Genomic DNA, 52,568 nt, shown 5'->3' on the forward strand with positions numbered 1-52,568 from the left:
TATTTAAGTTATGTTTTATAACTGTTGTTCTTACATTAATACAGTTTTTAAGTATTGATCTTATATTCAGGTATCTTTCTTTCTTTCTTTCTTTCTTTCTTTTTTCTTTTTTGAGACAGAGTCTCGCATTGTTGCCTGGGCTGGAGTGCAGTGGTGTGATCTCGGCTCACTGCAACCTCTGCTTCCCAGGTTCAAGTATTCTCTTTGCCTCAGCCTCCCAAGTAGCTGGGATTATGGGCACCTGCCACCAGGCCTGGCTAATTTTCTTGTATTTTTAGTAGAGACGGAGTTTCACTATGTTGCCCGGGCTGGTCTCGAACTCCTGACCTCATGATCTGCCTGCCTCAGCCTCCCAAAGTGTTGGGATTACAGGCATGAGCCACCTCGCCCGGCCTATTGGGGTATCTTTCTAAACTAATTCTAGTGGTTAGTGGTAGATTATTTTGGGTTTTCTATCTGGACACATAGTATGTGCTGATAACAGTTTAGTTTCTAATATTAGCCTTCTAATAGTTACTTTTTTTCTTGTCCTGTTGTGTTGGCTAGGATTGTCAGTACAACGTTATTTCATTTTTACACATTCTATGAATATGGCCTCCTCTTCAATCAAACATCTGCACTGCCTTGCTACTCATTCTTAGATGATAAACTTGCTCATTTCACTGAGAAAACAAGTGTAGAGAGAACTTCCTTAGTCTAATCACCACACAATCTACAAACAAATCTTCCTTTAAACTTCTGTGTTTCCCTCCCAACATAATGAATGAATTGCGTTTGCTCTCGCCACGATCAATCTTTCTTCTTGGGCACCTTCTTAAGGAGTTGGCTCTGCAATCACCCTGCCTCTCCTTCTTGAATCAGCATTTTTTTTTCTATTTTAAAATGAATCAATGTTCTCAGGTTAAAAACATGCTGTAATAGCTTAATTCTTAAGTACACAAAAATGCATCCCTTGATCTCACATCCTCTTTCAGCTATTCCAATTCTCTGCTCCCCTTTATAGCAGAACACCTCAACAGAATCATCCATACCCGCTAGTTTTCACTCTCACCTACAAATTACTCTGTTGGACTACTGTAATGAAGTACTGTTGTTCCCAGAATTCCACTGAAATAGCCCTTGTCAAGGACAATAACCTCCACAATGTCAAAGGCAATGGTTGATTCTTACTCCTTATCTTAATCTCTCCGAGGTGTTTGACAGTGTGTGTAGTATAAATACATGGAGTGAGCTTACTCATTAATTTTTTTGAAGAGGTAAAGCATTTGGCTGTGATAAAAGAAAAACTTCAGCCGAATTAAATTTAAAGGAGTTTAAGGAGCAATGAACGATTTGCGAATCAGACAGCCCCAGAATCACAGCAGATTCGCGGAGACTCGAGCGCAGCCACGTGGTGGAAGAAGATTTATAGACAAAAACGGGAAGTGAGGTACAGAAAAGCTGGTTTGGTTGCAGTTTGGCATTTGCCTTATCTGAACACAGTTTGAACACACAGCAGTATGTGAGTGGTTGAAGTATGGCCACTGGGATTGGTCAAGACTCAGTGATTGTTACAAGTGCATACTCCTAAGTTAGCTTTCTGACCTTGTCTGCCTATTAAGCTAGGTTATGGTTCGTCCACAAGGACTCAAATATAGGAGTCTTCTCAGGCCATATTTAGTTCACTAAAACAGTTGTATGATACAGATAAACCTCTGTTAAACCACATTTTTCTGTTATTTGCAACCAAATGCATTCCTCATTGATTTATAAGTTTATAGAATCTTTTGAAAAAATCCCAACCAAATCCCTGTACTTTGGGAGGCTGAGGTGGGCGGATCATGAGCTCAGGAGATCAAGACCATCCTTGCTAACACGGTGAAACCCCGTCTCTACTAAAAATACAACAAATTAGCAGGGCATGATGACATGCGCGTGTGGTCCCAGCTACTCAGGAGGCTGAGGCAGAAGAATGGCCTGAACCCGGGAGGCGGAAGTTGACTGAGCCGAGATCGCGCCATTGCACTCAAGCTTGGGCAACAAAAGTGAGACTGTCTCAAAAAAAACAACCAAAAAACCCCTATTATAAGAAGCTACATGGTACAGTGAGGGGGGAAACTGAATTTAGAGTCCAGATGTACTTCTCCTTTGGGACTAGCGTGGATTTTACTCCCACTCTCAAACTTACTACACCTCAGATCCTACAGCCACTACACTTCAGATCCATTGTGCTAAGAAGGAAGAAAACAATGGCTGAGATTGAGGTAACAGTGCATTTTCTCTACTAAGTCTTCCCTCCGCCTGGCTGACTACAAATGTAGTTTGGCAATTGAAAAAATAAAAGGGAGCTTCAACTTCAGCTTCCCAAAGGTTGGATTACATGCACTTTCCTTATTTTTCCTATTAAGTGCAACTAAAAACTTAATAGAAAACAAACCTAAGATGTCTCTGAAAGGTGGAGATGAAGGGAGACTGGCTAGGGACCTTGGAACCCAAGAAACAACATGGTGGTAAGTTGTCTGGATTTTCCTTTTGCCTTATAAATCCCATACTTGGAGCTGAAGAAACTGGCAACATGTGAACAGCAATAATGCAGACCGGAAAAAAAAAAAAAGTCCCAACAAAAGTTGGCAATCCCTAGCTAAAGGACAAGGAAAAGGGCAACCTAGTAGGACAGAAAACTTTTAGGCAATAACTACTTTACCCTAGCCCAGCAGCACAGGAAGAAACTGTGGTTCCACCCACACCCACACCAGCAAAGGCCAAATGAACACCTCCACTCAAGCAGGCTCTAATGAGGTGGTACTCCCTCTTCTCTCTGCTGGAGTGGTGTCAGAAAAAGCCTGCAAAACAGAAGGCATAAGAAAGACCCAGAGTCTCAAAACATAGTACCCAAAATGCTCAGGTTCCTATCGAAATCACTCTTCATACCAAGAACCAGTTAGATCTCCAACAAAGGAAAAAACAGTGGATAACAACACTGAGATGACAGAGATGTTAGAATCACCTGATAAAGCCTCTGAAGCAGTCATATAAAAATGTTCCAACAATGGTCTCACGCCTATAATCCCAGCACTTTGGGAGGCCAGGGTGGGTGGATCATAAGGTCAAGAGGTCGACACCATCCTGGCCAACATGGTGAAACCCCATCTCTACTAAAAATACAAAAATTAGCCGGGCATGGTGGTGGGCGCCTGTAGTCCCAGCTACTTGGGAGGCTGAGGCAGGAGAATTGCTTGAACCTGAGAGGCAGAGGTTGCAGTGACCCGAGATCGTGCCACTGCATTCCAACCTGGAGACAGAGTGAGACTCCATCTCAAAACAAAACAAAAATGCTCCAACAAGCAATTATAAACAGGCTTGAAGCAAATGGAAAAAATAGTCTCAGAGAATAAAAAGTCTCAGTAAATAAAAGGAGAACCAAATTTTAGAAATGAAAAATACAAAAACCCAAAATTCAAAGGATAGTCTCAACAGCAGAACAGAAGACACAGACAACAGCTCAGTAAATTGGAAGAGAGAGAAGAAAAATTACCCAATTTTGGCCAGGCATGCTGGCTCACACCTGTAATCCCAACACTTTGGGAGGCCAAGATGGGCAGATCACTTGAGGGCAGGAGTTTGAAACCAGCCTGGCCAGCCCGACAGAACCCCATCTCTACTAAAAATACAAAAATTAGCTGGGCGTGGTGGTGCATCCCTGTAGTCCCTAGAGTTACTTGGGAGGCTGAGACATAAGAACTGTTTGAACCTGGGAGGTGGAGGTTGCAGTGAGCCAAGATTGCACCACTGCACTGCAGCACTCCAGTCTGGGCAACAGAGTGAGGCTCTGTTTCAAAAAAAAGAAAAAAGAAAAAAAAATTTTTTCTTAGCTTTGACCTGAGGGGGAAAAAAATAAATTACCCAATTTCTAGAGATAAAATGGACTGTTAAACCTGTATTACTATAACAAAAAAAAAAAAAAAAAAAAAAAAAAAATCTTTCACGTCATTTGAGTCTTATAGAGAGGAGAAATACGGTAGGGTGGGGCCAAAAAAGTACTGGAAGACATAATGGCTGAAAACTCCTTAAATTTGGCAAAGACATAAACCTACAGATTTAAGAACTGAGCAAATCCCAAACAGGTAAACCTGTTTTGCTTAATGTATCTTTTTTCTTTTCATTTTCAATATATTGTTTCCTTATTTTACATGTGCTTTGATTAACATAAATTTAAAGGATAGAATAAGCTGATATACAAGGCAAACATAGTACATCACACTTAACAGATACATGTTTTTAAACACATGAAAAAGTTAAAACTTTTGACCATCAACTAGGCCAGAAGGCAAGTCTCAGCACATTTCAAGGGCCTGATTATTGCAGAAACCACAATGTGATTACCTCAGTAGTCAATTAAAAAAAAGAAAATTCCGTATGTTTGGAAACATATTACTAAATAATTAGTACATCAAAGAAGAATTACGGGAAATTTGAATGTATTTAGAAATATGATCAAAATACTGCATATCAAAAACTTGTGGGATAAAGCTAAATTATAGTTCGTAGAAAATTTAAAACCTCAAATGTGTGTATTAGAGGAAAAGAGGCTTGAAGCAAATGAAAAAAGTAATGAGCTAAGTACCATCTTGAGTTACAAAAAAAAGCAGCAAAACAGATCCAAAGAAAGTAGAAGAAAAGAGCTAATGATGACAAGAGTAGAAATTAAGAGAAATAAAACAAACATACAAGAGCAAGGATCAATAAAGTCAGACTTGATCATTTGAAAAGAGATCAAACTGACAAACCTCTGACAATATGGATGGAAAAAAGGAAAGCAAATAATAGGAATAAAAGAAGGAACATAAACGCAGATGGTGTAGACATTAGAAATATAATCAACAGGCTATGATCAACTTCATATTAATTTGGAAATTCAGATGAAATGGAAAAATTCCTGGTAAAATATAACTGAATGAAGGAGAATAAAAAACTCGAATAGCTAGTTCTATAATCAAAGGCAAGACCAAGACTGAATCAGTAATTTTTTTTTTTTTTTTTTTAAGACAGTGCCTCACTTTGTCACCCAGGCTGGAGTGCAGTGCCGTGATCACAGCTCACTGCAGTTTTGACCTTTTGTGCTCAACTGATCCTCCCACCTCAGTCTCCTGAGTAGCTAGGACTAGAGTTGTGTGCCACCATGCCTGGCTAATTTTTTTAATTTTTTTTTGTAGAGACAGAGTCTTGCTTTGTTACCCAGACTGGTCTTGAATCCCTAACCTCAAATGATCCTCTTGCCTCAACATCCCAAAATGCTGGGATTAGAGGTATGAGTCATGGTACTTGACTGAATCAGTAATTTAAAAATAATCATCCCACAAAGAGAATTCTAGGCCCCAATAGTATTACTGGTGAGTTCTATGAAATATTCAAGGAATGAAAAATTCCAATTATTTCAGAGTATCAAATAAGGGAAAACACCACTCCAACTTATTATATGGGCTTGGGAGAAGAATATATGTTACTTTGTATAAGAGCAGCAAAAGCTACAAGACAGATGTGAATCTTAAATCTTTATGCTGAAAATTATAAAACTTTACTGAAGGGCATAAAAGATATAAATGGAGAGATAGATATACCATGTTCATAATACAAAGCCTTGGTATAAATATGACCATTCTCCTCAAATTGATCTTATAAATTCAATGCAGTTCTTTTCAAATGAAATCCTATGAAGGTTTTTAGGAACTTCACAAGCTGATCCAAAAATTCATAGGGGAGTATAGGGCTTCGAGATAGCCAAGACAATTGTGAATAACCTGAATAATGATGGTGCTCTGGTGCTCATCCTATCAGAGAGGAATTCTTACTGTAAAGCTTTATTTAATCAAGGGTGATGGGGCTAGATATGGTAGGGGTGAAGAGCATACAGAAAGAACTACAAATAATATGGAAATCTGATATGACAGAGGTGAATAAACTTTTTTTTTTGAGCTCTGTCACCCAAGTTGGAGTGCAGTGGTGCGATCTCAGCTCACTGCAACCTCCACCTCCCAGGTTCAAGCGATTCTTCTGCCTTAGCCTTCTGAGTAGCCAGGATTACAGGTGCCTACCACCACACCTGGCTAATTTTTTGTATTTTTAGTACAGACAGGCTTTCCCATGTTGGTTAGGCTGGTATCAAACCCCTCACCTCAAGTGATCCACCTGTAATCCCAGCCTCCCAAAGTGCTGGGATTACAGATGAGAGCCACTGTGCATGGCAAGATAAACTTTTAAATAAAGGTGGTACTATGAAAATTGGGTAGGAATATCGAAAATTATAAACATTGAGGCAGACACCATGAACGTACAAAAAATATATTCCCAAACTGCTTAACGACTAAAAAGTGAAAAACCATATTCAGAAGAAAAAAGGTTAATATCCTTATGACATTGAGGATTTCTTAACACATAAACATGTACCAACAGTGAAGAAGATAGTTACATTAATATTAAAGTTTTGTTTTGTTTTGTTTTGTTGAGACAGAGTCTCGCTCTGTCGCCAGGCTGAAGTGCAGTGGCACGATCTAGGCTCACCGCAAACTCCGCCTCCTGGGTTCAAGCGATTCTCCTGCCTCAGCCTCCTGAGTAGCTGGGACTACAGGCATGCACCACCATGCTCAGCTAATTTTTGTATTTTTAGTAGAGATGGGGTTTCGCCATGTTGGCCAGGATGGTCTCAATCTGTTGACCTCATGGTCCGCCTGCCTTGGCCTCCCAAAGTGCTGGGATTACAGGTGTGAGCCACCGCCCCCGGCCATAAAGAACTTTTATATGACAAAAATCACAAAGTGAAAATCCAAGCCGGGAACAGACAGAAGACATTTGCAACCTCTATAAATGTCAAGAGGTTAATATCAATAATACATAAAGAGCACGTCAATTCAACAGGAAAAAGCACCACAACAGAAAAATTTGCAAAGGATATGAATAGGCAGTACAGGGTAGTGGAAACCAAATGGTCAATAAATACAGGAAAGGACCACCAACCTAAATAGCAATCAGAGTAACATAAATTTGAAAGCATCAAAGACACAATTTCAAACTTATCAGATTGGCAATAGTCCAAAAACATCAGGTTATTGGCAATATGGAGCAAGAGGAAATCTTATTGCTGGTGGGAGACTTTTTATAAGCATTTTGCTGAACAATTTTGAAATACCTAGGTTACAATGGAAAACATGAACATCTCACATTCCAGTAGTTCCCACGTATAGTGATAGGTCTTAGAGAACCCCTCACACACTGCAGAAGAGTATTTGTGTGCTATTTTTAATAGTGAAAGGTAGGAAAAATGTAACTGTACCTCAGTAAGGAAAAGGATTTATCTGTACTATTTTCTTTCCTTTAAAAAAAATCTGATGCAAAGCCAGGTGTGATGGCTTATGCCTGTAATCCCAGCACTTTGGGAGGTCGAGGTGGGTGGATTGTCTGAGGTCAGGAGTTTGAGACCAGCCTGGTCAACATGATGAAACCCCATCTCTACTAAAAATACAAAAATTAGCTGGGCAAGGTGGCGAGCACCTGTAATCCCAGCTACTCGGGAGGTTGAGGCAGGAGAATCACTTGAACCCGGGAGGCGGGAGTTGCAGTGAGCTGAGATCGCACAATTGCACTCCAGCCAGGGCAACAAGAGTGAAACTCCATCTCAAAAAAAAAAAAAAAAAAAAAAAAAAAAAAAAAAAAAATCGGATGCAAGGCTGGGTATGGTGGCTCACACCTGTAATCCCAGCACTATGGGAGGCCAAGGCAGGAGGATTGCTTGTGCCCATGAGTTTGAGACCAGCCTGGGTAATAGTGAGAACTTGTCTTTACAAAAATGTTTTCAATTACCAAGCATGGTGACACGTGCCTGTAGTCTCAGATACTGAGGCCAAGGTGGGAGGATCACTGAAGCTTGGCAGGTGGAGGTTAACAGGGAGCTGAGATGGCACCGCTGCATTCTAGCTTGGGTGACAGAGTAAGACCCTGTCTCAACAAACAAACATCTGATGCAAATAAAGCATTTGTTAAATATTATTTTGTATGCTTACCCATTAATCTCAACTACTATATGAAAAAATTTTAAATGTGAAACATAAGCAATATTGCCTTTAACATTTACAGTAGGTTAAACATCTATTGAAGTGACCTCTGTTCACAAAACATTAGGAATGCTCATCTTTTATAAATAATTCTCTACAACCTAACACCTAGTAAGTAAAGCTTTTATTGCTTCTCTCCTGGAAATTATCCTATAAATGGGTTAACCTTGTAATGTTGATTCAAAAGCAGAAGTGAAAAGGCAATAGAACTCCTTTAAAATCTACTCTAATCTCAATACTTTTAAGTTTTAAATTTTGATCTCATTAACCTTATGAATGTCAACCAACAGAAAAATAAAACACACTAAAAGATTCAGAACTCTTTAAGGACTGTAAAGGGAGAAGCTTGAAAGCCTGAGGTCAATCCTCCCTTTGTCCAAAACCACCACCTTAATGACGGCTCCAACCCCATGAATTCCTAGTTTAAGAATCTCTATATTAGAAGCAATCAAAAGTTAATAATTGTAGGTAACTTTTATAGAGTGCCTACTAAATGCAGAACACTGTTCTAAGGGCTTTACATTTATTAAGTCACTTTTAAATCATAAACACAATGAGATCAGGAAACTGGTTTAACTATTCTTAGTTTCAGTTCCCCGTAGAACACTACAATAAGATATTTTGAAAAAGACCATATTCATGTAACTTTTACTACAGTATGGTTTTAATTCTGCCACTTTTAGTCCTTGTTAATCTCTTACTGTGCCTAACTTTATTATAGGTGTATGTATGGATAGGAAAAAAAACAGTTCGTATAGGGCTTGGTACTATACTTGGTTTCAGGCATCCCAGGGGGTCTTGAAACATATTCCTAGTAAACAGGAGGGAACTACTTATTTTATTTCCAATGTCCACATAAGCAAACTGAGGCACACAGAGGACAATTTGCCTATGGTTAAATAGCTAGTAAGTGGTGTAGACAAGATTCAAATCCAGGCAGTTTGGTTGCAGAGCATACACTCTTAACCAGGAATCTTTGCTAGTTAATTAGACAATTAATGAGAAAAGGTATATCAGGAAAACTTAATCTGAGAGTTACAAATAAGTATTTTCTAAATGAGGTCGGAAGAAAAAAGGGTAAAACCTCCAAAGCACTTCTGTCTGTTTTATTCCTTGCCAAACAATAAAACTGTGATTCTGTTTCCTGCTTTGAAAATCAGTTCTGTTTTGTACTGCTCAGTGCCTTTAAGATGAAGGTTTCTTCGTAATATTAACAATCAGTGCACTCTTTCTTTCAACTCCTTTATTAAATTGGTTGCAAAAAAGATATACATTCTTATATTGACAATTCTTATCATGAATAAAAGCATCAAAAATAAGGCAATAGCAAGATGTGCTTCACATATAAACAATCATGTTGTAAGAATAAGAAACCTGAATCCTTGTACAACAAAAAGATTAGGAAGCAAAATGTGAATAAGCTTGTATTCAGAATATACCTATATGTGTGTGTGCAAAGACAATACACTCATCATATACCTCACTAAGTTCCTTTATGATGCATAATTCCTTAATCATTCATTTGTGAAACAAGAGTGAATATTAAGAAACATGAAATCCAAATTGCATTTATTTTCACAATATCAATGCTAAACTCAAAATAGCAACTTCATTGACTCTCAATGGTAAATTTCAAACATGGAAAGCAATCTTAATTTTTTTAACCCTGTGAATAGGGTCTGCAAAAAACGGTGGATTATTTTAATTACAAAGAGGCTGGGTCTCAGCCTGCACTTAAATAGCATTAGCAATAAAGGACAGGAAACAAATATCACTAAGAGTAATGCCCATACATATAAAGATACCTAGTTGAGCCATGTTCTTTCTACTTATATAGCAAGCCTATTAAACCACTAGCATAATAGATTATATCTCATGAAACAGAATTACTATATTAACTACACATCTATCAGAAATTTCCAAATCCCTGCTCCCAACACAATTTTAGTACACCTATTAAGTACCACGGGTCATTTAGAAAAACAGAAAAAAATATACACCTAGTCTTTGCAATTAAAATCATCATAACATAAACAATGTTAGATATAAATTTTGAACTCAATGTTTTCCTACATATTTATGTAATCAAGGCTTTTAAGCAAAGACGGGTCTTAGGTATATGATCTGTACAAACTTACAGTAGTGTATATTCCAAATAAAGATTTTTCTTCCTAGTATGGTATGACAATGTAACTGCTTTCTGAATGAAGATACATGTTAAGGCTTAAGGTGCAAACACTTTGGAAGGCAAATAGCTTAGTGAAAAAAATTATGGTTCATTTCAAAATGTGTATCATTTCATAATAGGCCCCTGAAGTTTCAAATTTACATGTGAGAACACATTTACATCTTAACTTTCTAGGAAAGGCACAGGCTTTATGTAAAAAAGCAGCAAAATTTTAAACCCACCAATATACTGACAAAGCCATTACTTTTATTAGAAACAAATAATGCTTCTCAAGATGTTGGCAACATGTCATAGTATCAACATATACTTCATACAGTGCATTTTCCCTTTAATTATATTCCGGTAGGAGGTGGAATACCTCCTTGGCTATGAGGGGCAGACGTATTTGATGGACTGTGTAGGCTGGTCTCCTTGTACACAAACCAAGCATTTCCTCCCCAAAGTATCATATTCAGAAAGCCAAAGATCTACAAAAGAGAAAATAAATATGAAAATCAAATACCTACTTATAAAATTCATGCCCTACTTAAAAAAAATCTCACTTTNCAGGCTTTATGTAAAAAAGCAGCAAAATTTTAAACCCACCAATATACTGACAAAGCCATTACTTTTATTAGAAACAAATAATGCTTCTCAAGATGTTGGCAACATGTCATAGTATCAACATATACTTCATACAGTGCATTTTTCCCTTTAATTATATTCCGGTAGGAGGTGGAATACCTCCTTGGCTATGAGGGGCAGACGTATTTGATGGACTGTGTAGGCTGGTCTCCTTGTACACAAACCAAGCATTTCCTCCCCAAAGTATCATATTCAGAAAGCCAAAGATCTACAAAAGAGAAAAATAAATATGAAAATCAAATACCTACTTATAAAAATTCATGCCCTACTTAAAAAAAATCTCACTTTTTCTTTAAATATTTTTAGGCAGTACGCCATTATTTCACTTAAAGTTTAATACTAAACACAATGTGAAATAAAGAAGGAAGACTATATTTCAATGTACAAAATGTGGTTATATAAATGACTTATTCCCAATGAAATAAGGCTAAATCTCTAAATCTGTAACATATAAAATCATGGCTAAGAGATTTAGCTATTCTTCCGAATGCTTTCACTTTCCTCCTATTTAGAATGATTATCAACTGCTCGTGTACCTTTTCCCATTTACCTCTTATCACCCCCTCCTACCATCTCTTCTACTCCAATCCAACAGTTGTAGCTACAAAAAAAGAGGAGTCACAAAACTTTACTTCCCATCCCAATTAGTCAACCTCAAAGAAATTAATCTTCCTGGCTGGGTGTGGTGGCTCACGCCAGAAACCCCAGCACTTTGAGAGGCTGAAGCAGGCAGATCACTTGAGGTCAGGAGTTTAAGACCAGCCTGACCAACATGGTGAAACCCTGTCTCTACTGAAGATACAAAAGAATTAGCTGGGAGTGGTGGCACATGCCTGTAATCCCAGCTACTTGGGAGGCTGAGGCAGGAGAATCACTTGAACCCAGGAGGTGGAGGTTGCAGTGTGCCGAGATCATGCCACTGCATTCCAGCCTGAGCGACACAGCGAAACTCCATCTCAAAAAAAAAAAAAGAAATTCATCTTCCCAATATAAATCTGACTAGATGAAAGAAAGTCTCAGAGATGAATAAAATCATGATCTTGGTTACAGGCAATACTTTTTTTTAAACAAACTTTTCTTCACTAACCACTATATTGTCATTAGAATTCAGATAGCTGAGTAAAAATAAAAACCATCCAGAGATTTACTGAAAGCTATTGCTTTCTTGAATTACTAGTACTTTAAACAAGTATATGAAATAAATTATAAATAATGCATACATACCACAGATACATTTAGGGATCCCATACTGGTCACAGAGCCAAAGTAACACAGTATTTCTTTCTTCTTACAAGGCGAAAGTTCCTGAACAATATTGTGACCGGTAGCTATTTTAATATCTGTCAGAGCTTTAGCCCAGGCAGAAGTGCTCACCAACCACAAAAAAGTGGCAACAAGTGTAACAACAAAGTCCTAAAGCAAAAATCAGTAAGAGTTAATAATGAACAATTAATTTTAATACTAAATTTCAAATCCATGATGAAGAAACTGAGATTACATTCAACCTTATGGTACTGAGAAATGGCCTTCATGATATACTTTATTTAAAAAGTCAGTGAGCATAGTAAACATTGCTGTTAGTGTTACAAGCACAGTGCCTAAGTTACAACAGTCAATAAGACTCAGTCACCTCCTCAGAAGTCTAAGATTTTCACACTAGAAACCAGTTTTATACACCCTTCATCATAACCTCACCTCAGCCACTTACTCCCAGGATCATACCTTGGATCTTGTCATCACCAATAACTGTATCCTTCCATACTCTGTTTTGATCATCCCATTTTCCGATAACACCTCTTTCCAGCTCACTCTCTCTGGCACCCCAATCCTAAAACTCCTTTGATCCCACCAAGACCTACAATCTGATCCTACTGCTTTCTTACTGTCTCACCACTTCACTAATGTACTCACTTCTTTTTTTTTTTTTTTTTTTTTGAGACAAGAGTCTCGCTCTGTTGCCTAGGTTGGAGTGCAATGGCATGATCTAGGCTCACAGCAACCTCTGCTTCCCGGGTTCAAGTGATTCTCCTGCCTCAATCTCCCAAGTAGCTGGGATTACAGGCACCCACCACTACACTCAGCTAATTAGTAGAGATGGGGTTTCACCATGTTAGTCAGGCTGGTCTCGAACTCCTGACCTCAGGTGATTCACCCACCTCGACCTCCCAAAGTGCTGGGATTATAGGCGTGAGCCACTGCGCCCGGCCATCCTCACTTCTTTTAATCAATTTCTACTCTAAAGGCCTTCGTTATCATCCCTTGCATATACTCTCAACTCCCTTATCCTTCTTCTGCAAAACTCTAACTTTAAACCGAATTCTCCACGAGATGGATAATAAAATAGTGAAAAGCACACACCAGAATGGTATCTCTTAAATTTCCTAACCACAAATTTTAAGAATGCTCATTAATTAAGAAAAGGCAACAACAAAATCTCCCAAGACACCTTATCACTATTAACTCTGTACTGAATCCTTTGCTATTTATTACAAAGAATGGGATGGTTTTAATATTTTAGAATAAATGGTTCTAATGGGTGGTTTTAATATTTTAGATCATAAGTCCAATCTTGTTTGATCTTCCTTCAAATTAATGACCAGGGTAGGAATAATATAAAATTTTTATCTTTTGGATGCTATATGCTAAACATATACATACACTCAAGGACAGGAGCACTTATACATCTGCAGCAAAAATCTTTCTAACCTCAGAATGGGTTTTGGAGCTTATCCCAGAAGCATTTTGTTTTTTAAATAAACCCAATTAGTTTTTAATTATTTTGCCAGCCACCTTTTAGTCATTTATTAGGTTGGTGCAAAAGTTATTGTGGTTTTGCTATTGATTTTAATGATAAAAACCACAATTATTTTTGTACCAACCTAATATTTAGGATAAATACCAGTGACCTCTTATGAGATATAGAAGCTATGCTATATAGCTTGCCCACTTGGTCAAGACAACACTGAATGAATACTTAAGATTAGAGAACCAAAAGTAATTACTAATTACACAAACACGAAAGTACATGCACTTTGCATCTGAGCTCTCTGCTGCTACTTGTCCTTTTAAAAAACCTAGATCAAAGAGAAAAGCCTAGAAAGATAGCTTATATTTTCTGCACTGTGGAAGTACTCCCCTTTTTACTGCTGTACATCTGCTATACATTCTGCTGCAGGTAGACATTTTCTAAACACTTGCTAGAAATAGTGTCTTTTGGAAAACTGATGAGTAACATGAAGTTATATCACATGTTAAATAATTTCTCTTTACAGAAAAGTTCACAACTTTGATCAATATATGTCAAATCCTCCTAATTTTCAGGTATTTTCTTCCTTCCAAATTCTTTTTTTTTTTCTGGTTATGCTCTTAAATCCACTTGGATGGCTTGGGGCATGACATTCTTCTATTTCAAAAGCAGGAACTTTTCTGAAAATGATGCACAAAGTAACCTAGGTTGAAGGAACGTGGGGGGAATTCTGGTCCCTTCAGATAGTATTTGCTCTACTTAGGACTCTAGTCACACTGCACTCTAAGTGAATGGTGCCACCTGGAGCTCTGCAATGCACAACCTGCAGCTGCCTACGGCAGCTCTACTCCTCCCAACAATTCGTAATATGATTCACAGATTTTTAGAATTTGGGATACCCTATTTTTGTTTGGATTCATTTTCTGGTATTCTCAATTTTCCACATTGCCTTGAAACCTTAAACTCCTGCTACTTAACAAAAAAAGTGCTATATTTACTTCAAAAGAGAATTGAAGTAATTTCAATTTTCATAATTGAAATACTCCTAGAAACACCTTAGCACAGAATTGGGAATATTGCTAAAAGGGCTTGTCCTCATTAAAAGTACCTAAAAATTAATGTCACATTTGGCTATGTCTTAAATTTTGGGTATCTCAACCCCCCCCCCGCCCACTTTTTTTTCCCCTGAGATGGAGTCTTGCTCTGTCACCTAGGCTAGAGTGCAGTGGTGTGATCTTGGCTCACTATAACCTCTACCTCCTGGGTTCAAGTGATTCTCCTGCTTCAGCCTCCAGAGTAGCTGGGATTACAGGCACCCACTACCATGTCTAGCTAATTTTTGTATTTTTAGCAGAGATGGGGTTTCACCATGTTGGCCAGGCTGGTCTCAAACTCCTGACCTCCTGGAGTGATCCACCCACCTCAGCCTCCCAAAGTGCTAGGATTACAGGCATGACCCACTGCACCTAGTCTCTCAAAGAAAACTTTTAAATATTTTTATGGTTAAATTAAAAATAGAACTGAAAATTAAATTTAGAAGCTAGACTTTTAAAGACAAGAAGCACCCATTACATAACAATAAAAACCTACTTAAGGAACCAATTCTGGATTATTTCTTTATATGACCACTAATTGGTCATTCTGAGGTGGAAAATTACTTTTTACTTTTCTGAATGATGCAACTAGGTCAGTTTTATAGTTTTATCAGACAGAAAACCACCTACAAAACAGGTCTGAATGCTGCTTTAAGAAGTGTAGTATTTTAAAAGTTTACTAGATAAAATATGAGAAATAAAGGGCACACTGATAGATTTAGTAAAAAAATTTGTTGGGATAATGACAAAATGGCGAGAAATAGCTTCTAGTTACAAAGAATTTTAATGAAATATAATTATCTATAAGATCATTCTAGTTCCCTTTTCAATAAGATTTGAAAAGTCTGCAGAAAACATAGATTCCTAACATGTATCTTGGATAAGCACTGCAAATTAAAACAGTTGACATCTTATCTTTTTAATAACCGAGAAGTATTTTATGCAAACCTCTAGTTTTCTTATGTCTCCTATGACATAAGAAACAGAATAAATCTGAATGATAAAAGACTGTTGTATTACTTACTTACCATTTCCATTCTTACGATCCAGCAGCAAAAATTAAAAATAAATAAGTAAATAAAATTTGTAATCTTATTTAATAATCCTTCATATTTAAATAGCCTTCCCTTTAAAGTAACTTCACAATAATTAGCAGACATGTTTTCTCACACATATGAATGACCAGTATCACACATAAAAAACACCTCTGTTCTCCCTTTAAGTCACTAATAACTGACTTTGTAGTTACTCTTTTTTTTTTTTTTCTTTGAGATGGAGTTTCGCTCTGTCGCCCAGGCTGGAGTGCAGTGGCCGGATCTCTGCTCACTGCAAGCACCGCCTCCCGGGTTCACACCATTCTCCTGCCTCAGCCTCCTGAGTAGCTGGAACTACAGGCGCCGGCCACCTCGCCTGGCTAGTTTTTTAGTAGAGATGGGGTTTCACCGTGTTAGCCAGGATGGTCTCGATCTCCTATCCTCGTGATCCACCCGTCTCGGCCTCCCAAAGTGCTGGGATTACAGGCTTGAGCCACCGCGCCCAGCCTGTAGTTACTCTTTTATAGTGGAGGTGTAGCTTAAAACCATGATTTATCTCTGGATTTGCCACCAATAATCCAGGGCAGATCCTACTAACTAAATCTGAGAGAATATTTCTAGCTCAGTAGGCTCTGAAGCCAAAAGTATCAGGACTTCAAATCTAAGTCCTTTGTTGATACCTCAAAGATTCAAAATTAGTTCGTGGCTGCCACTAAGGCTGAGTGTAAGAATTATCTGGGTCTGATTTTAAATTAAGGAGTTTAGGGACATAGACCAGGAATCAACAAACTTCTTTTGAAAAGGGCCAAATAGCAAATATATTTTTTATCTCTGTTACAACTACTCAACTTTACCACTGAAGCAGCCATAGGCAATGTGTAAATGATTTTGTATGGCTGAGTTCCAAAAAAAACTTTATTTAAAATAAACAAGGCCAGGCTCGGTGGCCACACCTATAACCCCCAGCACTTTGAGAGGTAAGGCAGGCAGATCACTTGAGCCCAGGAGTTTGAGACCAGCCTGGGCAACATGGTAAAACTCTGTCTTTACAAAAATACACAAAAAGTAACTGAGTATGGTGGCTTGTGCCTGTAGTCCCAGCTACTCAGGAGGATCATTTAAGCCCAGGTGGTTGAGGCTGCAGCAAGCCAAGATGGTGCTACTGCACTCCAGCCTGGGCGACAGAGCGAGACCTTGTCTCAAAAAGTAAATACATACATAAAGAAGTAAAAATAAAAAATAAGACAGTGACCTCTGGGACATAGTTTGTGAACCCAAGATATAGATAATTAAGCTCATAAGTTTTGTAGAAGTATAAAGTGAGCCTTTAGAGAAAGAAAAAAAGAAGCAGAGTTATGAGGCTATGTTGTGATAAGTAATTATTCAAATTAAAAGAATTAATTTCGACTTAATTTTTTTGCTATTTGTAACCTGATGTGCTTTATTACATATGTGAGTTTTTTCCAAGTTAAAATAGAGTTAAAAAAGGAACAAACTTTCTTTATAGTGCAAATAGGCTAAAATAATCGAGTTAAACCTAATGGGAGAGAGCTCAACCTTGTGGCAAACACGGGCCAAAATACGCTGAACTGGCTTACGCCAAGTATTTCTATTTCCAGTATAAGAAAATCTATATTTAGCTTATACAAATTATTTTTGTATTAAAAAAATAAAGTGATTACTTACAATCATAGGAAGTTTACGACTATCCAGATACAGACTCGTGTAGCCAACATAAAGCAGAAGGGCAGCAATGCAGTACAAGAACACAAACACTGCAAAGGTAACATAGAATTGTGCAGAAGAAGAGTAATCGCCTATGAGAACGTAACTTTTCCAATTTACATCACATATGTTTACACCTGGAGGTGGCTGAAATGATGCCTCATTCAACCTATTAAAATAAACGTATGAATTATTGGACTTTCCCGGCAGAGACAGAAACATTTATGTAAAACAATGAATGACACTTCAAAAAATACTCCCCAAATATATTAAAAACATTCCTTTGGGGAAAAAAGTAAAATTCAAATATTATATTTAAGTAAACTGAAATTTTCATAATAAATGTATATAAGTTATACCTGGTATTGGTTTACGATACACTGAATATAGACTGAATTAAATACTTTCATACCCAGATACTATCTTCCTGCAGTAAAAAATTAGGTAGGAGGGATTATACCAAATGGTTTATACTTTGAGACATCATATTTCATTTTGTGTGGCAGAGTATGTGTGACTAGCCCCAAGAGAGCCAATTACAACAATGATTTACATTTTTAACCCTGGATCAATAGTTGCTAACAATAAATATTGCCTTTCATTTTTCCCAACCATAAATTGTAAAACACTTGTCACTAAAGATGCTGTAACAGTTCCTTACATGAGAAGTGTCTAGGAGAAAGGATACAAGAGAGAGAGGTTTTGATGATTACTAACCACTTATTATCTGACTTATCTTTAATATGGAGATTTTATTTAATCATCAAAACAGCCTTACAAGATAATACTTCCAATTACTGGACCAAAAAATTGAGTCTAGGGTCAAGTAAGTAAAGTTAGTAAGTGAAAGAAGATTCTAACCCTGGCTTAAACATAGGACATATTCAGTAAACTTTTCAATGGATACTGATGTCAAACAAGACTTCACAGATGAAATATTCTTCTGTAAGTAAAGTCACTTACTTTAAGAGTAAGAAAGTATGACTTTATGCTAATGAATGAAATATGGAATCTCTTTATATACATCTGTCTTAAACCTATATAAAGACATAAATATTCAGTAATTGCAAAAAACATTGAGAATCTGGATTTTTCTAAGTTATGTTTCCTTCTACATTAGGGCTTCTTATACTAAGGTGATAGAACAATCTCTAGTTTGCTTTATTTTTACATTTCCAATCCTCTGTTAGAATAAAATTATTAAGGCAACATCACATTGTTACAAAAGTTTCTAAACACTTACTCTCACTTTCTGTCCTATTTTGTTACAGACCAGGAGATGTTTTTAGACAGGCATGGGTCTGTATACCACAGTTTGGGAGGTAATGATCACTTACAAATCAGCATGCAATCTAAATTTTCTACCCTCCACAATCAATAAATTGCTGGAAACCTTAATGACTCACTGTGAAAGTAAAAAGAGTAGTGAAACCATTAAAATAAATATAACTCACCTGAATGGATAACCAAAAGTAGCTGTAATAGTTTTATTCTCAGTAATTGTGGGAGGACAACTCACTTGAATTTCTGTTTGGCCCTTAAAACCTCCACAGGTGGCAAAAGCAAAGATAGAAGCAATCTATACAAAGTAAGATGAAAAAAGACAAAAGAAAAAACAAGATAAGCATTACTACACCCCAAACAAGGGTCACTAAAACTGTAAGCACACTGATTATTAAAAATTGGCTCACTAACATTCTAGAAATTCTTCTTTTTTTGAGACAGGGTTTCCGTCGCCCAGGCTGGAGTACACCGGCATGATCAGGGCTCACTGCAGCCTTGGCCTCCTAGGCTCAAGCCGTCCTCCCATCTCGCCCCCCAAGCAGCTGCATCACAGGTGTGCATCACCACACCCGGCTAATCTTGTTTTGAATTTTATTAGAGATGAGGCCTCGCTGTGTTGCCCAGGTTGGTCTTGAACTCCTGAACTCAAACAATCCTCCCATCTTGGCCTCCCAAAATGCTGGGATTACAGGTGTGAGTCACTGTGCCCAGCTCCCCAGTACCCTTTTTTAAAGAGATGAGTCTCACTCCGTTGTATAGACTCAAGTGTAGTGGCACAATCACAGCTTACTGCAGCCCTGAACTCTCAAGTGATCCTCCCAAGGAGCTGGGACTAAGGAGTGTGCCACCATGCCTGGCTACATATAATATAGAAATTAATGTACCAGCCCATATGACAATTCATTTGTTCATACTTTAGTGTATCCACTAAGTGTTAGTATGAAATATAGAGGGAGACTCATTTATTAGTATCAAAATCAAAATGGGTGAATTGGAGGTATTTTTATTTGGAACGCAAGTTACCAGTAATTTGTAAAGCCAAGAGGCTGTAAGCAAAGAAGAAACACTATTTCATGAGCCTATTAAGCCTCCCTTGTGGGTATTTCCAGGTCTCAAAAAGTTGTTGGAAACTTATTTTCCTAATCATGCATATGCTTAAAAAAATGAATGATGTTCTCTCAAATACTATCTAAAACACAAAAAACCTGGAAGCAACCTAAATGTTGACAGGGAATCAAACTATAATTCATCCACTCATTCATTCATGCAATGAAACATTATATAGCTGTTGGAGATTAACAACATAGAAAGTGTTCATTACATATAAAGTAAATTTAAACAACAAAAACTAGAAAGGTTATGCATCAAAATTTCAAGGTCACCTCTCAAAGGAAGATAAAAAATAATTCCTTTTTATTTTTGTACTTGTGAATTTTCTACAAAACACCACAAGTAAGCAAAAAACTCCAGATGTGCTGTTAAAGTCCAAGAGCTCAATCTTTCAGCAAGTGGTGATGGCTCTATTTTCAAAATACATTTGCAATCTGACCACTTGTACTGCCTCCTGATCTGAACTACCATCACCTCTTGCCTGAATTTTGCATTAAATGGTCTCTCTGCTTCTGCCCTTGCCCCAGCTTCAGTCTGTTATCAACATAACAGCCAAGACAATCTTTTAAAAATGTAAGGCAGAAAATGTTATCCTTTGCTCAAAACCCTCCAATGGCTTTTGAGCTCTCTATGAATAAAACTCAAAGTTCATATAAAGGCCTGCAAGATCCTTTCTTCCCTTATATATTTCTGACCTCATGTTGCGACTTTTTCCTTTACCTAATCTGTATACACAAACTGCTTTCCATGCAACACCTTTAGTGACATGGGATAAACTCCTCCTTCAGGACCTTTGCACTGGCTATTTCCTCTGCCTGGAATACATGGTTCACTCCCTCACTTCCACAGCTTCCTGTTCCAGTATGACCTTCTCCGAGAGAACTTCCCCTCACTACACTATATCAAATAACAGCACTACTACACAACCTATTCCCTCTATTTCTGCTCTATTTCTCCTCTGTTCTAATTACCACTGCTTGACACAGTACTTAATTTGTCTGTCTTTCCCTAGAATAGAAACTTAAAGAGGTCAGGGACTTGGTTTTGTTCAAGGTCATACACACTTAGCAAGTGGTAGTAGATAAAATTCAATGCAGATTTGATATCAAACCTTCACTGTTGAACACTTGATTATAATGCCTCCCATGGATTATTCCAGGGCCTTAAATCTTGTAGGCCATAATCCACATTATAATAATTGTCAAGGGTTTGTTTCCCCTCCCTGCCCCCACAAAGAAGAGATACATGAAAAGAATCTGGTTACAGATAGGAAGAGTCTGAGGTAATGTCCAGCACATAGTTTGAGGTCTTAACTGTTAAGAGGTGATCCCTGGTTTTCACAGGATTTCAAAATGTGTAAAAATAACTTTCCTTGGAAAATGTGTCATGATGTCATTTTTCATTATTTGTAATAAATAATGTTTTATGTTAAAAAAAAAAAGGTAAAGATAGAAGAATCGATACTCTCTCAGAATAAATATGCATGAATACACAGAGTGAAAAGGCCAGAAAATGAGTCCTGAGCATATACCCACATTTAAATTAAAAAAAAAAAAAGAAAAGAAAAGAAATGAGATATACAAATTGAACCAATGGAGCAGAATAAAGAGGCCAGGAATAGACTAGTGTGTATAAGACAAATTGTATCTAACAGAGTTGATTTGTAGATCACAGAGGAAAGGAATGTGGTGGTTTTAAAGATAATGCCCACCAACTCTTTGATAAAACTCCCATCAAGAGGTGGAGCTTGATTTCCCTTCCCTTGAGTGTGAACTAAATATAGTGACTTGCTTCTACAGAATAGAATATGGTACTGCGAAGAAATGGGATGTCTTTTCTGAGACTCAGTTATAAAAACATTGCAACTTTTTTTTTTTTTTTTTTTGAGACATAGTCTCGCTTTGTCACCCAGGCTGGAGTGCAATGGTGCAATCTCGGCTCACTGCAACCTCCACCTCCCAGGTTCAAGCAATTCTCCTTCCTCAGCCTCCTGAGTAGCAGGGGTAATTACAGGTGCCCACCACCATGTCCGGTTAATTTTTGTATTTTCAGTAGAGTTGGGGTTTCACCATGTTGGTGAGGCCAGTCTCGAACTCCTGACCTCTGGTGATCCACCGGCCTTGGCCTCCCAAAGTGCTGGGATTACAGGCTTGAGCCACCGCACCCAGCCAAAGACTGCTTCTGTCTTCCTTTTTCACTCCTGAACTTTCCCATTCTCTGGGGGAAGCCAGTGGCCATGTTGGGAGGATACTCAGGCAACTTTTAGAGACTCACATGGTGTGGAATTGAGGACTGCCAGTAACCACATGACCGAGCTTGGAAGGGGATCCTCTGAGGTTTGCCAACAGTCATGAGAATAAGCTGGAGGCCTTGAGATAACAGCAACCCCAGCCAACAGCTAGACTGCTAGACTTATGGGAGACCCTATGCCCAAACCATAGCTAAGCTGCTCCCAAATTCCTGACCCACAGAAGAATGGGTGAGATTTATTATCTCACCTAATAAAGGTCAACAGACCTTTGTTTTAAACTGCTAAGTTCAGCGTAATTTGTTATACAGCAATAGATAACTAATACAAGGAAGAGTTGTTCAGTACATGGTCCAGATGAACTGTACACAAAAGTAAAAAGTCTTTAAAAGAACCATAAAAGACTGTTAAATTCAACTACAGAAAAAAAATTGTAATCAAGTCAGCTGTTGAATGTAAAACAAGCTACCAATTAGGTGAACATATTTATAATAAACATAATGTCACAAAGGATTTACTAGTGTATGGATCTAAGAGAAACCCTTGCTCATGTGTACTAAGAGATGTATAAGAATGTTCATAAAAAACGGGGAAGGGAAAAGCAACGGGAAAATGGATAAAACACCATAGTATATTCTTACAATGGGAAGTCATATGGCAAAAAAGATATAAGAATTACAACTGCCTACATCAACATAGATGAATCATAGAAATCCAATGCTGAGTTAAAACAAAAACAAAACAAAAACCATGTTGCATATGACTACCTAGAGTATAAAACCATTTTTTAAAAGCTCTGTTTACCTGACTACATTACACCTGCCACTATTTTTGTTCAGGCCGTCACCATTTTTCACTGGGCGTAACCCAGCAGACGCTTCTTCTCATTTCCAATTTCATTCCAATTGATACTCATCTTCTATAATGTGGGCAGTACAGCTGCAGTACCCAGTGATGCTACTTGTGAGTCTTGAACACTTTACATGTCACTAATCTAAATTGATATGTACTCCAACTGCAAAATACACACTAGATTTTGAAGATTTAGTATGAACAACATGTAAAGTATTTTATTAATTTTTATATTGATGACTTGTTCAAACAATAATTTGGATAGATTGGATTAAGTAAAATATATTGTTAAAATTAATTTCACCTGTTTCCTCTTACTTTAGTGTGATTAATAGAACACTGAAAATTACTATGTGGTTTGCATTTTTTATTCCCATTGTATTTTTTTGTACTGGACAGAGCTAGTTTAGAATGATGTCACATTGATCTGAAATAAAAATCTGATCATGTCCTTCCCATTTAAAGGAATTTCCTCAATTGTCTTCCAACCTAAATTAAACAAAAAATGCTCAAACTTCTTAATTTGGCATAAAAAGCATGGCTGATCGATGCTCAACTTTAGAGATAGATTTATCTGTAGTGTATTCACTGCCAGGTACTGTATGATTCTGTCACATTATACTGCTTACTGTTCTGAAACATACCATGTATTTACCTCTTAAATGTATATGCTGCTGTTCTGGGAATGCCCCATCTCTAATTAGCTCATTCCTTGTGGTAGAACTCATGATTCTTCTCTTGAGCTATCACAGACATTAACTCTATTATATATGAACTCTACTATAGGCATTTTTCTTGTGTAACTTGCTTTATAAAAAATAAAATGGGGCCGGGTGCAGTGGCTTATGCCTGTAATTCCAGCACTTTGGGAGGCCATGGCAGGACGATTGTTTGAGCCCAGAAGTTCAATACCAGATTGGGCAACACAGTGAGACCCTGTCTTAAAAATAAAATAAAATTAAATTAAAAAATTAAATAGAAAAATGAATTTCCTAATATAACAAGTAGCAAATAAATAGCATACAGCACTACAGCTTGCTGCTTTCAAGACTATTACTTCTACTGCTCCTTTGCCAGACTGTCATGTCTTTGCACCTGATTTTGTTTAGAATTTTCAGTGACTAGCAGAAAACCTGACACATAGCAAATGCTCACTAAATAACTGCTTAAGGAAAAAATAATTTCCAATAACTTATAAGTAAAACCATATTTTGAATCTTACATAATTATCATTTTAAAGCTTTTTGTTATAAGGATAGATAAATATCGTGACAGCAATTCTGGTCTTTATCTTATAGAAAGAAGGGACAAAAGCACATATTTTATATTAAACAAAGTACAAAATTATGAGGGCAAAATATCCAACTATCTCACTTCTCCCTATATTCTACTGCTATTTTGATCTAGACTGGAAGTTATATACTGGCAGCCTGTTGGTAAAACCTGGCCTGCAAATATATTTGTGTGGCCTTTGCAGTATTACAAAAAAATGTGAATTTGCTGTCATTGTTTTAATATCACTAATTTAATTTAATAAATTAAAATAATTTAATAATTAAATTAATTTAATTAATTTTAATAGTACATATAAAAATTTGGATTTCCTGCTTTTCCCGAGTATGTATGGGAAAGCTGAAGAATGGCAACATCAGACCCACATTCTCATAAAGCAACAATCAGAGAGAACTGAATGACAGATGTCACTTATAGCAGAGCATGTGCTTTCTAGGTTATCTGCTTCTCCATTGTCTTAGCCCTCAGGATGTGTGTTAGTTGCCAGTAAGTAATCAATGACATACTATTGTTTTTCTTCCAAACATCTTGCTTCACTCATTTACTTTAGAGGGTGGTTCCTATGACCATTTCAATTTCTAACCCTAGTCTAAAATGAAGGAGTACTGGTGTTCTGATTTATATTTTCTGGCCACTTTTGAAACTCATTTTCCCATACACTCCTACCCCATGAAGAATGACTGAAACTACTGACATGGAATTCTATCTGAAGAGTAACTAGTAAGAATCCAGGGGCAGGGTGACAGCAAGCTTCTGTTTAGGTCAGAAAAGTTACATGTTCACATACAGCCCCAAGTATCCAGAGAAACAGTCCCACTTACCTCTCTGCCCACCAGACCCATACTAGATGACCACCATGGCAGATCTTATGCAGAGAATTGTAACCTCAGGGTGAAAATTACAGCCTGGTTTTCTGGAGCACTAGTCTCCAAAGTAGACTGGAGTAGTCAATTAACTGATGCACCAGAAGAAAATATATAAACTTCTATTTAGATCTACTTTCAGACTTAAATAAGGAATTGAAGCTTTATTGCAATTAATATACCACTGAAACCCATGCTAGGCAGCACATCAGAAGGTCACATGTCAGTATGGCATGCTGGGTAGCCTGAAGGTAAGGGGAATCTCACACACGGAAGGACAGACAGTGATAACCTGACCTATTCGTTCACTTTTAGTGTTCATGCATTACAATGTGAGTGGGCCTGGATTTATGGTATAAATTGTCTAGTTTTAACCAAACTAACCTTCACAAAATTGTCCTGTGGCTTTAAAATGTTTTCAAAGAAACTATAGATTGGTAACACACACACTCATGTATAAAAGAGAAAATGGAAGCATTCATACTCTACGTATACTCTATGATTACATTCATCAGCCATATTACAAGGTAAAAACAGACAATCAGATCACAAGAAGGTGGCAAAACAAAAAATAATCAGAATACTATCTGAAACAAGGATTTAAAAATATAAACAAAATTTGCACTGAGTAATATACCTTAAGATACTAACTGACATAGTAAAACATGCATCTTAAGTTGTAGATGCATATTGTGGCTCTGTCCATAAAATTTTGTACTAATAGGCATTTATGATAAAAAAGACTCTGGAGGCTGGGCATGGTGGCTCACTCCTGTAATCCCAGCACTTTGGGAGGCCGAGCCGGGTGGATCACCTGAGGTCAGGTGTTCCGAGATCAACCTGGCCAACATGGTGAAACCCCGTCTCTACTAAAAATAAAAAAAAAAAAATAGCTGGGTGTGGTGGTGGGCACCTGTAATCCCAACTACTTGGGAGGCTGAAGCAGGAGAATTGCTTGAACCTGGGAGGTGGAGGTTGAAGAGAGCCAAGATCACGCCACTGCACTCCAGCCTGGGTGACAGAGCAAAACTACGTCTCAAAGAAAAAAAAAAAAAAAAAAGACTCTGGAGGCTGGGTGCAGTGGCTCATCTAAGCATTTTGGGAGGCCAAGGCAGCAGAATTACTTGAGCCCACGAGTTCGAGACTGGCCTGGGTGACATGGTGGGACTCTGTCTCTATAAAAAATTATAAAAGTAGGTGGGTGTGGTGGTGTGTAGCTGTAGTCCCAGCTACCTGGGAGGCTGAAGTGAGAGAAAAGCTTGAGCCTGGGGAAGTCAAGGCTGCAATTAGTCGTGATCGTGCTTCTGCACTCCAGCCTGGGTGACAGAGTGAGACCCTGTCTCAAAAAATAAATAATTAAAATTTAAAAAGAGTTTGGAGACCTAACTTCTATTGCTAGACCATGCTCATTCTGAGGATTCTACTGGAGAATACTAGTATTCACCTGGTTTATGAGTGTTTACACGTTTCTAGCTGCAGGATCCTCACTGCTATTTAATTTCGCCATTAATCTGAAATCATCTACTTAAATTTCTTTCTGTCCAAGGTTTAGTTTATCAAAGCAATAACTTAAATCTTCAAAAATAGATATAAAAGCATATTATGTATGAGTGTTTACATGCAAAACAAATGTATGCTGGTTTTAATAACTCAAATGATCATTCAGTACTTAAAATGAACTATTATAGCACGTTTGCCTTTACAATCAAAAGATTAGATGCCTAGAACCAAGGTATTGATTTTTATGAGTCAAAGTCTGAAATGTTTGCTAAAGTTATTCATTTTAAAACATGTATTGTTTTTGATGGTGATATTTCAGTTTATTCCCACCGGGCAATAAAGTCAGTTACAAAGTGCTTCAGTTTCACTGAATCTCCGTTTGCTTCTAATGTACAATAGTAGAAAATTCTAAATAGCCTGCCAAGATACTTCAATAACCCATAATTTGGATTATGGCTGGGTGCAGTGGCTCATGCCTGTAATCCCAGCACTTTGGGAGGCTAGGGCAGATGGACTACCTGAGGTCAGGAGTTTGAGACCATCCTAGTGAAACCAGGTAAAACCCCGTCTCTACTAAAAACACAAAAATTCGCTGGGCGAGGTGGCGCATGTCTGTAGTGCCAGCTACTCGGGAGGCTGAGGCAGGAGAATCACTTGAACCTGGGAGATGGAGGTTGCAGTGAGCCGAGATCATGCCACTGTACTCCAGCCTGGGTGACAGAGCAAGACTCCATCTCCAAAAAAAAAAAAAATTGGATGATGAGAAGTAAACGCTAGAGCTCCTGCTGAAATAAACAGCTAGTTTTTTGCTAAATCCTAATCATTGTACGTTGAAAACATCTTTATGTCACCTGAAATCTCCGAGGAACCTAAATATATTTATTTAAAAACCATTTATCAGCCAGGTGCTGTGGCTCACGCCTGTAATCCCAACACTTGGGGAGGCTGAGGCGGGTGGATCACTTGAGGTCAGGAGCTAAGAGTCCAGGCTAGCCAGCATGGTGAAACCCCGTCTCTACTAAAAATACAAAACTTAGCTGGGTGTAGTGGTGAGTGCCTGTAATCCCAGCTACTCGGGAGACTAAGGTAGAAGAATCTCTGGAACCTGGAAGGTGAGGTTGCACTGAGCCGAGACCACACCACTGCACTCCAGTCTGGACAAGAGAGAGACTCTGTCTCAAAATAAATAAATACAGAAAAATAAAAATCATTTTCTAATTGCTCTACTATTTTCATGTCTTCTGGAGTGAATCAATATCCTGACTGTTGATCTGGCTGGCTGTCTTGAAATAAGCCTGTCTCTTTGTGGAAAACTGACAGCATTTGTGGCCACTGACATAATTTGAGTTTTTAAGTAAAAACTAGTTTTCTTCATGTGTTTTAGGATATTTGATACAGGCTCAACTTGATTGTCCCCTCCTGCTTCTATCCCTGTCTAGCGGCTTTATGGTCATGGTCATTTCTGCTTGGCCTTCTGAGTCCCCTAGTCCACAAACACCACACCTTATGATGGGACCCCCAAACCACCAACATAAGTGAACATATAAGTTATCACAAATCCAGACCTAAAGCCTACAAGTAGATTGGTCCAGGTCTTGAGTGGCTATATGTATCTCTTTATTTCTACACCTTTAAGTACTCAGCTTTATTTAAGTCATAAGTCCAGACAGTCAGTTGAGTTTTCTCCAGATTTATTAATAATTACCAAATTTGGGAATAGTCTTTCTCCCTGCCATATTTTCTGTTCTGTTTCTGGTCCCCAGTGATGTTTACCTCATCAATTCTCAATGTGTGGTCTGTGGACCCCTGAAAGCTCCCAAGAGTCTTTCAGGCGTTCATGGAGGTAAAACATTTTCCGAACAATACTAAGACATTATTTGCCTTTTAGACTGTGTTGACATTTGTACCGATGAAGCAGACATACTGGTGGGGAAAACTGCCCGGCTTAGTAAGAATCAAGAAGAATACCAAACTCTATTTCATTGCCACACGCTTGTAGTTAAAAAAAACAACAAAAAACAAAAACGAACAACAACAACAAAAAACACCAGTTTTACTTAAGAACGTCTGATGAAGCAGTAAAAATTTTATTAAACATTGACCCTTGAGTTCTCTTCTCAGTATGATAAAATGGGAAATGCAAATAAAGACTTTTGTTACATACCAAATACAATGGTTGTCTCCAGAGAATGCATTTAAGCAAATGAGCTATAAGCTGAACTAGTGACTTTTTTTTGTAAACATTAAATTCCTCCCATCTTCGCACTCAAACAGCGGTTTATGCTGTCTTCACTTTCTTACCACACTTTCATTCAGCCTACTAAAATCTGGCTTTTTGATTTTACTGAAACTGCTCTTGCTAAAGCCACCAACAGTATGATTAGTAAAACCAAGGGATGCATTTTAGTCCTTATTTTACTTAACCATTCTATTGCACCTAATGTTTTGGGGTACTCTTTTCTTGAAATTCTAATAGTGATGCCAAGGCATTATTTCCCTCAATTTTCCTAACCATTCCTTCTCTCCTTTGCAGGCAGATATCTGCTGTATCTGCAGCCCAAACTCATATTTTAAATTCTAGACCCATATATACAACTGTATCCTATAGGATACCTCCAAAAGATCTAAAAAGACCACAAACTCAATATATACAAAACCTCGGATCTTCCACAAAAATCTGCTACTCCTCCTCCTAATGACATACCTTGAATAATGATGCTAATGGCAACCAAGTCAGAAAGACAGCAGTCATCTTAGGGTCCTCCCTCCTCGTTACCTTCCATACATATTCTAATTTGTAACCCCCTTTTGTAAACCCCTTCAGTTCTACTGAAACTAATTTTAGGCCCTCATAATTCCTCAATCAACAGATTTCCCTTCCTCCAATTCTGACCTTTCCAATCCATCCTTTTAGAAATTTTCATTTTGTCAGCAGTGTAGAGGGATGATTTGGAAAGGTCAGAATTGGAGGAAGAGAAATCTGTTCATTAAGGAATTATGAGGGCCTAAAATTAGTCATATTATTGACTTGTTTAAAGCCTTTAAGTAAGTTCCCATCCCCTATGGCAGGGATTCTGGGCTTGAGTGGAATAAACACTTCAATATTCTGTACTCTGCACATATGCATTTTCCTAAGGGCCCAGATTCCCAAAGATTAACCCTAGAAGCAGCGAACCTCTTTGAAGTGTTTTCAGAATAATCTCAAACTATATCCTCCAACCCAGTATATATTCCAACTAACCCCCAATTACTTTTAAGTTCTCATACAGGGTTATGCTGCTTCAACATTTCCTACCACTGAATGTAAGATTCCTTCTGCCTAGAAAGTCACTCCCCAAGTGAACCAGTACCCATCCTTCAAGTGTTCGTTCAGCTATGAAGTCCTCCCTAGTTCCTCCAAGCAAATGCTCTCTCTCTCATTTCTTCTACTATTCTTTGCATACACCTTTATTACAGTTTATTATATGGCATTTTCATATTTTTTATGTCCTTCATCCTTAATAGATCATGAGAAAAAGACCATGTTTTATTCATGTTGGTATGCTACTGTTTAGTACAGATCTGGTATAAAATAGTCAAATATTCATTGAATAAATATTTACCACACCATTAACAATGCGTAGTCTTTTCATAAAAGGCTCTCCTGTGTAATAACAAGCTGTTCAAACTGAAAGTAGTATTTCCGTAAGATGCTTAAAAAGGGTATTTTTCAAAATACATCAGAACACGAATGAACTTATCACTAGTGCTTGAAATATTAAGGAAGAAGCTAAATCTACAGTTGTTTAAAAACTTGACAAATAATATAAGCACAGACATAAACAGCTGCCTCTTCATTTAAGTGGAAATCTAAATTATTAGTTATAAATTTAACTATAATCCTCAATGAGACTAAATCTAGATGTAAGACTTTCTTAACGTTTATATTTGATTAGCCTCGTTAATGCGATTTTCCTCTTGCAATTTTTAAATGCTTTAATCATAGTTTTCTTTATACTTAAATCTGGACTTAGGTTTAAAAAAAATCAGGTTTATTTATTTATGCGTCTTTAAAGTAGTCATTTGTGTGAAGTCAGCACTACTTCAGTTTTCAGAAAACACACAAAATGTTCAGTGAATGGTGAAAGCGTCTAACCCCTTGGGCGGTTACAATGGTCTAAGTAGAAAATCACATTAGGTACCCATCAGAGAAACCGAGTTTCAGTTGCTTTTAAAAACATCCTCGGTAGGTTATTTAGAACAGGAAATTGAAAGTTCTTATTCTTCTTCACCACTCTATCACTAAAGAAAAGGGCGAAAAAGCTATGGATGTAAATGCTGCTGTCTGTAAACACAACTTGCCTGCAGAAATACGTAGTGGGCCACGAAGTTTGAAGGAAGCCCGCAGTGCCAGGTATATTCACCAACTCCTCCAAGTGACTGATCATTGCCAAGGTCGAATTAATAAGTGTTCTTTGATGTTAATGATTGTGAGTGTTCTCAAGAAAGGACTAAAAGCTGACTTCCAAGCAGGATGTTGCTTGGAAATACCCAAAACACACTCGATGTCCATTCCTAACGTGTTATTAAGTGAACCGATCTGACTCCATGCGTTTTGTTAAAAGGCCTTTCCTTCGTTCCCCTGGCCCACAGTTTATTTTTGACTATTTTTAACTCGGAGCCCATCTTAAAAACAAATTAAGAACGGAATGCTCGCCAAATCACGTCGACAAGACAAAACCGGCTTCCCAGGGAGCTGGACCTCGAGTGGGCACCGGCTGGGAAGTACCCGCTGAGCCTCTCCGCAGAGCGCGACACCAGCCGCCGGGTTTCGGTTAGACCGCAGCAGGAAGTTTTCCCTTCCTCTGCGGGAAGCAGTGGAGCCAAGGGGAAATTTGAACTCCCACTCCACGGGGGCACCCAGAGGGTAGGTCCGGTGTGGGAGGGTGCTCCCAGGGGAGCCAGGCGGCCGAGGAGCTCGTGATTCGACGCCCGCCGCGGCGTCTCCGCCCAGCGCGGGCCCAGGCCGCGGCCTCCCTGCCCTCCCTACCGTCCACTCCCAGTCCCCGGGCGGCGGCCTCAAAGCCCGCGCGGCAGGGCAGGGTCCCGGCTCGCAGGCTCCCGTCTCCCTGCCTAGGGAGCCGCGCAGAGCGGCTGCGGGCCTGGCAGGCGCGGGCTGCACTCACCCACTCGAGGACCTTGATGAAGCCGAGTGGCTCCTTGAGAGGGTTGAGATTGATCTGGAAGCCGGACATCCTCTAAGGGAAGGAGGGAGAGAGAGTCAGGACGACGGGGCGGAGAAGGAGGGGACCGACGAGACCCGAGCAGCCCGGCGGCGAGGAAGGGCAGGCGGGGCGGGCGCGCTGGCCGGGCTCGGAGGCGGGCCCGGGGGGCGGCCGTGGGGCGGGCGGTGGGGAGCAGCGGCGGTTGAAGCAGCTGTCTGAGCTCTGGGACGGAGACGAGAGGGGCGCTGGGAGGCAGGGGGGCCCGGGGGGGGACCAGGAGGCTCCGCCTCAGGCCGCACCTGGCCAAGTCGACTGATCCGCTGGCGAACCAAGTAGATGTTGGGCGCCATGCTGCGTGCGCCGCGCCCCCTTCCCTGCAGTTCAGCCCCTGGCGCTAGGTCTCCCCCTGCGCACGCGTGCACGCGTGCGCTCCTCGGGCCCCCGCCGCGCTTCCGGACCCTAGCGACTGCGGAGCGCACTGGACCGGGGGCGCCCACGTCCGCGCCTGCGCAGCTGGGGGGTGCTGCCCTCAGAGAAACCCTCACTTGACCCCGAGCTCACCACAGCTGAGCTTATACACCGAAGCCGGCCTCTCCTTCCCTTCACAGATCTCAACTTTTATATGAATTTACAATGTATTGGCACAGATGAAGTCGCGTTTCAAGGCATGTGTTAGGGGTCTTTGATTAAAATTGCAAAACGACAGACTTCTGGCGACCATGCTGTGGGGTGCCTCGGAAGTGTGAATCACCAAAGATTCCTACGGAAATTGGGTTTATTTTCACAGTTAGCATCGCAGCCATGGTTGAAAAATGAATAAAGGTTATACCTAAAAGACAAGGCGTGGCCGGACAGGCCCTCGGTGACCTACACTTTCACCTGTTATACGCTGTCAGTCGAGAGTACTCTTTTTGAGGCATTGTTGGTCTCTTTCTTCAAGAAGCTAACTCCTTTAAGATTCGGCTTAGGTAATACTTTCCTCTTGGCACCCTGTTACGGGAGCCCCAAGGTAGTGTGATCTCCTTGCTGGCTTCCTCAGTACCTGGAAAGTTTCTGGACAGCTGGAATGTGGCATATTCGTGTATATGAAAAATCAGCTTCCAAGTACTTACCTGAATTTCAAGCACGAATATGATTTAGCAGGCTACTTGCCACTGAGGTTATTCTGTCAGGGTTGATAACTGTTATTGAACGTCTTTCTAGTAAGCGAACCCTTTCTCTTTCGAGACCTGTTTATCTCCTTGTTTGCTGTCCAGAGAGTGCAAAAAATACTTTTCATTTTCTATGCAGACAGAGACAATCTTTATTTTTATCTTGGCTCCGGTTCCTCAGTCCCCAGCACAGTCAGTCCTCAGTGAGCACCTAATACCAAATGGATGGTTGCAGATTTCTCCCACTAAGCAACAAAGCATCATAAATACCTCATAGGGCTAGGTGAGTGAAGGTGACCATACACTGCTACCTGGTGCATCTGAGACCACGATGAGCGGTGCTCCAGGTCTTTCAGCTTTCTCTCCCTTTTTTTTCTACTTTGTTTCTGTATCTTCCTCTCAGTACTTCTCTTTTTGTTCTCTTTAGCCCGTTTTTCTAAGCTTTTACTCTCATTCTGTTGAGGTCTTCTGGGTAGGCACCTGGGGATGGAGTAGTGAATAGCAGGACTATTTAGCTTGAGCTTCGTATTCACGAAGATTCAAATTAGACTATTAATGTTATTTCTTTTTCTTTTGTTCTTTCTTTCTTTCTTTCTTTTTTTGAGACAGAGTGTCACCCTGTCACCCAGGCTGGAGTGCAATGGCGTGATCTCAGCTCACTGCAACCTCTGACCCCCAGGTTCAAGTGATTCTCCTGCCTCAGCCTCCTGAGTAGCTGGGATTACAGGTGGGCACCACCACATCCAGCTATTTTTTTTTTTGTATCTTTATTAGAGACGGGGTTTCATTATGTTGGCCAGGTGGTTGGTCTTGAACTCCTGACCTCATGATCCGCCCGCCTCGGCCACCCAAAGTGCTGGGATTACAGGCGTAAGCCCCCGTGCCCAGTTCTTAATGTTATTTCAAAATGAGATATGCCTTGACAGATTAGAGATATGTTCACATGCAGCTTTATTAATTAACTTTAAAGATCTAAAACATACCATAACTTAGTAAACCAATATTGGCATCTCTTCTTCTTTTTGTTTATTGAAGGCCTTAGAAATTGGAATTGGCCAGGCCCTTTCTCAACTTCTGTGCTAAACTTTCTGTTGCTTCTGTCTGCGTCTCCTGCTGCTTGTTCAAGCCCACCAGTGGAAGGCATCGTGGTTACTTTTCCTCAGGAAACCTTCAGTGTTAGAGTAACTCCTTGAACTTTAAGAAGGTTCCTTCCTTGGCCGTGTGGCATGCAGTTTTAAAGATGGAGACCACTGAGGGTGAGCGGAACCACATCTGGTCACTTATCAGAACTCATTCGGAGAATCTCTCTGAGCAGAACAAAACAGAAGTGAGCCACTACTGCTCACCTTCAGTCATAGCCCAGCACTGCTTCTGCCAGTCAGCCGAGCTCAGGGGCCTACCTTCCTGAGAAGGAACTGGCCATGACTGGCAGAGCCAGTGAGATCTGATTGGGCGACAAGATAATTATGATTTTTTTTTTTTTAAATCTTCCCCGACAAGAGTGTTTAAACAACAGCATCTCATTGAAGGCACAACTGTTCAAAGTCTGGGATGAATGTTCAGATGACTGTATCACACTGATTACAACACTGGTCATTTTCTGATTTGTTCCTCAAATCTGAGGAAAAAGCCAGATGCTCTGGGAGCAACGTATTCCAGGTCTACTCTACTAGGGCTATTTGGAAAATAATCCCTATAATATAAAATGGTTCTGTCTATCTGAGGTAGTATTATTGAACTCTATCTGTGGTGGTGTAATTATGGCTAAGTTACTTACATAATTTGTCATTGTTTTACTTTCTCTCTGTGGCTTTGAACACATGTGCCAGACTGTGACACTTGGGATTTAGGAATGCTCAGAAGGCCAGAAAGGAAAGTATATTTAGGCAACCATATATTAGCTATATTAGGCAACTCATTGGCTAACTATACTATTTTTTGTTTTTCTCAATGGGAATACAAAGTTTTGGTCAGCTTATTGGCAAGATGAGACTTTAACTCATTCCCGACCAATATTTATCTCCTTTTCTGAAAAGATATTGTTTAATACCAAATTCAAAACCTGACTTTTGCTTATAAACTCAAATAAGTGTTTTGTTTTCACTAATTCAATAATCATTTTAGAAAAATTTTAAAATAATTATATTTAAATTGTGCAATAGATTGGTTCGATAGGCTCAGTAAATTATCTCAAAATAATTAATTTGAAGCCTCTTAGACTTTTCATTTTAAAACATATTTTGATTTACAAATTGCAAAGTACGAAGAGTTCTGTGTACACTTCACCCAGTTTCCCCTAATGTTAACATCTTCTATAACCATCATATATTTGTCGAAACAAAAAAATAAGTATTGGTGTATTACTACTGACTAAACTAAAGAATTTTTCAAGCTTCATCAGTTGTCCACTAATGTCTTTTTTACTGCCCCAGGATCTAATTCAGGAAACCGCATTTAACGTAATGAGTGTAATAGGTGATCAGCAACTGTCTGGGGCCAGTGGTGCAGGCAGTAAGAAGAATTTACCAAGATAGTTGTAGGTAAAGAAAGGCAGATTTATTTGAGAAAGTAGGAAAATGTATTGCAAGGGTGCAACAGGCAGGTCAGCGAAAGAGGAGCTGACTGCAAAGAGACAAAAGCTTGCTAGGAATTTTCTAGGATGGTGCTTGTGCTCTGCGCTTGAAGAAGACTTTGTGTAGTAATAATAATGCTGAAGTTGCAGTGAGCTAACTTGAATTTTTTTATCAGCCAAGAATCTGGTGATAGCTGGGCACAGGAAGATTGTGAGTGATTACGCATGAGGGCTATGTGTCCTGGACCATGAAGAAAGGCAGACTTATAGCTTATCTATCTGCTTTCTCGTTTTGCTTTCCCCTGGTCCTGCCAGCCTGAATCCTTTTCCCGAATTAGGACTCTACCTTTCTTCACGCCCTGACAGAGCAACAATGACTAATCTTTGGCATGTGGTTGAATTTCTCATCTTCCAACTGCTTCTTGCTGACCAGGGGTGTAGAGTTGGCCCTACCTAGGATTGTTAGTCCGTCAGGAGGTTATGTGGGCCTAAATCCCGGAATTGAGACTTAAATTGGGCAGGGTTGCTATGAGACTATGGGGGAACAGCACTTATAGCCTAAAATTTTGTTCTGCTGCATTCAAAGGAAAGTTATGGAGTTCTCTTAGTAGCTGATAGATTTGCTGTAGTACTATTTTGGTTTGAAATTGTTGTATCCTAGAAAACACAAAACCAGATGGAGTATTAACAATACATGATGCAAATAAACAAACTGATATGAGCTTTATTATAGGCAGAAGAAGTTGAGCAACCCATGGCCAAATTTAACTGGAGAACCTTTGAAATAGTTGTGCTAAAAAGGAATCTTGAGGAACTCTTTTTTGAAGGCCCTTTAATATTTTTATGCTCTCTGTTATCTTTTCTAAACTTTCTTCTACCTGACCTGAGTTACTGATGTAAAAGCAACAAGTTTTATTTAACAGCATGCAGTTGCCTCCTGCTTCAGCAGGAAGCACGTCCAACATGAGTTGGTTCTGCAAAACATCCCCTGCCAACAAGTTTACGGCCTGCCGTTGGGCTTCAATGTCTGTGACTGTAGCTTCCCAAGATTGCTGGACTAGGATGGTGAGATTATGAATACTGCATTTAAGCATGGGTATATCTGCAAACCAAAAGATTGCACAGGCTACAGAATGTCCTAGGTCATTTTTCTCTATGGCAGGATTATTATTGGTGAGGATGCCATATGATGGGAGACTAAGTACTGCTTCTGATGTCCTTTGGAGGGACCAACATAAGAAGGATTTTAACTTTTGAACTTGGCCAGAGGTTTCAAAGTCTGAGGAGTTATATATATGCACACCAGATATTGCTGCAACTATAGTGCAAGTGCTTCTTCACTTAATAGGCAAGGCTAGAAATACATTAGATTTGTATACAAAGAAGAACCCAGTTCCTTTTCATGAAACTCCTGAAGAGGAACCTCATAACCAGGCATAGGTGTGATTAGTTTAGATTCCAGTATGATTTGCATAAATAGAGGGATCGCATGGTCCCCCAGGATTAAATGTGGATGGGCGGTGACCCAGAAAGTAGTTATCCATGCATAAGGGGGTAAAAGTTAGACTTGTAGTGTTATATGAATGTGGGGCCTGACAGATATGATTTTTGAATATTAATGGGATAAGAGAAAATTGAGGAAAAGATGTAGATATATTAGTGAGGTTGAGAAGTCGTCCAGTTTTGACTGCTATTTCTATATATTCCATCTTGGTTGCTGAACTATTTATAGGCATAAAGGAATTGTTATAAATCTTTCTGGCATGAACTTTGTTGTTTCCTCATCATAGAGAAAAACTGGAGGTACACAGTGAACTTGTTAAGAGTCATTATATGGCTTCCATTCTGGTTTGTTTGGTTATAGCTGAGAGTGTAATTGCAATGGGCTTGTGTGTTAAAGCCCCTGGGAAAGGGCCAGACTCCTTGGAATTTCTAGCCTTACAGGCCATCTCTGGTGACCTCCCTATTTGCTTGGTCACCGTGGATGATTGGCATGAGGGATCAGTTGGCCTAGGTTTACCTCATAAACCTGTATTTTTGGTGTGCGTGTACCTGGTGTAGCTGAATCCAAAGCATTGGGCTTCTGTGTTAGCAATTTCTTCTATAGATAGTGGGACTGCTAGGAGAGTAATGTCATTCTCGAGTCACTGCCAACATGAGCATATCCAGCAGTTAGTGCTGTGTGTTGTGTTAGCAACCTGAGATATTACTGGTTAGAATGGGTGCTTGGTGCAGCCATGGAAGCAATAGTTAGCCATGATAGACAGAATAAACACAGACGGATATTTAAGGAAAATGACAATATACAGTAAACTCAGGGAGACAGGAAAGAAGAAAGGCTGTAAAGAGTATGAAAAAACCAAACACTTAGTACTTAGTACCTCAGCATATCAATGTTGTGGTATGGGGGTAAATAATTACTAGGACAAAGATGAAGAAATATCCCCCGGGCAGTAGTTTTGGAGGTCTCCCCTGCAAATAGTAATCGTGTACTATCTCCCTTATAAAAGCATTAATATCAAGAGGGTGAAGCTGCTCAAGAGAGGCAGTTGGATAGTTACTGAGAGCTTGCAGTAGAATTGAATAAAAAGAGTCAGCTTTAAGAATAACGTTTAAGGGCTGGGCATGGTGACTCACACCTGTAATCCCAGCACTTTGGGAGGCCAAGGTGGGCAGATAACCTGAGTTCAGGAGTTCGAAACCAGCCTGGCCAAAATGGTGAAACCCTGTCTCTACTAAAAAAAACTACAAAAATTAGCTGAGCGTAGTGACACACACCTGTAGTCCCAGCTACTTGGGAGGCTGAGGCAGGAGAATCACCTGAACCCGGGAGGCAGAAGTTGCAGTGAGCCAAGATTGGGCCACTGCACTCCAGCCTGGGTGACAGAGTGAGTCTCTGTCTCAAAAAAAGAAAAAAGAAAAAAAAAAGAATAAGGTTTAAAGGAGGTGCTGGATTTATTTCCATCAACTTTAAGGGAGATTTAAAAATTCTAGGTTGTTTGGTTTAACAAAACCTCTTTTACCTTTTTTTTTAAATGTAAATGAGTTTCCAATGTTTACCTTCTAGTTAGACCGTAAATAATGAGTATCATCTCAGCAGTAGCAGCTGAGTAACAGCAGGTTTAAAGCAGGCAGAAAAAAAGAGAGGAAAATAGAGAGCTTTAGAAGACTCTACTTAACTCTATAGTGCAGGTTAACCGTTTGAGCTATGAATTTTTTTTGTTGTGGTTTGCCCATCAGTTTAAATGTGCACAAAATTATAATAGTGAAAGAGATCCGATCTAGCCGACCTGCCCCTCTTGCCTTTAGCTTGTAAGCTGCCTTAATCATTCCAGGGCTTTTGGGCTGAGTTAATTTTAGAAGGCATCTAGGTTATAGTTTAATGGTAATAGCCCTTCCCCCAAACTCAAACACCTTTTCAAAGCTAATGAGTGGCCATCAGGCCAGGGGGTGGAAAGGGGCCTGATTTCTGCTAAGGCGTAGACGTAGACTGCCAGCCATGCCTGTAGATAACACCACGATTGTAGGTTTGCCTTTTGAGGTATCTTTTCAGGTTTTTTGAAGTCTGACACCCATGGCTCTACCTGGACCCACCAATCCCACTCCTGTGACCTCACTCAAAAGCGATTCAGTGTGCAGGAGGACAGCTTCCACTCCCTGTGATTTCTTCTCTACCCCAACCAATCAGCAGCAACCCCAGCCACCCCACCCCTCCCCTAAACTGCCTTTGAAAAACCCCTAAACTAGGATCTTTGGACAAGGTTGATTTAAATACTAACTCCATCTCCCACGTGGCATGGCTGGCCTCATGTCTATTAAACTTTTTCTGTGCTGTAATGCTGTACTCTTTCTTTGTACAGCAGGCAGGAAAACTCCTCGGGTAGTTACACATCCAACCCACAACTCAGGACTCAAACTCCTGTATGGCTCTCCTTCTACCAGATGGGCCTGGGGCTCAGATGTTCCTTTTATACAAGGAATGAATCTCTGGGTTGGCCACTCCTGTATTCCCTCACTGGGAACACATTTTCAGGTGTATCTGCTGTACAGGGCCATTCTAAGGGTATGCTCAAGTTATTCCTCCCAGGGGCATTTACCCTACACTTTGACAAGAGGTTTAACCTTCCTAAGTTTCCATTTTCTCATCCCCATTTTGCAGACGGGAAATGAGAGTTGTAGTGGGATTTAAATTTTATAATCATAAGAGATCATTTAGAAGAGTGTCTGGTACAGACTAAGAACTGAGGAAATGTTACCCGTTCTTGCCACTGTGTTCCAGAAACAGTGGAGTGGATGCATCAACCTTCTGATCGGGTGGGTAAGCAGCAGCAAAGACTTACTGCTAGAACAAAAGTCATTTAAGGAAATCAGACTTTGGCTAGAGCAAATTAGAGTTGTAAGGAAGAATGTTCCATTGATAAAATGAAAGAAATATGAAATGAGAATATAATTCTTGAAAGCAAATTAAATGCAGTTTTTCATTACTGAAAGCTATGTGGGGCAGAGGTCTTACTAATCCTCCCTGTGTGGGTCTACTTTTAATCTATTTGTGTCATCACCATTTCAAGCTTAGCTCACATTTAAGCCATGAATAAACAGGGAAAATCCTCTAATTTGTAGAGGTTAATTTTATTTTATTTTATTTTTGAGCCCGAGTCTCACTCTATCACCCAGGCTGGAGTGCACTGGCCCAGACTCAGCTCACTGCAAGCTCCGCCTCCCAGGTTCAAGCGATTCTCGCGCCTCAGCCTCAAAAGTAGCTGGGATTACAGGCGCCTGCCACCATGCCCAGCTAATTTTTATATTTTTAGTAGAGACAGGGTTTCACCATGTTGACCAAGCTAGTCTCAAACTCCTGGCCTCAAGTGATCCACCCGCCTCATCCTCCCAAAGTGCTGGGATTACAGGCATGAGCCACTGTGCTGGCTGAGGTTATTTTTATAATAATCATTACAAGTACTGTAATTAAGTTATTTAAAAAAGGCTTATTGTATAATAACTATTTTATAATAACATAACTTGACCTTTGAATAGTGTTTTGCCTTTTTCAGAGAACTTTCAGGGTCATTTTTTTATGTGATCTTTGAGTTAAAGGATGGTGTAGGAATTGTAATCCTCATTTTGCTAATGCAGAAACTGAAGTTCAGAGGGAAGAAAGTGTGTTAGGAAAGGCTTCATAGGGGAAGTGACACAGCACTGTAGCTTGAGAGATGTGTAGGTGATTCCTCAAGTAGATGGGGGCTGAGTGGTTTTCAGCAGAGATGCTGCAGAGGGTAGGGCAGGTAGGGCATAGTGATAGAGGAGGGGGAGTTCTATAGTGGCACCAAATACTTTGATATATCTGATGCTTTGGGTAAGGGGAGCAGTGTAGAGTCAGGGCTTTGTGTATCAGGCTAGGAGTTTGGACTTTATTCTCTGCCAGGGAGGTGCTTTCAGGCAAAGGAGAGTAATATGATTAGATTTCAGTTTAGGAAGATCACTATGTCAGTAGTGTAGAAGCTGAACTGGAAAGATGTTTAGGTGGTAGGTTCAAGCTAGCTGATATTTTCTAATCCTATTGATCATGGGGTCTCAGTTCCCAGGTATGGTGACAATGAGCAAGTGTAGACAGCCAGGTTGGCACTAGCAGCATAAACTGCTTGTGACAAAAGCGCAGCATTTAGACACAGAAACCACTGGCTCCTGTCCTAGATTTGTCAGATCTACAAATTTTCCTGGAGCACTTACCGTTTAATTTCCTTTGGCTTACCTCATCTGTGTAATGAGGGTATTGGTATGGCACCAGCTTTGCATATGTTAACATTGATGAAATACTTCAAATAAAACAAATCGGAACTTGGGAATGAAGATAGATATGAATATGCTACAGGCTGGTCCCAAAATCATAGCAAAGGATGGAAGGCTTAGCAGGTTGCCTATGCTATATAAACAGGGTTGATAAGAGGTTTTAAGATCCAGTTTTGAGCAGCCTCTATCATAAATAATTATTCAAAGGACCATGTTTTATTGTCTTCCTGAAAAGCAGAGTGCCCACAAAGATTTACACAGAGTTTTCAAGTTTAGCATTGTATTATAGCCAGCACTCTCTCTTGAAATCAGGTGGGAAGCAAAACAAAATGTCCACTAGTTCTCAATGAATGGTTTATTTATCCTATTTGCAATTGCACAGAGAACTGACTTCCTACGAAGGAGAAAACAGTTGATAGATCTTCTGAGACAATAAACTGGGTGAACGAGGGGCTTTGTTTTAAGCCTGCTAGATAGAATTTCTCCAGGATCTGAACTTCCTGCATCTAGGGTGGGAAGCCCAGAGAAATGTACAGTAGCCCTTCCCTCCTAATTCTAACCCTGCAGAATTTGTGTCAGAACCACCAAGATCAGATTCTGAGTGACATCAGAGCATTTATTAGGAGAGAACAGATTACTGAAGGTGACCACTTTCAATATTAGCTAGTCACATACCCAGGATGTCTATAATCTTATCAACAACAGAAATCAATCTTCTAACATGATGCAAAGAGGGGAAAGAAAGAAATGCCTGAGTGGAGGCTGGCCAGGAAAATTCCAATGCTGATGAACTGAAGGCAATGGAAGTTTGTATATCATTTCTCTAGCAGGCATAGGAAGGTACTTTACACAGTAGGTGGGTTTCTAGAAAGTTAACTATTTTTATTTATTTATTTTTGAGTCTCGCTCTGTCGCCCAGGCTGGAGTGCAGTGGCACAATCTCAGCTCACTGCAACCTCTGCCTCCCAGGTTCAAGTGATTCTCTTGCCTCAGTCTCCCAAGTAGCTGGAACTATAGGCATGCGCCACTGCACCCAGCTAATTTTTGCATTTTTAGTAGAGATGGGGTTTCGCCATTTTGGCCAGGCAAGTCTCAAACTCCTGACCTTAGGTGATCCATCCACCTCAGCCTCCCAAAGTGCTGGTGGAAACTTAACTATAACTATAATTTTTTCAAATGGAATTTTCTTTTAAATATACTTTAGGACTTAGTCACTTAAAGGAACGTTTTGGAGAATCTGCTTGTGAACATTCTTTTTTTTTTCTTTTTTTCTGAGGGTCTCACTCTGTTGCCCAGACTGGAGTGCAGTGGCCCGATCTTGGCTCACTGCAACCCCCACCTCCCAGGTTCAAGCGATTTTCCTGCCTCAGCCTCCTGAGTAGCTGGGATTACAGGTGCGTGCCACCACGCCTGGCTGATTTTTGTATTTTTAGTAGAGATGGGGTTTCACTATGTTGGTCAGGCTGATCATTGAATTCCTGACCTCAGGTGATCCATCCACCTCAGCCTCCCAAAGTGCTGGGATTACAGGCGTGAGCCACCACACCTGGCCTGCTTGTGAACATTGTTTATATTTCATGGGCTTGTATTTTTTTATACTTTCCACCTATTCGAATTTTTTAAAGTGATAAACATTTGCCATTGTCTTACAAGCTCAATAAATTGGTCTTTACTTTCTGAAGCAATTTGTTATTGTTGCTATTTTCCTTGAGGGAAAAGCAAGGTTTCTGTGTTTGTATTTAAACCCCTCTGCTTTCTTATTTTTCTTATTTTTTTTTTTTTGTTTTTTTTTTGAGACGGAGTCTCACTCTGTCGCCCAGGCTGGAGTGGTGCAGTGGCGCGATCTCGGCTCACTGCAAGCTCTGCCTCCCGGGTTGACCCCATTCTCCTGCCTCAGCCTCACGAGTAGCTGGGATTACAGGTGCCCGCCACCATGCCTGGCTAATTTTTTGTTGTTGTTGTTTTTGTATTTTTAGTAGAGACGGGGTTTCACCGTGTTAGCCAAGTTGGTCTGGATCTCCTGACCTCGTGATCCACCCACCTCAGCTTCCCAAAGTGCTGGGATTACAGGTGTGAGCCACCGCGCCTGACCTCTTATTTTTCTTTGTTGATTTTTTCCTCTCCTAGTATGACCAATGGTGAGAAGCCTGAGTTTATTGACTTTGACTAGGAATTTACTAACTTTGATTTTGTAATCGAGGCAGGGGACCACCTTTTTGATGAGGCCTGAGCGAATAAGAAAAGTCTCAATCACCCCCCCACCCACCTACAGAAATATATATATACCCCATGCCACTGTCACATTGACCCTGAACTGCCATCATAATACATTCTCTATCTTAGGCTAACGGCTTCATGTTCTAAAATACAAATACCCTGGAGAATTATTGGATTAAATGGTCTATTACAGCATAATGCTTTAATGAGAAATTATCTGAATATTTTTCTCCTCGCAGTAAAAAAAAAAAAAAAAAAAAAAAAAAAAGGGAGTTTTAATGGGAGTATACCAAGAAAGAGATGGTCTTGGAATCTGGGCACCATCCCAGGAAGACAGACTTAACTAAAGGCAAAAGTTCTAGGCTGCCGAGGAGCTGTAAAAGGGATACTGAATGCCTGGGAAGTATGATGGAGAAGCTGCTCAGTATTGAAGAAATGGAAAATGCAAAGTAGAGCTAAAGCAAACTTGGATTTATGATACAAGTTAGCTTAGGGAAGACTGAACTCTTAGTATCTTTAATTTCATTGTTTGCCAATCATTTGAGAAGAAAAACCTGAACATTTCATACTTTCCTTCTAGTATTTATTGATCACTCATATGTACTGGATACTTTGTTAAGTGCTGATCATACAAAGTAGAACAAGATATTCTTGTCCTTAAAGAGTTTATATTTTAAAGGGAGAGATAGGGCTGGATGCAGTGGCTCATGCCTGTAATCCCAACACTTTGGAAGGCCAAGGCAGGTGGATTGCTTGAGCTCTGTGGTTTGAGACCAGTCTGGGCAACATTGTGAAACCCCATTTCTACAAAAAATACAAAAATCAACTGGGCATGGTGGCCTGAGCTTGTAGTCCCAGCTACTCAGGAGGCTGAGGTGGGAGGATGGCTTGACCCCAGGAGGCGGAGGTTGCAGTGAGCCAAGATCACACCACTGCACTCCAGCCTGGGTGACAGACCCAGGCCCTGTCTCAATAAAATAAAATAAATAAAGGGAAAGATAGGACAAAAACTATATATATTTTCAAGTTGTGATAAGTGCAGTGAAGAACACAAAACAGGTACTTTTGGTATATTTTTTTGTTTTCTGCTTTACAATTAGATTGCCCTGTGAAATCTATGGTAAAACAGAGATAAATTGGTAAGGGCTGCAGTCTTCATAATCTACATAAAAACTATGATTGACTCAGGTCCTATATAAGGAAATTTCTGGGGATAATCCTGTGACACTCTCAGTACTCTCTGAAATTCTGTAGAGCGAAGAGCTTGTGGATTCTGGCAGGAAGAGCAATCAAGGTGAAGGTGAAGATGTTGAGCTGGAATCTGGACAACTATGTCCGCAAAACCCAGTTGGACTTACAGATTGTTCCAAGAAACCATGATCCTACCTTACATCCTTTTGAGGTCCTGCAAGAATATGTAAGAGTTTTAAATGCTACCAAACTGGAAGGAGTATTTGCAAAACCATTCCTTGCTTGGCTGGATGGTCACTGAGATGGAGTCAGTTGCTTGGCAAAGCATCCAAAGAGCCTGGCTACTGTCCTGTCTGGGGTATGTGATGGAGAGGTTAGAATGTGGAACCTGACTCAACTGAAATGTATCCGTATAATACAAGCACATGAAGGCTTTGTACGAGGAATATGTACTCGCTTTTGTGGGACTTCTTTTCACTGTTGGTGATGACAAAACTGTGAAGCAGTGGAAAATGGATGGGCCAGGCTATAGAGAGGAGGAAGAGGCATTACATACAATATTAGGAAAGATACTGGGATTGATCATCACTGGAAAGAAGCTGTTTTTGCCACATGTGGACAGCAACTAGACATTTGGGGTGAACAAAGAACTAATCCTATATGTTCAATGACCTGGAGATTTGACAGTATAAGTAGTGGTAAATTTAATGCAATTGAGACATTTATCTTGGAAAGTTGCACGTCTAATAGGAATATAGTACTATATGATATGAAGCAAGCTACTCCTCTGAAAAAGGTTATCTTAGATATGAGAACAAATACAATCTGTTGGAACCCTATGGAAGCTTTCATTTTTATGGCAGCAAATGATTATAACTTATTTACTTTTGATATGTGTACACTGGACACTCCTGTAATGGTCCATATGGATCATGTATCTGCAGTGCTTGATGTGGATTACTCTCCCACTGGGAAAGAGTTTGTGTTTGCTAGTTTTGATAAATCTATTTGAATCTTTTCTGTAGACAAAAGTCAAAGCAGGGAAGTATATCACACAAAGTGAAAGCAACATGTTATCTGTGTAAAATGGACTTCTGACAGCAAGTATATTATGTATGGATCTGATGAAATGAACATTCACCTATGGAAAGCTAATGCTTCTGAAAAATTGGGTGTGCTTACATCACAAGAAAAAGCAGCCAAGTATTATAACCAGAAACTGAAGGAGAAATTTCAGCATCATCCTCATATACAACCAACAGCTCATCATTGACATCTACCAAATTCTGTCTACAGCCCAATTCAGGAACAGTGCATCATGAAGGAAGCTTGTTGACGAAAGGAAGTGAGTCACATTAAACACAGCAAGCCTGGATCTGTGCCAATTGTGTCAAAGAAGAAGAAACACATAGTGGCAGTTGTAAAATATTTGGTATTCCTAACAATCCTGATGTGTAATTACTTGTTACTTTTGATTTGAGAACTCTGCAAATAAAAATGCTGGGACTAGATTAATTGTAAACATTTCAGTTATATATGTAGAGCTTTATCATTGCTCCTTTTAGCTACCCTGATAAATGATTCTTAAAGGTGGGCTAACTGATAAGACTGTCTAACTGTTTTATCCTTAATCTGTGTTCTTCTTTCATTGAAGGATATAGTACTTACAGTACTTGCAACTAACTCATTTTTTCCGGGGTTTTATTTTTTTGTTTTTTTTTTTGAGACAGAGTCTCGCTGTGTCACCTAAGCTGGAGTGCAGTGGTACAATCTTGGCTCACTGCAAGCTCTGTCTCCCAGATTCAAGCAATTCTCCTGCCTTAGCCTCCTGAGTAGCTGGGACTACAGGTGCGTGCCACCACGCCCAGCTAATTTTTGTGTTTTTAGTAGAGACAGGGTTTCACCATGTTGGTCAGGCTGGTCTTGAACTCCTGACCTCGTGATCCTCCTGCCTCGGCCTCCCAAAGTGCTGGGATTACAGGTGTGAGCCACCGCACCCAGTCATTTTTTCCTGTCTTTTTTTTTTTTTTTTTTTTTTTGAGATGGAGTCTTGCTCTTGTTGCCCAGGCTGGAGTGCAATGGTGTGATCTTGACTCACTGCAACCTCCACCTCCCGGGTTCAAGTGATTCTCCTGCCTTAGCCTCCTGAGTAGCTGGGATTACAGGTGCCCGGCACCATGCCTGGCTAATTTTTTTTTTGTATTTTTAGTAGAGACAGGGTTTCATTATGTTGGCCAGGCTGGTCTCGAACTCCTGACCTTGTGATCTGCCCACTTTGGTCTCCCAAAGTGCTGGAATTACAGGCATGAGCCACCATGCCTGGCCTTTTTTCCTTTATAGATATATTTACTTTCTCTCTGATCTATTATCATAGATACTTTACATTTGAATTGACATTTAAGACCAAACATTTCTTCTAATACCTTTAATATTACTTTGAAAATGATTGCAATGATGTTTCTTCCTATGATTCCACATAACATTTAGAAGAGTGATGTCAACTTTTATAACTGAATTTATTTCTATTGCTTTATTTTATTTGGCTTTTGACCCTTTCAAAACAATCAGCCTGCATTTATATAACTTTTATAAATAATATTATAATATGGGTCAAGTTAAGATAATAAAACTTCCTTTCAGCATTGAAAAAAAAAAGAAATTCTGTAGACTCAATGTTCTAAACACTGAGGGGCTCCTCAGAGCCGATTCTAATAATTAAACAGGTGAGATTAACTCCTGCCTGTGTGGTTTGATGTTAAACCCTATCTTCTGTTTGCTATGCCCACCTCCTATACAATCCCCATCCTCCTGTTACATATCCCGAAATTCCAGGCTTGAGAATTCTAATAGACTGGCCTAAAAAGAAGAAAACAGGGAAATGTGATTAGTCATGAAGCAGCTAGTGACAAGGAGAGAGGAATGAGGAATATGCCCAGAGCTGTGGAAAAAAACGAACAAGAAAACTGACTGAAGATACTCCATGTAGGAGAGTGAATTCACACCATTTCAACATCAGTAACTTAGGTAATGAGAAGAGGGAGAGTGGTCAACAGAATTCCTTTTAAGTTTAATAGTGTAGAGGCTGCGTGCAGTGGCTCATTCCTGTAATCCCAGCACTTTGGGAGGATTGCTGGAGCCCAGGAATTCAAGACCATCCTGGGGAACGTGGCAAGACCTTCTCTCTACATAAAAAAAAAAAAAAAGGGAAAAAAAAAATTAGCTGGGCATGGTGGTGCACGCCTGTGTACAGCTACTGAGAGGGCTGAGGTGGGAGATTGCTTGAGCTCTGGGAGTCAAGACTGAAGTGGTATGTTGCATCACGCACTGCGCCTGAGAACCAGAAAGACCTGTCTCAAAAAAAAAAAAAAAAAAAAAAAAAAGAGCATAGCATGGGAATCCCATGCACGAAACTCGAAAGTAAGCCTTTGAGGACTTGTTGCTCAGCATTAAAGGGAGGTACTATAAATAGGTACTATGCATGCATAGTCCTAAACAGTTTCTTAGCTAAGCCTGTGATTACTAAAGCCATTAGAAGTAAGAAGACAGGGAGATAACTTAATGTTATTTTTATGTTAAAAGGTTAATTGTACTGTCATTAATAGAATACCAAGGAACTATGTAAAATATGTTTGTGTCTTGTTCTCATGTATCTGCTAGTGAAAGAGGCAAGATAATTAATTAGAGCAATCAAAACTATCTTCTCAGGTCTTTTAGTGGCACACATTTTTGTCTGCCCAGCATTCCTTGTGGGAAACATGCTCCTCCTCCAACACTCCAAAGTATTTCTGGTCATGTGGTTTGGGCCAGGGATGAGTATGTGATGTAGGCTCAGGCAATCAGTATATTTTATTCCTCTCATCACAGTGACTGGCTCGTGAAAGAGTATGTAGTGTATGATGGACCATTTGAAAGTCTCTGGGTGTTTTACCAGAGACTTTCCAGAAAAATGTCCCTTTTTTGGATCATAGGCTCTAAAATCTCTAGAGGTCTGGAGCAGCCAGGATCCATCCATCTTGCTGCTACATGGAGGGGGCTAACTTGAAGATGAAGCAAAGTAAACATAAAGAATGCTAGGAAGAATAGGGAACTGGGGAAGAAAGAGTCCAAACAGATATTTTGTCCATGCTAAGAGATCCTTGTGTGAATGAAATTCAGTAGAAGGATAGATTCCTATTACCCTATTAGCAAGGGGACAGTTGGTGGGGCGGAGGGGGTATGACTCACCGTAGAACCACTTGTCCTTGTCAGGAGGGGCTAAACTCCCCCAGGAAATTTACAGTGGTAGGGGAATGATGATAACAAGTAACCAGTCTGGGACTTACTTGAAGTTATTTGCCTTTCGGTAACTTCAAGACTGCTGAATATGTATCCACTTTCCTGGAAGCCTTCTTGTGCCCTCTGCTGCCTTAATGTCAACTTGAGTTACCTGATTCACCTAAGATACTGTCGAAGTCCAACATAATGGTTTTGTTGTCTTACTCAAGCGTCAGATTTTAAGATGTTTGGAGGCAGGGCCTGTATCTCCCACTTCTGCATTTTCATGTTTTGCACAACCCCAGAACCCAGTAAGCATTTCAGTGATGCTTGAATGAGTGAATCTGATAAGGCATATAGAAATAGAAGCCCTGAAATATTAGCCTGAAAAATTCATGGCTTTGCATTAAAGTACTGCCTCTCCAAGCATCCTCTTAAAAAATACAAATACCCAGAGGAAACATAACATGTTTAACTGATGACCAACAATTCTCATTTTTGGCAGTTATCAGAATGAAGGTGTCAGAGGTGTTAAACAAAACAACTTCATCTTGAATAGGAGGTAGGTAAAATAAGGATGAAACTTACTGGGCTGCATTCCTGGATGGTTAAGGCATTCTAAGCCACAGGACAAGATAGAAGATCAGTGCAACATACAGGTCATAAAGACTTTGCTGATAAAACGGGTTACAGGAAAGAAGCCAGCAAAAACCCACCAAAACCAAGATGGTGACAAGAGTGACCTCTGGTTATCCTCACTACTACTTTCTCACCAGTGCCATGACAGTTTACAAATGCCATGGCAATGTCAGGAAGTTACCCAAGGAGGTCTGAAAATGGGGAGGCATGAATAATCCATCCCTTGTTTGGCATATCATCAAGAAATAACCATAAAAAGGGGCAACCAGCAGCTCTCGGGGCTGCTCTGTCTATGGAGTAGCCATTCTTTTATTCCTTTACTTTCTTAATAAACTCCCTTTCACTTTATTGTATGGATTCACCCTGAATTCTTTCTTGAGTGAGAGTCAAGAACCCTCTCTTGGGGTCTGGATTGGGATTCCTTTCCTGTAACAAAGGGAACTATAAAAATTGGATTTTAGGCCAGGTGCAGTGGCTCACACCTGTATTCCCAGCACTTTGGGAGGCTGAGATGAGCGGATCACCTGAGGTCAGGAGTTTGAGACCAGCCTGCCCAACATGGTGAAACTCCGTCTCTACTAAAAAAAATTACAAAAGTTCACCGGATGTGGTGGTGCACACCTGTAATCCCAGCTACTCGGGAGGCTGAGGCAGGAGAATCGCTTGAACCCGGGAAGTGGAGGTTGCAGTGAGCCAAGATTGCACTACTGCACCCCAGCCTGGGTGACAGAGTGAGACTCCATCTCAAAACACAAACAAACAAAAACAAAATTGGATTTTAAAGAACACTGTTTGTATGAAAGAAAGGCCATAGATTTGTGTAACTAATTTGAAAAATAGTTTGCCATTATTTCCTAAAGCTGAACTTTCATCTATGTATGACCCAAAAATTTCACTCCTAGGGATGGGACCAAAAGAAACTGCTGTGGTTCAAATGTGTTCCCCAGATGTCAGGTGCTGGAAACTGAATCTCCAATGCAAGAGTGTTGATAGGTGGGACTTTTAAGAGGTGAGGGAGTAACGCTGTTATTGTGGGACTGGGTTATTTATCTCAGGGGTGGGTTCCTGAGGGATGAGTTTGGCCCCTTCTCTTGTGTGAACACTTTCTCTTGCCGTGTGATGCCTTCCACCATGTTGTGATGCAGGAGATTCATCCCCTTGATCTGGGACTTTCTAACCTCCAGAACTGTGAGCCAAATAAATCTCTGTTCCTTATAAACTACCCAGTGTGTGATATTGTGTTATAGCTGCATAAAAAGGACCAAGATAGAAACTTTTACACATGTAAAACAGGAAATGTGTACAAGAATGTTCATAGCTGCCCTGTTTTTGATGCAAAAACTTGAAAACAACTGAAATGCCTGTTAACAGGAGAGTAGATGAATAAATTGCAGTGTATTTACACAACTATTGTAGGACCATAAAAACAAACGAACCACACTGATTCACAACAATGTGGATAACTCCTAGCAATAACATGGAGTGAAGAAAATAAATGCCCCAAATTTATATGATATGATATATAGTCATACGCCACATAATGGCATTGCAGTCAATGATGGACTCCATATATGACAGTGGTCCCATAAGATTATAATGGAGCTGAAAAATTCCTATCACCTAGTGATGTTGTCCTGAGGAATTGACTAACAAGAAGTTTTTGGAAATGGAACAGGAATGCGTGGCTGAAGAAGAGGCAAGAGAAAAGGAAATTGCAGGAAAGGAAAAAGAAGAATCCCCAAGAAAATTCATGAAGGGTTTAGCAGAACATTTGCAAACCTCAACAAGCTCCTTAAAATGTTTAAATCATAGACCCCAACACCCCAATTAAGTTTTCATTAATAGAGAGGAATGTTCATAGTGCAGTATCTGTTTATAAGCAAATCTTTGGCAAAAAAAAAAAAAAAAAGAAACAAACCAAGAATACCACCATGCACGTATTTCTGAAGAGTGACCCTCCTCAAGAAGAACCACAGGCAGGACCTTCAGGAGGAATTTCGGAAGAAGACACTGTTATCATAGGAGATGACAGCTCTGTGCATGTTATTGCCCCTGAAGACCTTCCACTGGGACAAGTTGAGGAGGTGGAAGACAGTGACATTGATCAGGACGCTGTGTAGGCCTAGGCTAAAGTGCATGTTTTAAGTTAGTTTTAACAAAAAAATTTGAGAAGTAGAAAATAAAATTTAAAATGGAAAATTTGAAAAAAAGCTGATAGAATAAGGATATAAAGAAAGAAAATACAATGTGTTCCTGTTTTAAGCTAAATGTTATTTTGAGAGTTTCAAAGTTTAAAAAAGTTTATAAAGTTAAAAGTTACAGTAAGCTAATTTATTATTGAAGAAGGAAAATATTTTAAAATAAATTTCCCATCGCCTAAGTGTCCAGGGTTTATAATCTCTACAGTACTCTATAGTAATGTCCTAGGTCTTCACATTTACTCAACACTCACTCACCTACTCATCCAGAACAACTTCCAGTCCTGCAAGCTCTACCTATGATAACTGCCCTATATAGGTATGCAATATATGAATCTTTAACACTGTTACTTTACCTTTTGTATGTTTAGATACCCACATACTTAGCATCGTGTTATAGTTGCCTACAATATTCAGTGAGGTGACATGCTGTGCAGGTTTGTAGCCTAGGAACAATAGGTTATGCCATTGCTAGTGTGAGCCTAGGTGTGTAGCAGTCTACACCATCTAGGTTTGTGTAAGTGCTCTCTGTGATGTTCACACAATGACGAAATCACCCAATGATGCATTTTTTAGAATGTATTCCTGTCATTAAATGATGCACAATGTATTTTCTAGAGTTACAATTAATATAAAATAAGCTTTATAGAAATACATATAGGTGCAATAAAACTATATTTCAAAAGCCAAGGAATTCTCTGGATGATGGT

General features: G+C 39.6%; 1 protein-coding gene and 1 pseudogene across 1 annotated transcript; one reads left to right on the plus strand and one right to left on the minus strand.

The window, feature by feature from the left end:
* Nucleotides 1-10,860: 10,860 nt before the first annotated feature.
* SYPL1 (synaptophysin like 1) lies at nt 10,861-32,312 on the minus strand. The gene is made up of 6 exons (XM_017874674.1): nt 32,149-32,312; nt 31,811-31,882; nt 18,950-19,074; nt 17,457-17,664; nt 12,121-12,309; nt 10,861-11,104 (listed from the first exon to the last, which is right to left on the minus strand). Exons 1-6 carry the CDS (start codon nt 32,197-32,199, stop codon nt 10,970-10,972), a joined length of 780 nt encoding a protein of 259 aa, XP_017730163.1. The 5' UTR covers nt 32,200-32,312; the 3' UTR covers nt 10,861-10,969.
* Nucleotides 32,313-43,984: 11,672 nt separating this feature from the next.
* LOC108531284 (DDB1- and CUL4-associated factor 13 pseudogene) lies at nt 43,985-46,247 on the plus strand (annotated as a pseudogene).
* The last annotated feature ends 6,321 nt before the right edge of the window (nt 46,248-52,568 follow it).

Source organism: Rhinopithecus bieti, unplaced genomic scaffold (assembly GCF_001698545.2).
Source record: "Rhinopithecus bieti isolate Rb0 unplaced genomic scaffold, ASM169854v2 scaffold_7414, whole genome shotgun sequence".
Taxonomy (NCBI): domain Eukaryota; kingdom Metazoa; phylum Chordata; class Mammalia; order Primates; family Cercopithecidae; genus Rhinopithecus; species Rhinopithecus bieti.

Bases quoted from the DNA above. Each gene is read 5' to 3' on its own strand.
- SYPL1 (XM_017874674.1), bottom strand. From the start codon at position 32,199: ATGGCGCCCAACATCTACTTGGTTCGCCAGCGGATCAGTCGACTTGGC. The intron at 17,665-18,949 runs GTGAGTTATATT...TTATTTTAATAG, and splicing joins ACTTTTGGTTATCCATTCAG to GTTGAATGAGGCATCATTTC. The intron at 11,105-12,120 runs GTATGTATGCAT...TCTCTTTTGTAG, and splicing joins GATCCCTAAATGTATCTGTG to ATCTTTGGCTTTCTGAATAT.